This window comes from Pinus tabuliformis, chromosome 9 (assembly GCF_031772625.1).
Source record: "Pinus tabuliformis cultivar Carrire ecotype Pingquan chromosome 9, CPIR1, whole genome shotgun sequence".
In the NCBI taxonomy this organism is placed as follows: Eukaryota; Viridiplantae; Streptophyta; class Pinopsida; order Pinales; family Pinaceae; genus Pinus; species Pinus tabuliformis.
In genome coordinates, this window is record NC_142307.1 from 1,202,094,250 (window position 1) to 1,202,166,338 (window position 72,089).

Here is a 72,089-nt window from a genome sequence, read left to right on the forward strand (position 1 = left end):
CTTTCAGTTGACAAAAACAACACAAAAAACAAGGAAGACAATGCAGAAAAAGAGTGCATTTGCAAAAATATGTTGATCCCTATAATCCACAAAGCCTTAAAGTTGTGCAAAAGATCTCAACCTAGGAAGAGGGCCTCAAACACTTTTCCAACTAATTCTTGGTACAATGAAGAGTGCAAGGCTACTAAAAGATCCCTCAAGGAGAAGGAGACAAATAATGAAAGCATGAAAAAGTATACAAATATGATAATAAAAAAAAAAACATTTTTTATGTGATTTCTATAAGGAATGAATTAATTTATTTGAGAGAGCACAACCCTGAATGATTTTGGAGGGACCTACAACAAAAGAGAGAGAAAATAGATAATAATATCTCGGATAGACATTGGTTAGACTATGTGAAGCTCCTTTATGATAGAGAAGAAGAGAAAAATAACCCTCCCATAGTCAACACTAAAACTAAGTTATTTTCAGTGGAGGATATCAAGCATCATATAAAAAAATAGCAAGTGGTAAAGTTGAAGGCATTAATGGATTGCAGGAAATTTTTTTAAAATGGGGCATTGAGATCTTGGCCTCAATCATTAAAGGGTCTTCAATAGCATCACACAAGGCAATTTTCCAATTGAATAGACAACTAGTTTTCTATCCCTCTCTGCAAAAGTGGAGATATCAATAATCACTCTAATTATCACACTATTATGGTCAATCCTCTTCTTGGAAAATTGTTTTGGAGCATGATGGAGTGTAGGCTCAACAACTGGGTAGAAAAAGAGAGTAAAAGAGTAAAAGGGTAAGTTGGTTTTAGGCCAAGGCACTCTACCATTGATCATTGCATCACTCTTAGGCACTTCATAAAAAAGGCTTGGGACATCCAGGGTAGGGAGGCCTTTTGTTGCTTCATTGATTTCAAAAAAGATTTTGACATTGTTCCTAGGGATAAGCCTTGGAGAAGAATGGAAGAACTCAAAATTCCAAGTGAATATAGAGCAGGTGTCCATAAACTCTATGAGAAAGTTAGCACTAAAATGAGAACTAAGGAAGGTTTTTTTTTCTGAATGCTTTGGTAGTGACATTAGAGTCAAGTAGGGGTGCCCCATTTCCCCCGCAGTATTTGGTTTATATATTGATAAGCTAGAATAATGGTTAAGCAACACCAATGGAGAGGGTATTCAATTAGCAAGTTATGTGGTGAAACAACTTTTGTACTTTGACGATTGTTGATTTGGGGTAACATCACATGTGCTATAGGCCTCAAATTTTGCAAGGAGGCTTGAGCACATGTATTCCAAAGAACCTAGAAAGTGTTTTGGGAAATTCCGCCCAAAGACATTTTTATTAAAATATTTAATATTTTTATTAGACTTAGGAAAATTAAAATATTAATGGGTATTAATATACTTGTGGGTGTAACTTCTAGAAAAGACGGAGATCAAGTCAAAAATATCTGAGCCTTTGATTAGGATTTAATCTAGGCTGTTGGTTGTCCAACAAAAATATATAAGAAGGGGCTTAAGGGTCATTTGGAAAATACATTGAGAGATCAAGAGATCGAATTTCTAAAGTGAGAAGTTCTCAGGAGGAAATTTTGATCAATTAGATTTCTTGTAGTTGAGGGGCATGGATAGTTGGGTTGGAGGATCTTCTCCGGGACCTCAAATACTCAGCAGAGAGGCAGAGAAGCACCAGTGGAGGCAGCACAGACCCAGGAAGGACTAACACTGGGCCAGGAGGGTCCATGAAGTGCTTGGCGCAAAGCCAGAAGGGCCAGCGCAGAGGCAGAGTTTCCTTCCAGTAGAAGTCTAAAATTTATTGGGGAGCTGCCAGATTAGCCGAGAGGGTTGACGTCAAAGCTTCAGGAGGCAAGGAGACCCATTGCATAGCTAACATAGAGCCTCAAAGAGCTCCACGTAGGCCCACATAATGACTGCGAAGGGGCAACGTAGTTGCAGTCGGGGATAGTTAGTTAAGTTGCCAAACCAGCCGAGATTTGCTGGGTGAAGTGATCTCACTAATTTTTCTGCTAGTGTCTTTTTCTCTGTAACTCGATTGCCGAAAGGGCATCCAAAGTTGTATTCAAAACTACTACTTAATAATAATAAACCCTCAGAACTACTGCAACGGTTTTCCCGCATTGGGTTTTTTCCGGGGACATTTGTCCAAAAATAACGGTGTCTATTGTGTTGTATTTTCTTTCTTGCTCTATCTCTTGTTTCCGCTTATAATTTAATTAAGTGAAGGTTGTGTTGTATGTATTATGATATTTTTCATAGGAAACTGCAAGTAATTTCTTTAAAGGAATTTAACAAATAAGAGTAATATCATCAGTTGTTGTAGTAGGGGTTCCTATTGTGGAATTTTCACATGGTATCAGAGCTGCAGGTGAAGCAAGAAGAGAAAAGTCGGTAGATCCAACGCTAAGTAGAAGAAGGGAGTTCGAAAAAGCTACAGGAGGCAGCAGTTCGAAACCCCAGAGGCTTGACGTAGTTCCAAGCCGGGAGTGCAGATTTTCGAGGCAGTCTCTTTCCCAGTGAGTTAATAGAGAGGACTTCTAGTTCAAAATTTTGCATGGGTAGAGGGAGCAATGTTAAAGCCTTAGTGTGAGAAAGTTGGTGGGACGCAGATTTTCAGCAGGTCGTTTGTTGGGATGAAAAACGTCAGAAGAGAAAAGAGAAGCACCTTAAGGGAACTTTTACTCAATAGACTTCCAACTGAGAAGTTTTTTTTCTCATTGGTTGAGCAGCAACAATGAGAAGCAGAGAAGGGATTTTTGACATTTTTGGTAGATATGACAACCAGTGGCTTGAGGGATTAGGACAAGTTAGATGGAGCATCCAACTAAATCATCTGGAAGGCTAGAATGTCTTTCCTTCTAGATGAGCATTCCCTCAAGACGTACGTTGACAACATGGTGGTTGAACCTGTAGATGCAGATATGTTGAAGAAGTACAAGATTGAGATAGAAAAGGCCAAGAGGATGATCTTGGATGGAGTCAAGGATCACGTGGTGTGTTACATTTCTAAGGAGATGTGGGATGCCTTGGCCATGTTATATCAGGGATCTTATGAGCAGCGAAAGATGTACTTGGAGCAGAAGCTAAGATCTTCTTAGACGCAGAAGGGAGAGCGTGTGGATCCATTCCTCACAAAGCTTAAGGAAACCCGTGATGAGTTGTCTGTTGCGGGGCATACACCTCAGGATTCAGAGTTGGTTAGACTTATTGTTATGCTCTTGACCTGCGAGAAATTCTAGAATACCGAATATGCGAAGAAATACAACCCAAAACACAGAATAAAATGAGAAAAAAATAGCAAGTATTTTATTATTCAGAGATAGATGTAATGTTCACTTGCCTCCTCCAGCAGAGTAGAGCTCGATTAAAAAATAAGACTCGACGATCTTTCCCTTCTAACTATGACTATTTATAGCTAAATGACCTCCAACAACTTAACGACTAGTGGTCCTTTGCATAACATGGGTTAACCACTTTATTTATAAAGTATGGCCCGTTTGCAACTAACTGTGGTCCCTTTCTTAAATGCGGGTCAACCACTTACAATTATTAATATAGGCTTTATTGACTCTTTAACTAACTATGACTATGACTCGTCCCCATTGAGTTTATTACATAAATAAAGGGGTTAGGGTTGGACCCTAACATGCCCTCCCCCATCAAAAGAAGCCTTGTGCTCAAGACTGAAGCTATGGAAACTGCTGAAGAATAGTGGCTGGTTCCCAGGTCGCATCTTCTGGAGAGGTGTCTTTCCACTTGACGAGGACTTCCTTGATCATGCGGCCACGTAGATGTCTTGCACGAGTATCGAGGACCTGTTCTGGTTGGTGCCAGAGTATACCTTCCTCATCCAATTCAAGTAGACTGGTTTGAATTCTACAATTCTTCCCCACCACTTTCTTGAGGCATGATACATGGAAGACTGGATGGAATTTTAAAGTTGGTGGCAGGGCCAACTTGTAGGCTACTACTCCAATGCGTTGAAATATTTGATAAGGTCCATAAAACTTTGGAGCTAGTTTCTGGCAACCCTTTTCTTTGAGCGATGTCTGCTTTTATGGTTGCAGCTGCAGGAATACCTAATCCCCTTCTTGAAATATGTGCTCTGAATGATGTTGGTCTGCCTGTTGCTTCATTCGATTCTGAGATTGATGGAGATTATCTTTGAGACGAGCTAGCATGGAGGCACGATTCTGTAGGAATTGATCAACTTCCTGCACCTTAGAGCATCCAGGGATATAAGAAATAGGTGAAGGTGGGAGTTGGCCATACATTGCTTCATATGGAGTCATCTTGGTGGCTTCATGATAGTTAGTATTATACCACCATTTAGCTAAAGGTAGCCACTGTACCCATTGATGTTGCTTTCTGAAGTGAAGCACCTTAGATATGTCTCCAAACATTTGTTGACTGCTTTAGTTTGACCATCGATTTGGGGATGATAGATAGTACTTGGTTGGAGTTGGGTGCCTCGTAACTTGAAAATTTCTTGCCAAAATTTGCTCGTGAAAGTTGGGTCATGATTAGACATAATGGAAGTTGGCATGCCATGCAATTTGAAGATATTGTCCATGAAATATCGAGCCACCAAAGTGGAGGTAAATGGGTGGAGTAGAGTGCAAAAATGAGCATATTTAGAAAGTCTATCCACAACCACCGTGATGATGGATTTGTTGCACGACTTTGGGATACCAATAATGAAATCCATGGAAACATTCGTCAAGATGGAGGCAGGGAGTGGCAATGGCTATAAGGTTCCTGGTAACTTGACTATTTCTCCTTTGTGGTGTTGACACACATCACATTTAGCTACAAAAGTAAGAATGTCATTTTTCATGCCCGTCCAAAAGAAAGAACGACGAGTGTGAGCATAAGTCTTCTGAAAGCCTGCATGCCCTACAGTGGGAGATGAGTGCAACTCTTCCAAAATGTGGGTTTTGAGGGTGGATGTCGGCAATATAACTACTCGATCCTTGTAGCGAAGAATCTCATCCTTCCAAGAGTAGCCGACTGAGGAATTAAGATCTTCTCTCAAGTTATTAATAAGTTGGGAGAGAGAGGGGTGTGAAAACCATTCCTTGTGGGCTTCTTCAATCCAATTTGATATGGGAAGAGAGATGATAGCAGGGTGCTTTCATCCTCAAATTGGCGCGATAAAGCATCAGCTACTACATTGTCACGCCCTTTCATCCAAAAAATATTTGAGGCTTTGATGGTGTGTGCGGATTTAAAAATGCCGCCCCAATAAGTATGATCGCCAGGTATCTACTGCATGTAAGATGGCTATGATCTCTTTCTCATAGGTAGATTGACCCAAATGTTTCCCACTCAGTTGTTGGCTGGTGAAAGCCAAGGGTTGGCATTCTTGCATTAAGACAATGTCAATACCAGTATCGGAAGCATCACATTCAATCACAAAAGATTTGGTGAAGTCTGGTAGTGCCAATACTAGAGTGGAACATGTTAGCACCTAGATTGAACCTCAGGCTGAAGGAAGGTAATGCCAGGGTAACCACAAACCATGCTTAGCCAAGTAGCTAGCCCTACTAGGCCAGGAGAGGGCTCTCTCCGTAAGGATCTCAGCCAAGATGATTGGATCAAGAAAATGATATTAGGCTAGGTATAGTAGCACAAGGTTTGATTTGATTTTGAAGGGTTTTGCTCAATCGGGAGGAGCCAAACAGTTAGGGAAAGGAAATTAGGTCAAAACTGCAGGGTGTTTAATGGGGCAAGGTAGGCACAAGGCTCAACACTCTAGTGTTTGATGGGTGAGGTGATTCAAGACAGGTGAGGAGCTAGAAAGAGCATGTAAGCAACATGGATTCTTCCTAAACTGAAGAAAACATAGTCTGTGAATATTTTCCCAGAACAGAGCATAAATATTATGGGTTCTGCCTATCAACTTGAAAACATCCACTTAAAAGCAATGAAATGATTGATGAAGTACAAAAAACATTTTAACATATGATCACAATAGAGAAAACTAAACTGAACATCATACCACATGGATCCCAAAGAAATAGCTGCAACTTTTCATTAATCTCCTGCTGAAAACTGATACAAAATGATGTCTACTCAAAGCATAAGCATCCAACTGAGTCCAACCCTTTACAATGAGAAAGAAAAAGAAGATATAGACCTCAATTCAACCTCCTCCCATCCTTAGGGGTCGAATCCCTAAGATGAGGAACTAATCCATCAAAAACTGAACAAGAAATTGGAATCTAGGCAACCTAACAACTTGCCTCTAAAAGGGAGGAAACTGATTCATTTGTCCTCAAGATAACTTTTGATCTAATGAATCTACCCTCCAGTAACTACTATCCATCCTATTTACATGCCTAGTCACCATTTACATCAGTAAAAACATCATCCATGAGAGAAAACCCAAAAATTACAGTCATGGCACAGTGAAGTTAAAATTCAGCATAAAATTGTCCTATGCCGCAGCGCCTAAGCCCTACGCACAACACTTTTTGCAAGACCATTTTGGAGGTCTTCCCGGTGTCCAAATTGGGCCCAAAATAGCTTGTTGGAAATCTCTTCAATTCTACTTTCCATAACATCTTGAATTTTCCATTTGGAGTTCATTTGACCCCTAAAAAACTGATTCTCCCAAGCCTGCTTCTGTGGCTCAAAAAGAGGGCAAAAAGGTCATTTTTTGGGTGTTTTTTGACCTTTTTGTTGACCAGTTTTTCTCCAAAATCTTAGAAAATGCCCAGGTTGCATGTACCCATCATTGTGAATCCAAAAATGTTGACCATTTCCTCATTGGATGCCCCTAGGAAAAGCGCAGCGCCACTGAATTTCTGTGTCAAAAACTGCTAAATTCTTCAAAAATGCAAAATTTCTCAAAAATTGCTCAAAATTTGTGGGAGATCACCACCATCAATTGTCTGGGTCAACCAAGGAAGCTTCAGCAAGCAACCTAAGCCTATCACCCTCCTTTTTGCCTTTGAGTGCTTGTTTTAGCCTTGTCTTCATTTGCTTGACTCTTATGTTACAAATCTTGTTCCGGGTCTTTTTCTCTATCCCTCTTCATCATCTGGCTCTCCATAAGCCTTATCAATATGAAACTTGGCCTTCTCAGCCTCCCTCTTTGCCTTGATGTACTCGGTTTGCATCAATTCATGCTTGACCTCTAACTGCTTGTTCTCTTGCTCATAAAAGGGGATGATATATTTGGTCCTTTGTAAACTGGTCTCAAGCTTCGTGATTTTAGCATCCTTTGCTTCCAAGCCAGCCTGAGTGATTTTATATTTCTCCTCATAATCTTTATCCTCTTTATCCATGTTTTTGAGTTTGAAGCTTTAGAAACCCTAGAGAAGGTAATCAGGAAGTGGGAGTTATGGTGAATAGGGATAGGGGAAGGGGAGAGGAGTTTGTGTGATGTAGGATGAGATATGTATGATGTGAGAGTGAGAATGAGGGGGTATTTTTTAATAGAGACTATTTAGTAAATAGGTTTTTAAGGATTTTTTATGGGGGATTAGGGTATAGGGGATAGGTGTAGGGATTTTGTTTGAGGGAATTAGGGTATAGGGGATAGGTGGAGGGATTTGACAATAGAATGTGGGAATAAGGGATATGGTAAGCATGGAGGGCTTTTAAACAACCTAGGGTTTGAAATTTTAAATAGCAAACAAACTTCAAAATCGTGAAATGAGTGCCGTGAGGATGGTTCAAGGAGTGTACTTACTTGCTCAAAGGCTCTAGGTAGCAAAAGAGCGATTTAGATGGTTGATAGGGTGGTCTGGGTGTTTGCTGGCCCTATGCACATCACCTTGTACAGGTGCGCAGCGCTCCAGCTCTATGCGCAACGCCGTGCAAAAATGCACTGACAAACAGGCTCTATGCACAGTGCTCTGTCTGTATGCACAACGCTCCTTCCTCTATGCGCAACGCCCCATCTCTATGTGCGACGCTTTTTGTAGGCCACTTTTGGAGGCTTTCCTGGTGTCCAAATTGAGCCCATGATAGCTCGTTGGAAAGGTCTCTCTCCTGTCTACACAATGGACCTATCAAGCACTGAAAATAATCAATTATAGCCTCTGAAAAGTCAATTCACCAAATACTGGTCAAAAAGTGCAGAATGAGGGTGCAAAAATGAAGTGTTCTCTTGCAGGAAACTTTTGGAGGTCTTCCTAAACTCCAAATTGTGATCATGATAGCTCATTGGAAATATATTTCTCTCTAGTTATCAGTTGACTCATCAAGCAAGTCATCTGGACAATCCAACTAGAAGAAAAATTGATTTTCTCAAAGTCACTGTAGAAGTGCAACAACTCTCTTGTAGTCACTGTATTTTTGACATTTCTCTAAAACCATGACACCTGTGTAAAAAGTGAAGGAGGTTTTTCATCCTTGGCCTATTATGGACAAAAACCTCTCTCACTTTTGCCAAAGTCATATTTTCTTGCTCAGAAACACAGTTTAAAGAAAAACCAGCCCTTATGTGTGGTGAATGACTTGTCCCTTGGAATGACTTCTTAACAAATGATGGAGACTTGATGTTGATGATATGAAATGGCCTCATACCTGCTTATATCCCTTAAGCCTCCTCTACTTAGATATCCCTGATTCCAAAGCAAACCCTAGCTCAGTGGGAGAGAAAATTAAGGTTTAGTGAAGGGAAATAGGGGATTTGTAGAAATGAATGGAAATCAAGGGGATGGGGGATTCTAAATTCTTTGGAAAATTTTGGGAGGTAGGGAGGGATGTTAGGAAACAGGGGAAAGAGGAATTTCAAATATTGAGTGATGGTAAGGGGCCCAAAAGGGAAAAACACAGGCCTAGCCTAAAAAAAGTGTCAAATTGTAACAATAGGCCAGGGTTTGTAGGAAAATGGTGAATTTGAAGGATATAAGTGATGGGAAGTGTTTTAGAAGGTCTATGAAGGGTAGGGGAAGGTATATGAGCATTAAGATATAAGTTTTGTTGATTTTTTGATCTGGGATTCATGGAACCAAGAAAAATGTCCTCAAAACCCTAGGAGAGGGAAATAAGCCTTAAAAGCACAACTGAGTTAACCAAGTATAATATGACCCACTCACTTACAAATGATAGTTTGGAAACTGTAATAATGATGAAAATTCTTTTAATGATGGTACACTCAGCTGAGGGGTGGCATGGACCAGTACTTGGAAAACTTTGGAAGGAGTGAAAACAGTCCTAGACGTAATACCGAGTGACCAAATTTTTACTTGAAGACTCACTAAAATGAAAAAAATTGACTTTGACACCCTAAGACCACTTTGTAAGAGCATGTTTGATCATTGGTGGAAGGTTGCAAGTACTGACACTAACAGAACACATGGCCTATTTGAGAGCCACAAACGCCTGTTATGCTACATCAGTCCAGAGGAATGATTTTTTCTTGAGAAGGTTAGTGAGGGGTCTAGCAATGCGGCCATAATTGCGAACAAATTTGCGATAGTAGCTAGTGAGACCCAAGAATCCCCTCAAACTCTTCAAGGTTTTTGGTTGGGGACAATCTTGCATTGCCTGTATCCTTTTGGGATCAACCCTGACACCTTCACGACCCACAATGTGTCTCAAATACTCGACTTCTTCCATGCCGAAAGAGCACTTGGACAATTTGACAAATAATTTGTGATTCCAGAGTAGTTGCAAGATCAGGTCTACATGTTGAAGATGTTTTTCTCAAGTTAGGTTGTAGATGAGAATGTCATCAAAGAAGACGAGGACAAATTTTCAGAGATATGGTTTCAGTAGGTGATTCATGAGGCTTTGAAAAGTAGATGGAGCATTACAGAGACCAAATGGCATGACCAAGAATTCATAATGGCCTTCATGAGTTCGGAAAGCAGTCTTGGGAATGTCTACTTCTTTCATGTGTATTTGGTGATAGCCAGAGCGAAGATTGAGCTTGGTAAAGAATTGAGCACCATGTAGTTCATCAAGCAGATCATCAACAACCGGAATAAGGAATTTGTCTTTGACAATGAGCTTGTTGAGGGCCCGAAAGTCCTGACACATGCGTCATTCTCCATCTTTCTTGAGCACCATGACCACTGGTGATGAATAAGGATTGATGCTAGGACAAATAACACCAAAACAATGAACAACTTTAGTGACTTGCTTATGGATAAATTTATGAGTGTTGCCACTATCAATCAATACCACTATGGGGCGATGTTTAAGAAAGCCTATGATTTTGAGAGTTTGGGGCGCATAAATGCCCACCAAAGCATGTAGCGAGATAACTGGTTCATCTGGTGTAGCTGTGAGATCATTGTCATGTTGGGTTTCCTCAACTTCGTCCTCTAGACCCCCAAGGGGTGGGGCTTCCTCAGATGAGATGTGATCAGTAACATCAATTTGAAAGAATTTTGGTTCCTTGCATTTATGCCTCAAGGAGTATTTGTCATCACAGTAGTAGCACAATCCTTGTTTTCTTCATTCAACCATTTCTGTTGGAGACACCTTTTGAACCTTAAGTGTTTGGGTAGGACACTGAACCTGGATGGGACGCCCCTTGGCTATGAAATTTGGACGAGTAGACTGGGCAGCTAAGGCAAGTTCCACCTTGACAACCTTTTTGCAAGCGTCCATCCATGTAGGTGGGTGGTGCATCCAGACATGTGCTTGGATGGCTTCTTTAAGACCACTGATGAAACACTCCAAGTAGAATTCATCTCCTAGACCTTTTGTTCTGATGGCCAATGTCTCAAAGGCTGTAATGTAGTCTTTTATTGTGCCTGTCTATCGGAGCTTAGTGAGACGGCCCAAAAAATTAGATTCTTTGTCAAAGCGGTCACAAAGGGATTTTGAGAACACGTGCCAAGTTATGTTCTCGGGATAACATTTCAGATGCCACTGCCACCATTGCCATCTCTCTTGGTCCAAGTAAAGGGCTCCCACACATATTTTAGTTTGATCATCGCAGATATCATTCAGGGTGAAATATTGTTCCATCTGTGCTACCCATACTATCGGATTAGAGCCATCAAATTTATACATGTCCAGCTTGGGTGGCTGAGGGTGGGAATGTTGGTGATTTCCATGGAAGTGAATATTATGGCTAGATTCTCCTTTGAGGTGTTCATCAATATTGTGCGCTTCTTGATGAGACCCCGGCATGCTCTTGGTGAATTGTGCAATCGATTTTGCAATGGTGTCCAGTTGGTCCTTGAACTCATCCAACCTTGTTTCAAGGCGATTGAGCTTCTTATTGGCCATGACTTGAGCTCTGGTTTCTACCATACACAGATCTCGGTCACTTGAAGTCACTCCGAAGTTTTGTTGGGACTGCTAGAAAATTGAGGCTAACAAGTGAATGGTACCACTGCGATTAGCTCTTCGTCTTGAATCTTATGGTCTAGGTTTTTACTCCGAATGGAGTTTTACTCCCCGTTGCTCAATATTGTAGTGGCTGAATTCCATAAAACTTGATCCTGTCCAATGTCTTGCGAAAATCCAGCCCGGACTATAGCAGCAACAAGCCTCACTATGCAGAGAATCAGATCTTCCTGCGAAACCCCAACTGCTAAATGTGAGTTGCATCGTGGCGACAAAACCCCAACTGTTGGATATGATTGGTGCAATGGTGACGGAACCCCAACTGTGAGATCTGAATTGTACTACGACAGTAGAACCCCAACTGCTGGATCTGATCTAGAAGATAAGATAATGGGCGATCTTCAGATAGCAGAGGGAACTATGGTCACAAAGGAGTGTCAGGTGCTACAGATCGCAATATACATAAGGGTCCAACAATAGTACTCGGCCTAATCTTTTAGGGCGCTAACTAAGGAGGATCAACCATACCCTTAGTCGTACTACCCGACTACCCTATCGTACGCGCGAGTAATCTTCCCGAGTGTTGTTCTCAGTATACTATAGCAGCAAGACGGCCGACGACTTATCTAAGGCGAGGTTTCAAGTGAGCTTAGGGGGCTTCCGATATACCCAAAGGGTACGTGGAAGTGTAGTCCGTGCGTGGTTCTGTCTAATGCGTTACTACTTGAAGGGGTACCCACAGGGTAACAACGGAGTCCAACAAGCGTGACCACCTCTTGTATTTCTTGTGTGCATGCTTCCCCAATTCCACAGGTTTATGCACTCAACGATAGATCCCGTGGTTTAAAGACGCCAAAACACGTCTCTAGCCCAAAAAAAAAAAATCTACAAAAATTGAAGGTACAACTGGCCCTGGAAAGTGCTCTGATACCACTTGTTATGCTATTGACCCGCGATAAATTCCAGAATACCAAATATGCGAAGAAATACAACCCAGAACACAAAATAAAATGAGAAAAAAACAAATATTTTATTATTCAGAGATAGATGCAATGTTCACTTGCCTCTTCGAGGGGGCAACCTCCAGTAGAGTAGAGCTCGATTACAAAATAAGACTCGATGATCTTTCCCTTCTAACTATGACTATTTATAGCTAAATGACCTCCAACAACCTAACAACTAGTGGTCCTTTACATAACATGGGTTAACCACTTTATTTATTAATTATGGCCCGTTTGCAACTAATTGTGGTCCCTTTCTTAAATGTGGGTCAACCACTTACAATTATTAATACGAACTTTATTGACTCTTTAACTAACTATGACTATGACTCGGCCCCATTGGGTTTATTACATAAATAAAGGGTTTAGGGTTGGACCCTAACACTTACCCTTAATTTTGTCTCAAATGAGTGGTAAGTCTTTGTCTAGAGTATCCTGGGCAGAGTAGGAATGCCTAATTGGGATGAGATGTGGGCAGCGCTAAAACAAGAGGAGCTGAGGAGAGACTTGGTCAAGGTCAAAATTGATAGAAGCAACAACAACAGTGGGTTGAAGCCCAAGGAGGAGGAGGAGAATGCAACTCGCATCGAAGGGACAACAGGGGCAACAAAGACGAAAGAAGGATGTCTCCAAGGTGAAGTGTTTTAGATGCGGCGAGATGGGCCACTATGCATCCCAGTGTCCTTTGAATAAAAAGGACAAGGATGAGAAGCACGATCCTAAGGTTGCATCTGTGAAGATCGAAGAGGAGGAGTTCGCCATGACAACCGAGATACCTCCAAGAGGGAGGTGGGCTGATTTGGCGTTGTAGTTCAAAAGAACTGCAGATGGGTAGGATCCTTGAAGAGTCCACCTCTCGAATCAATACCTTGCTATGGGAGCCCAGATTAGGAGTAGTAGGATGGACTAGTGTTGGATGATGCCGAGGAGTGTTGAGGAGACAGTTGCAGTGGCTAGGAGCGCCAGAGTCTGAGAAGCACATATTAGAGTTGGCAGCAACGCAGATGGCACAAAGCAGAGGTCAGCAACAATGGAGTACATTCAGAGGGTGAGTGCGGAGACTAGCAGTAGTTAGTTCCAACATTCACGTGGTATCATACTGAACACAGTTAGTTCAATAATTTTGGATGTTTTACAATTGCTTCTCTCAACAATTGAGTTGCAGTACAAATGCAATGTTAGCAGTGGCAGTGCTAGCAACATAGTAGATGCAACATTTGAGAGGAAGTTGTACAGATGTAGTATTGGCAGTGGCATCGTTAAAGGCAGCAGTACAACTATAGCAACAATGTAGTAGTTGGTGTACAACATGTCAGACATCAGCAGCGCAGAAGACGATGCTTTAGAGTCAGAGCAATATGCAGCGACAGTATATGGGTAGAGCACATTCCTCGCTAAGATGGAGTGTTGATTTTGGGTAGCATCAGATGTGCTCTAGGCCTGAAATTTTGTAGGGAGGCTTGGGCACATGTATTCCAAAGAACCCAGAAAGCGTTTTAGGAAATTCCATCCAGAGACGATTTTATTAAAATAATTAATATTTTTAATGGAGCTCCTAGGTCTAAACTTAGGAAAATTAAAATATAAATGGGTATTAATCTAATTGTGGGTGTAACTTCTAAAAAAAGACGAAGATCAAGTTAAAACAATCTGAGCCTTTGATTATGAGTTAATCTAGGTCGTTGGTTGTCCAATAGAAAGATATAAGAAGGGGCTTGAGGGTCATTTGGAAAATACACTGAGAGATCAAGAGATCGAATTTATGAAGTGAGAAGTTCTCACGAGGAAATTCTGATTGAGTAGATTTCTTGTAGTTGAGGGGCAGGGATAGTTGTGTTGGAGGATCTTCTCCAGGACCCCGAATACTCAACAGAGAGGTAGAGAAGCACCAGTGGAGGCAACGCAGACCCAAGAAGGATTGACGCTAGGCTAAGAGGGCCTACGCAGGGCTTGACGCAGAGCCAGAAGGGCCAGCGCAGAGTTGCCTTCTAGTAGAAGTCTGAAATTTGCCGAGGAGCTGCCGGATCAGCTGAGAGGGTAGACGTCAGAGCTCCAGGAGGTAAGGAGACCCAGTGCAGAGCTAACACAAACCCTTAGAGAGCTCCACACATGCCCACATAGTTATTGCGAAGGGGCAACGCAGTTGCAACCGAGGATAGTCAGTTCATTTGTCAGATCAGCCGGGATTTGCTGGGTGAAGTGAAGTAATCTCACTAAGTTTTATACCAGTGTCTTTTTCTCTATAACTGGTTTGCCGAAAGGGCATCCAGAGTTGTATTCATAACTACTGCTTAATAATAATAAACCCTTAGAACTGCTGCACCGGTTTTCCCGCATTGGGTTTTTCCGGGGACATTTGTCCAAAAATAACGGTGTCTATTGTGTTGTATTTTCTTTCTTGCTCAATCTCTTGTTTCCACTTATAATTTAATTAAGTGAAGATTGAAGTGTATGTATTACGATATTTGCCGTAGGAAACTGCAAGTAATTTGTTTCAAGGAATTTAACAAATAGGAGTAATATCATCAGTTGTTGTAGTAGGAGTTCCTGTTGTGGAATTTTCACAATGATCTCATGGTTTGAGAGAACATTTGAAGGCCTTTGAGCTCTTTTGTCAAGAGGTTGGGAAGCAAGTAAACACTAGCAAAACCAAAGTTATGATCTTTTCTTTGTAGCGGAAAAAGTAACATGTTAGCTTTATATTTGAGGGAAACACCTCATAGATGTGGAAGAGTACAAATAACTAGGAATTGTTTTTCACTATAACCTCAATTGGAAGACATGTATAACTAAAACGATTCAAGGGGGATTGAGAGTTTCTTACCTTCTCCAGAACAGATGCAGCGAAGCAAAATTACGGGACTAGAAAACCATGAAAACTCTTTTTGGAGTGTTGTTTACCTCGGTTGTCTTCTATGGATTGGGGGACAACATGTCAAATCACAAGCAGAGACAATTAGAAAGAATTCAAAAGCACTTAATCACTAGTAACCTCGAAGTCAAATCAATGGTCCCATATAAGATCCTACTAATTGAGGCTGATATGTTCCCAATGGAGGCTTTAACATTCATTCGTTTGTTAAGTTATTTAAAAAAATTGAAAGGCATGGATGAACACAGTTGGCCCAAGATGATTGTTGCAGGGGAGCTAAACTGTACGAAAAAAACTTAGAGGAAGCAAAATGACAAGTGGATAGGCAAATGGGGAATTAATTGGAAAGATTGTCCTAATTCTAAAGGGGAGATAAAAATTGGGTGCTTGAAAAAATCAAGATTGCCATGTGGGAAAAATATTCACTGAAAAAAAAAAAACACTATGCCAAAAATTTCAACCCAACATGGTCACATGAAGAAAATACTAATTGTGTGCCACAATCAAGGGAAAGGCTAAAATTTTTGTAGTGTAGTTGAAGACCGGCGATATGAAACACTGAAATTGAATGACACTTCATCATGGAATATCTGATTTATGAGGACATTCATAATCAATTTGAAAACAATATGAAAATGGATAATTTAAATAAACAGTTTGAAGTACCAAAGCTTCACAAAACTACAAAATTCTTGATAAGATTCATAGCAAAAAGACTATAATGGAGAGAAACTCTCTTATGAGGTAATGCTGAGTGAAACATGAGCAACTTCCATCGAGGCAATTGCTATGGTGTTTCTCATAAAGTATCTACAAAGAATTGAGAAAATGAGAGAAAGTAGATGGCCTAAAGTTATCTTCAATGAATGAATGAGTGAAAAAAAGAAATCATGAATGAGACAAAACAACAAATGGATGCAAAACTGGAATATTTACCTCAATGCATGTCCCACAAATAACAAGGATTTAAAGAGTTTTGTTATGGGGAAGTTTCATAAGCGTATATGGGGAAAATAGTTGGTAGAAAGAAGAAGTAATATTTTAAAAAATTCAACCCCAGTTGTGATCTCCAACAAAAAGAATATATTGGAGTTAGCATTCCATGGAGAGCAAAGATTCCTTTGCTCAATTAAGAACTAAATCGCATCAACTACGGTGCGAAACAGGTCGGTGGAAAAGACCTAAAGAAGCTTGGGAAGAACGAGTGTGTACTTTTTGCACTTCTGGGGCAGTGGAATCGGAAAAACATTTCATTTTGGAATGTGATGCTTTCAAAGACATTAGAGAAAGTTCCAACAGTGTGTTAACGTCAATTCCTTGGCATTGTCTTTTCAGTGAGAGACTCTTAGAAAGTTAGGTCAGTTCATCATTAATTTGAACAAATAAAAAATTAAATTACAAAAAGCAAAAAAAGAAAAAAGTTAATGGTACCCTAGACTATAAATTTAATTTTCATTTTCATTATATGATATTTTTTTCCCTTTAAGTTTGGAGCTCGAGAGTCCCTTATACGGCGTCATAGGATGGACCTCATTAAAATTCCTTCAATTCAATTGATTAATAAACGTTTACATAGGCTGTATTATTAACTGCGTCTACGTGTGGTTTACTGAAAAATGTGAAAAACAGCGAAAAGGGATTCGATGGCATTTTAGCGGGGCTTCTGGAGACCGTGGTGAGAATTATAGCTACGTAGAGTTATTGACCATGTGAGATAATTCCTCTTTCAAAGTGCGCACAAGGTCTCGAATCTGTAGCAGTTTTACTGGAATTTGGTCACAAGTTCGATCGTTTAGCATTTCATTGGTACCAAACCCGTCCACAATGTCTGAAAAGCTGGCCCCAGAAAAGCGTCACAGTTTCATTCACAATGGTAAGCATGTAATTTCTTCGGTTCAGGTTTGAAACAGATTTTGATAGAAATAAAGAATTCTGCCTGGGAGATTTTCCATTTAACCCATTGGTTTGTTGGGTCTGTATTTCTTGTATTTTTCCCTTGTCCGAAGCCTGAAAATTGTATAGTTTGTGTGTGTTTTTTCTTCTTTCTTTTCCCAAGTTTAAATTTCTAACTCTTATTTGCATGCCTATGCTGATTTAGCATTCTGGTTTGAAGAGTTTCGCTACTAAAATTGGAAGCCCGATGTATTTATTTATGTTTTTTTCTTATATTTTTTGTGGTTCTTGATTCAATCTTTGATGAGGGAGGACCGACTGTTTCTGTTTTAATGTGTCCAGGCCAGAAGGTATTTGAGTGGGATCAAACTTTAGAGGAAGCCAATATATACATTTCTCTTCCTCAAAATGTGCCCACCAAGCTGTTTTACTGCAAGATCCAGTCCAAGCACCTAGAAGTTGGAATTAAGGGGAGTTCTCCATACCTTAACGTGAGTATACAAATAGCGGTAGGAGGGTGGGGTTGTGTATATACAGACAGATGAATGTGTTGTATGCGTGTACAAGGGCTATATATTACCAAAACAATTAGAGGTGCTAACAAAATAATCAAATGGGCCAATTGGGTCTTGGTTAGATGGTAAATAATCAAAGGGGTTAATGGCATCATGGTTAGTTGGTAAAGTGAAATTGTCCATACTGTCCACCAAGGTTCAAATGCCCCCACTTCTCAAGAGACACCAGGATACGGTGAAAGATTTTGTACTTATTTTTCAAATTTTAAAGATTAATGCTTTTCTTAGTACTTCAGAATCATTCTAATTGATTTATTTCATTTTATGCTTCAGCATGATCTTACGTGCCCGGTGAAAGTAGATTCATCATTCTGGACACTGGGTAAGCATTTACTGGAAAAATAGGCATGTTTGGGCTTTTAACTATGCAATGGCTTGTAGTTAATAGAGGAGGTCTATATCTTGATTCTTCAGTATCTAAGGAAAATATTAGAAAATCCTTAATCTATTCTTAAATTCTTTAATGTGATAACATCTGCAGGCTGCAGCAACTTTTCAATAAAAATTAACCATTCTTGTTAAAAACGAAACAGCTAATTAATTTATTCAATCCATTTCCACAAGATGATACCCATTTCGGAGAAGTAACTTTGTTGTGATGATGAGAACAGAAGATGATGTAATGCACATAACTTTACAAAAGCGGGATAAAGGGCAGACATGGCCATCACCTATATCTGGCCAAGGTGAGCTTGATCCTCTTTCTGTGGACAAAGAGCAACGCCGCCTCATGCTTCAACGCTTTCAGGAAGAGGTAAGTTATTTATTTTAAAAATATCCAGAAAACCTTTTGTCATAACAAGAGAGAAGAAATAAACTTTCATCACAAAGTTGGATTGTTTGGTTAAAAATAGCAGAAATCTGTAACTTGGTTATAGTGGCACTGTAGGTTACGGTGTTTGCATATATATGATGGAAAGATGAAGATCTAATGCCAGGCAAAGACAAGGAAATCAGAAGAAAGGATAAACCAACTAAAGTGCAATAAATTCAACCATACAATAATAGAAACCAGAGAGTTAAATTCACTCAAACATCTGAGACCATACTCTCCAAAAATTATAGCTGCATTAATTGCATCTTCTTCCATCTTTCTATTTGCAATAGTATGTTATAATTCTAACGTTATAATGAGGATAAGCCTACTAGAAATCTGCCATTACACAGAAAAGTGTTGTAGAAAATCTACTGTCATAAGGACTGTCATGTATTGGACCTGAAATTCACTGTTATAATTGGAAAAACCTGCGAACTGTAATCTGAAAACCTGAGGAAATATTGAAAGTTCTAAAGATGAAAACAAAAATCTGAAATCCTCATCAGAAGATCTAAAAAGTGAATATCTGGAAACATAATCCTTTAGGCTTTTTCCCCTTTTATCTCGAAAGATATGTAGACTATTTTGGCAAGCATAGGAGCAGCACAAAATATGAGGAAAACACTCAAAACCAGAGTGGATGAGATAAGGAAATTTTTTCTAAGGAGGTGTGGGAGCCAACTTAGGCCTAAGCAACTCCAAGAGCACTACGGGACCTGGGTACTGCACATGCCCCAATTATCAATATCTTACAGACTGCAACACAAAAATATTTCCCAAAAGTCTGCCCCTCGTATATGGCTGAAAAGTTTGTTTATAGCATATAGTTCAATTGCGCCTTCAGGATAAATGATCTTCCGTTATAAACTTCTTTTTTAGACATTGTAACAGAGTGTGCTTCAGTCCTTTAAATAACTATCATTGCCCTACATTTTCCTACCAACCCCCTGTTAAGAAATCAATGTAAATAGAGACTAGGGTTTTGATTCCTCTTTCCTTGATAATTATTTGTGAGTATGTGTTGGCCTTGAATTCTTTATTATTACTTCTTCTTTCATCAAACAATTACCAAATTAAAGTGTGAGAAGATCACAAGAATAAGAGACACAATATATAGGCTCTCAGCCAGGGCAAAACCCCTCTCCTGGTGGAAAACCCAAAAACTCTTCTCTATATAGAACCAAGTCAAAATGAGACAACTGAGACTCAAAGCAAGGCCAAGAGGCTTCCACCAAACACCAAGTCAACTCTCCAAAGTATCTTCTCCACAATTGTCAAGTCAACAAAGGTCAACGCTTCTTCTTCCTGCAACTTTCAAGATCTCGGCTTCAGACTTTGACCCTGCAATTTTCGGCCTGCAATGTTGGAATGTAGTAGTGACTGAAAAAACTAAAAAAACACACACGTGTGAATTGTATTAGGTCAAAAATCAGATTTTTACTTCTTCGCTTGGATTCTTCTCCTCCTTCTTGACTTCACTTGCCCTTTTTCTCTTGTCTTTGTTGCAAATCGAACTTGTGGATTGATTGATTGCCAAATAGGTTGAATGCCCTTCTTATTTATACCTTCTTAAGATGTCGAATGGGCCTCTTCTAGGCTGACTTAGCTGGGAGAGCCGACTTGGTGCTTGGGAGTCTTAAAATGACATTTTTACATTGAGTTTTAAGACTTCTTTCTTGATACAAGGTGCCCATAAGGGTCTTAATTGCCAAATAGGTCGAATGCCCTTCTTATTTATACCTTCTTAAGATGTCGAGGGCCTCTTCTAGGCTGACTTAGCTGGGAGAGCCGACTTGGTGCTTGGGAGTTTCAAAATGACATTTTTACATTGAGTTTTAAGAATTCTTTCTTGATACAAGGTGCCCATAAGGGTCTTATACATATAACAAATATTTAGTTGACTCAGTAAACCCTAAAGCATGAAGAACATGCTTGACCTAGTTGATAAAATATAGAGCATGAAACCCATGCTTTTCAAAATATATATATTTCTTTCTTTTGATTTTTACAATGAATTTAATTATAATATATAAATTATGAAGATCGAGCATAGTTACATTCTTCAACACCCCCTAAATGTAGCTCACCTAAAGAAAGCTGTTAAAATTGGCAACTAGGGCCAAACTCCATGTGGGTCACCTTATTTATGGCTGTTGATATTTTTCCTAGATTCCTCTCGTTGAGAGGTGTAGGATTGATCTAAAGATCATCCGATTCCGACGAGTATTTATGGAGATATGAATTTATTTCTAATTACTTGACAAATTGTCAAGGTCGGCCAGCAGCTAAGTGTGTGGCACACATGCCCAACGTTTCATATAAATAGAAGAGAGGTTGAGTCATTTGCAACTCATCTCATCACTCATCTTCTCTCTCTCCTATGCATTAGATGAGCCTCTCTCTCTCACACGTGTGGCTGAAGAAGGAAGACGCAGATTTCTGGTTAGGGCAGCGTTGACTTGGGTTGACCTAGCTGTAGGTGGGCAGATTGGATAGCATTGACCAGCATGGAGGCTTTCTTGATTGCGGATTGGGTTGGGCAGCCTCTCCTAGGCTAGCCGCAGTTCTGTTTAACAACTTTGACCAGGTTTGACCACCCCTTTGACCAGCGTTGATTGTCAAGGAGCTGCTGCAGGTTTGACCAGACTTTGGCCAAGTGTTGACTGTGGTTTGACTGAGATTTGTGGACTATTTCGGGCTGCTGAAGACAGCTGTTGAAGTCCGAGTTCTTCAAGTTGACTGGAAGTCAACCCGGGGCTGTTTTGACCAAGTTTGGTTGTGCTGATTTAGGGCTGTCTGCTGCTGTTATAAAATTACAGAATTATGCATTGTACTATTTCTCTTTGCTGAACTATTGAAGATAAAAGAAGATTTGATCAAAGGGTTTCCCCACATTGGGGTTTGTCCCTCGCTAGCCACCACATCTTGTGTCTCTTGTCTTGGCTTGTTTTCTGTCGATCTTTTAATGTTCTATCTGCACTTTACTTTATGTTTATGTGATTGCTAAACTGTGGCTAATAAGAAGAAAAGAAGTAAACTGCGCTAAGCATAGAACATACCATAATTTAACATGGTATCAGAGCTGAGGTGAAGACAAAGCCCAAGAGCAAGAGCAAGAGCAATCACCGAAGGCTTTTAAAGCTATTTTAAAGAATTCATGGGGTCCTTAGCACACTTCCCTGCTGAAGGCAAACTCTGTGAGAAGTCTGACTATCATGGATGGAAGATGTCTCTCGATTTAACATTAGAAGAGCAGGAAGTGTTGGACCATGTGAGAGGTAGAATTGTTGAGCCTCCATCTAATGCATCCGCTGCTTCTAGAAACAAGTGGACAAAGGGAGAAGTCAAAGCAAGGAAGATCATTCGGGACTCTATCGACAAGCACCTGGTGGCCCATGTTTCTGAGCTGACCACCTCCAAGGAAATCTACTATAGACTGGTGAGTTTATTTAAAGTTAATGATGCAAATCAAGTTTTGTTCCTTAGAAATAAGCTGAAGGAAATTAAGAAGGGCAAAGATGAGAGTATGCAAGCATATTTCTTAAGGATCACCGAGATCAAGAACGATCTCCTATCTATTGGGGAAGTAATTCCTAACAGGGAAATGACACTCACAACTCTTGGAGGACTGCCACTTGAATGGTATATATTCAGGACTACTCTTCTCAACAATAACGTAATTCCTGGATTTGAGGAATTGATGGCCAAATGCATTCAAGAAGAAACAAGGATGGAAGAGCAAGAAATGCCCTTTCTTAAAGGTTATCCCTCTGCCTTTTCTTCTCATGCTAAAAGAAGAAATAATTCCAGGGCTAAATTCAAAGGAAAGGCTGGACCGAAGGGTGGAAGAAAAGGACAATGTTACAATTGCAATAAAATGGGCCACTATGTGAGGGAGTGCCCTGATAAAAGGGACTGACTCCATGACGATGATCAAAAACACTCTCACAACAATTAAAGGAATGGCAGGTCCAATGGTAGAGGTAAAAGAAATGCTGGAAATCAAGGAAGAGGACAACCCAAGAAGGCAAGAAACTCCAGGTATGAATCTAACATTGTTAACAATAAGCAAGATGAATATTATCTACCAGCGGCCTTCTCTACTACTACTCCCCTGGACTCGCTGGGAAATTGGCTTATTGATAGTGGTGCCTCAAGGCACTTCACTGGTTACAGAGAAGCTCTCTCTAATCTGGTAGAGAAGGAGACCAACCTGGAAATTGTTCTTGGGGACAATTCAAAATATCCTGTGAAAGGCGTAGGGAATGTCACTCTTCAATTGAATTAGGGAAATACAATCCATTTACAAGATGTATTATATGTAATTGATCTCAAAAAGAACCTGGTGTCCATTTCGGCAATGGAAGATAAAGGCTACAAGGTGGTCTTTAGCGATGGCAAGGTACGTGTATGGAAAAAGAACTTTAAAGATGCTTTCACTCTTGGGTTTCGAGTTGATTCATTATATCAGGTCGGAGGAAGTCCACTAGGTGTCATGTCTTGTGACACATCTCTTCAGCTCGAACTATGGCATCAGAGGTTTGCTCACCTTCATTATAAAGCTCTACTCGATGTGAGAAAAATGGTGACCAGGATGCCCGAGTTCAGATTAGAGCAAGAAGGTGTATGTCCAGGATGTGCCGAAGGAAAGCTCAAAAGGGGACCATTCCCCTCAAGCCAAAGCAAGACCTCCGATATATTGCAGTTGGTTCACTCAAACATATTCGGAATGATGCCCGTGAACTCCTTGGGAGGATATTTATATTACCTCACTTTTACAGATGATTATTCTCGCAAGATTTGGATATACTTCTTGAAAAAGAAGGATGAAGTGTTCTCCTGGTTTCGGCACTTCAAAGCCTTGATAGAGAATCAGACCGAAAAGAAGATCAAGATCTTAAGGACTGATAATGGGACTGAATATGAATCCAATGAGTTTCATGACTTTTGCAAAGAGACTGACATTAAGAGGGAGACTACTACACCATATACTCCTGAGCAGAATGGTGTGGTGGAAAGGAAGAACCATACGATTGTGGAAGCTGTCCGTGCTATGCTCCATGATCAAAGACTTCCGAAGTTTCTATGGGCTGAAGATGCAAATACCGTCATATATGTACAAAACCGATGCCCTCGTCAAGCAATGGGTTCCAAGACTCTCGAAGAGATGTTCACTGGTAAGAAACTTGACGTATCTCATTTTAGAATTTTTGGAAGTCCTGTATATTTTCATGTGTCGAAGGAGAAAAGGAATAAATTGGGTGCATCTGGAAAGAAAGGAATCTTCGTGGGCTATGGCGAAAATACTGAGGGCTATAGAATCTATGTGGCTCGTCAAAGGGAAGTTGAAATTAGCCATGATGTCACCTTTGACGAAGATATGGCTCTTAGTGAAGTTGACAATTTTCCTATTCTAAGGGGATCTAAAGAAGCTGACACTAGGGAACCGAAGGAAAAGGAAGATTAGATGATGCCTGATGTGGAAGAACCTATGGATCCTATTGATCCTCCTCCGCAAGAGCCTTCCTCTTCTAGGAAGAGGCTATCATGGCTTGGGGGGACACTTGATGATGCTGAAGGACACATTGCACCCAGAGGAACCTTCCGGGAAAGTAAGAAGCTGAACAGGTATCAGGGATACCTGACCATCATGAGCACGATCATCCAAAATGAGCCTTCGTCATTCACAGAAGCTATCAAGCATCAAGTATGGAAGGATGCTATGACCGAGGAATATGAGTCGATCATGAAAAACGATGTTTAGGACGTGGTCCCCAGACCCCAGGACAAAGCAGTTGTCACTTCAAAATGGCTTTACAAGGTAAAGCATGCAGTTGATGGAAGTGCAGAAAAGTATAAGGCTCATTTTGTCGCTCGTGGCTTCTCTCAGAAGGAAGGTATAGACTATGACGAGATATTTGCACCTGTTGCCCGATATACCACCATCCGCTCGATCATAGCCCTTGCTGCTTCGCAAGGATGGAACCTACATCAGATGGATGTCAAGATTGCGTTCTTGCATGGTTTGATCAAAGAGGAAGTCTATGTGGAGCAACCCATAGGATTTGAGATTCATGATCGAGAATCTCATGTGTGCAGGTTGAAGAAGGCCCTCTATGGGTTGAAGCAAGCACCCCGAGCGTGGTATGGAAGGACTGATAGCTACTTGATGAAGCTGGGATTCACTAGGAGTGAAGTCGACCCTAACCTTTACTTTAAGGTTGAAGATGACAATCCTCTCATACTGGTGCTGTACGTTGACGACCTCTTTCTAACAGGGGCAAACCCTCTCATTCACAAATGTAAGAGGGAGTTGGCTTCTGAGTTTGAGATGAAGGACCTAGGACTGATGCACTATTTCCTAGGACTAGAAGTCTAGCAGAAGCTAGGGGAGATTTTCCTATCTCAAGGAAAATATGTGGTGAAGATATTGGAGAGATTCGGTATGGTGGACTGCAAGCCCATAACTACCCCGATGGAGCTTGACTTCAAGAAGTTAAGTGGTAGTGCTGCCGGACCTGTTTTACGAAATGCTATCGAGTATTGTCAACTCATCGGAGCATTGATGTTCTTGGTGAACTCTCGTCCGGATATATGCTTTGCAGTCAACACGTTGAGTCAACATATGGTTGAGCCTCACCACACACATTGGATTGGTGCCAAGAATCTGTTGAGATATCTTCGTGGCACGATCATTCATGGGTTGAGATACACTGCTGAAGATGTGAGACTACTTGGATATACTGACGCTGATTGGGTAGGCAGTGTGGTGGACCGAAAGAGCACTTCCGGGTGCTGTTTCTCTTTGGGATTTGCCTCAATATCCTGGATGAGCAGGAAGCAGAAGTTGGTGGCTTTGAGCATTGCCGAGGCAGAGTACATCGCTGTTAGTATGGCCTCCTGTGAGGCAGTCTGGTTGTGAAAGCTCTTCAGTGAGCTGTTTGAACTTTGGATTTACATTGGATACCACCGTGATCCTATGTGACAACTAGAGCAGGATTCATTTATCAAAGAATCCTGTATTTCATGATCGCTCCAAGCATATCGATATCAGGTACCACTATATTCGAGATATGGTGCAGCAGGGAGCAATAAGGCTCCAACATATCGGTACAGATAAACAGGTCGTCGACATTTTGACAAAGCCCCTGGGAAAGGTCAAATTCTTGACTTTTCGAGAACGACTTGGTGTCGTTCAGAGACCCTCTTATGAGGGTCATGTATGATGTATTGAGCTCTGGGAGCTCCAGGGGGGTGCGGGGTACTTCTTGGAGCAACATGCGACCACAGGGCGACTCACCATCCCCTGGTGGTGCACTATGTACAGGGTGAAAGGTTCAACCTTCCCCTGTGACACCCCGTGGCGACTATGGAACAGGATGATTAGTTCTCTTGTGGGCTAGGATGATTACTTCTTCGTGGCGACTGTGGAATAGGATGATTAGTTCTCCTATGGGCTAGGATGATTAGTTCTCCGTGGCGACTATGGAATAGGATGATTAGTTCTCCTGTGGGCTAGGATGATTAGTTCTTCGTGGCGACTGTGGAACATAATGATTAGTTCTCCTTTGGGTCAGGATGATTAGTTCTCCGTGGCGTATATTGGATAGGATGATTCGTTCTCCTGTGGACAGGATGATTAGTTCTCCTGTCGAGGCATCCTACACATGCAGTTTGGGACTCATGGGAAGTACCTCTCATCTAATCAATGAGCAGGGAAATGGGGTTAGGGACCATAGTAGTACTATTGATGGATGCATCGTTGTATCTACCGTACTCCATATGCTAGGATGACCTCCATTGATTGGGATCATTGATATTGATATGGGATCAGTGAGAGTGGTATGACACACTCTGAGACTGACTTCAGGTCAGTGGAGGATGGTATGATACATCCTCGATCATTTCTTCTTCTTCATAGTTCGAGCAGAGCAAAGCACAGCAGGGCCAAGCTATGCAAGGCAGTGCATTTGCTGGCTGGGATAGTAGTGACGGTCAGACAGATTGCAGATGGAGTTCTCCCTAGTTGAGAGGGAGTGCTAAAATTGGAACTAGGGCCAAACTCCATGTGGGTCACCTTATTTATGGCTACTGATATTTTTCCTAGATTTCTCTCATCGAGAGGTGTAGGATTGATCTAAAGATCATCCGATTCTAACGAGTTTTTATGGAGATATGAATTTACTTCTAATTACTTGACAAATTGTCAAGGTCGGCCAGCAACTAAGTGTGTGGCACACATGCCCAGTGTTTCATATAAATAGAAGAGAGGTTGAGTCATTTGCAACTCATCTCATCACTCATCTTCTCTCTCCCCTACGCATTAGATGAGCCTCTCTCTCTCACACGTGTGGCTGAAGAAGGAAGATGCAGATTTCTGGTTAGGGTAGCATTGACTTGGGTTGACCTAGCTGTAGGTGGGCAGATTGGATAACGTTGACCAGTGTGGAGGCTTTCTTGACTGTGGATTGGGTTGGGTAGTCTCTCCTAGGCTAGCTGCAGTTCTGTTCAGCAACTTTGACCAGGTTTGACCACCCCTTTAACTAGCGTTGACTGTCAAGGAGTTGCTGCAGGTTTGACCAGACTTTGACCAAGTGTTGACTGCTGTTTGACTGAGATTTGTGGACTGTTTTGGGCTGCTGAAGACAACTGTTGAAGACCGAGTTCTTCAAGTTGACTAGAAGTCAACCCGGGGCTATTTTGACCAAGTTTGACTGTGCTGATTTAGGGCTCTCTGCTGCTGTTATAAAATTACAGAATTCTGCATTGTACTATTTCTCCCTGCTGAACTATTGAAGATAAAAGAAGATTTGATGAAAGGGTTTCCCCACATTGGGGTTTGTCCCTGGCTAGCCGCCACATCTTGTGTCTCTTGTCTTGGCTTGTTTTCTGTCGATCTTTTAATGTTCTATCTGCACTTTACTTTATGTTTATGTGATTGCTAAACTGTGGCTAATAAGAAGAAAAGAAGTAAACTACTCCAAGCATAGAACATACCATAATTTAACAAAAGCCTTCTAAATATTAGTGGCCAAACCATAAATCATTGTGATACAAAAATTAATGTAAAAAATTAATTTAGAATCTACATTCCATATTGCTCTGCAATTTGTAATGTTCCCAAAGAATTAATTGCTCAAGGGACAAAGTAGCCTATCAATCCCCGTAGGCTGTAGTCCTCCAAAAAGGGGAAAAACCCCAAAAATTCCACTATTGGGTGAGTTTTGGGGCAGCTGGGCAAAAGAACCCAAAATAGGGGCTTGGAGTAAAGATTACTCAATCATTTAAAAAAAGAAGCATCCCTTTAGGAATTCTATAAATATGGGAGGATTGAATTCATTTGGAATCATCATGGTGGATCAATTTATTTAGGTTTTCTTTAAGCCTTTGAGGGTTTTAAGAACCCATATCTCTTGTCAATTTCGGTGGTGAAAGATTCCACCCTAGTTGACACTTCTTCCATTTTTTCTCCATTTCCAGCATGAAAATACTTCTGAAGGAGGAACAAAATTCTTGGATTAGTCTCTAGTTTGGGCATAGGATTACTGTAGAAGACTTAGTGAAATTCAGTTATGGTTAAGTCTCTCTATAAAGGCAGCAAAGCTATCGTCTGAGTGTTTATTTTGACTGCAGGAGCTACTCTCTTAAAACAATGAAAACTTGGGTCAAATTCGTTAACATATGGAGGTAGGTCGGGCCAATTTGATTGATGTTTTGTGGTTACACATATTCTCTGTGCTCCCTGAAATCATCTTGCACATCACACTGTGGCTGAAAATCCATTCAAAGGAAGTAGTATGCCCAAATTATTGTGGGAAACCGTTGTCTGAAGAAGAACGAAGAGATCTTGGTGAATTGACTTTTTTCCAGCACACAAACGTATTGGAATCTATGAGTATTTTCTGCTGTTACAAGAAGCATTAAACGAAGAAGAAATTGATAGCTGAAGTTGGTTTTGGCCCAGATCTTCGAGAAGTTTTGATGCGAGTCTTGTCTGTGGAAAAATTCAGACCTTTGTGGGTGCCTGTAGTATAACAGGACCAAAACCTAACCCTGCAAAAGGCAGTCTGAAGAATGAAATCTGAAGTGGTCAGTGACAGAAGTCTTTGTTGAGCATAGGCGAGACGTTTTGAAGTTTCCAAGTTAGTCATCGTTAGGAAAGGAGTCTTTTACAGGTTATGTGGAATTCTGCCTGCTACCAGTGTGTGCCCGCTCTCATTACCGAAGCAACAAGAAAGATCATTCGTCTATGTTGGACACCTAATCCGCCAAGGGTTGGTGTGGAATGTGAACAGTCAAAGGAGTCCAAGAGACCACTTGGAATATGGAAATCAAGTGTCACTAGAATGTATTATAAATGTATATCATTTGTATAATAAATGCAACTAATGCTTATCTTAATCTGTTGTCCACTAGCATGTGCGTGTTTAACATGGTATCAGAGCTGCCTGGTGGTCGTGAATAAGTTGCATTAGTTGAGTATTTTGTTTGCTCGACTCATGAGGCATCGACTTCGATATTTGAGGGTTAGCTTGGACCTTTATACATGGAGCTTGGAACCAGGGATGTTCTGTCGGCTTTAATTAGATGTTATGAGGATTGAAGTGTGTGAGATTGCAAGATAATTGTCACCATGCAGGAACTAGACCGTGGCGCATATAAGTCGTTGTAGTTAACAAATGCCGGAAGGTAACACTGCATGATGTCTCTTTTGATGCAAAAGAGCCGTAAGCATAGTGACTGTAGCCTGTAGTTATTCATGGCTATTGATATTTTCTTCCTCATTGTGCCTGTCACAGTATAAATCCCTATTTGAGTCTGGGACATCTAACAACACGTCATTAATCACTTGGGATATACCACTGTGGGTCTCTGTTTGCTCGTTTGTCATGACCTTATTTTCATGCAAAGGCACAAAGTCGAGGTCGACCATGGGGGAGATATATGACCAAAGGCATGTTTGTTAGTTTGCTGCATTGTTGTAAGTTATTGTTGCAATCGGTTCCAACAAGGTGAAGAGGAGCCTAATGGGCTAGCCTCTAGAGAATGTAGAGACTAGAGAAACGTTAGACTGTTCACTTCCTACCCAAGCACTAATTCGTGGAGTTCTATCGACAAAAGTGTCTCGCTGTTGCATGACATGACATGACAGTGAACTTTGGCAACGATAACGTCATCTTCTGCATGTTAGGCTGCTCACAGATCTCCAAGTGTTGGAGAGAGCATTGAGTCATTTGTATAATTCTGATTTGTTTGGTGGTGACTGCCAAGAGATAGTAGTGTTGACTGTGGCCTAGTTTTGGAGGACATTTGTTGTGTAAAAGAATCCATTTAAATTACACTTTGATTGCAGGCCGAATAACTCCTAAAACGGTTGGATCTACAACTGTAGTTGCAGTTGTGGGGGCTTGCCAGATTATTGTTTCCAACTGTGGAGATTCGAGAGTTGTTTTATCTCGTGGAGGCAAGGCTTTTGCAGTTTCAATTGATCATAAACTTGATAGGGAGGATGAATTGACAAGGATTGAGGGTGCAGGAGGCAAGGTTATAAATTGGAATGGCTATCATATTTTTGGAGTGCTTGCCATGTCAAGGGCCCTTGGAGACTATTATTTGAAGCCATATGTCATTCCCGACCCTAAAGTCAATTCACACAACGAACAAAAGATGATGAATTCTTGATACTGGCAAGTGATAGACTGAGGGATGTGCTGACAAATGAGGAGGTTTGTAAAACATTGAATATTTGGAGCATAAAATTGTCTTATGCTCCAATTTGTCTTTTAATGCGTATTTTATATTCTCATATGGTATTTGGATACATACTTTTGAGTCTCTTGCATTCACCATAGACTTTTCCAGATTGGCATCAATAGTGGACGAAAAACAGAGTTCGAGGGAGCTATTAATAAGGTATTCCATTTATTAATAAACATAATAGACCAGAGGACCCAGATACTTCAATCCAGGGTTTGAGAGGAAGTCATTCCATGCATTGTTGTTGTTGTTTCTTGATCAAACCCAGCTACAGATTGGAGCTCGAAACAAAATTTTCAAAGATTGCGCTCATCCTTTTGACTCAGGAAAACTATAGTTGCATATGCTTTCATTGCCTAGATATTTTGAAAAGACATATGGTTTTCTTTCTCTAAGATTCACATATTTATTAGCTGCTTTGCTTCTCCATTAACCCTTCATTTACTTGAATTGGAGAAAATGGCTAAAGTTGACGAAATATTAGAGTTATTGAACAATATGATACTCTCTACTATGGATAATACAGTCAAAATCAGCAAGGATTTTCTCACTGATATTCATAGTTGTTTACAAGATGAACATGAAAAGATCGAGTTTCTGCAACTCGAATCTCAGCTACAACAAAAAGGCATCTTTCTGAACTTGTTTTTGTTTAGAATAATCCTTTATTTGAGATTGAGACAGACTCCTAATCAAATCATTAAAAGAGTAGATTTGCATGCAAATGCAGAAATTATGCTTGCACTTCCCAAGCCCATTATCAGACCTTGGGAAGAGATTGTCAACAATAGAAACAGAACAGGTCTTGGATATGATAAGGAGGCATCCTTTCATACTCCAGATTATTCAAAACCCATCAGATTTCAGAGTGTTGGATTCTTCATGACAATTCATCTTCACCTGTTCTTGCTCTTCCTCCACAACAACTGATCATTAAATGCCAACACTGTAATCGAGTTGGCCATGTGAAAGATCACTGTTTTGATCTTCACCCATGCAAGTATTGTGGTCAACACACTCATTTTTAAAACAAATGCTTCAAAAATAAGCCTCCTGCAAGAACAAAGATTCACCTTGGATGGATCGCTTCTTGGCAATGGGCTTCAACAACCAAGACGATATTTCAGTCATGCCAGGGTTTCTTCTAGAGTATTAAAAAGTCTTGCAGTTGAGTTTTCCTCATCTTTTCACCTTGTATCTGATAGGGGGAATTGATGGTCATCTACAAGTTTCAAAGATAAATCAAGCAAGCCTGAGCCACAACCCGAACTTGCTGCCTTAGCCTACGGCAAGAGACACAAAAGCCCCTAAGCATGCCTTTGGTTGGTGGACTTCCTTAAACCACCGTAGGTTGCAGACCTCCCTTTTCTAGGTTGAAGGTCTCCCTCCTCAAAGCATTTAAGGTGCACTTCCTCTAGCAGAAGACTTAAGCTTCTTGCCAAATTTGGAAGAGTTTCGGGAATCGCACTAAGCGTTCCTTTGGTTCGTGGCCTTCCTTAAAGACCTCCCTTTTTCCAGGTTGAAGGTCTCCCTCTTCAAAGCATTAAGGAGGTCTAACAGAAGACTTCAACTTCTTGCTAGGTTTGGAAGAGTTCCAAGAACTGCACTAAGCGTTCCAATGTTGGTGGTCTTCCTTAAACCACCGCTGGTTGAGGCCTCGAGTTCTCCCACCTTATATCATCATTTTAGAGAGCTCATTCAATGTATTGATGTCATGCATTGTTGTATTTCTATTATAGCTATCTTCTTGGACTCGTATATACCCCTTTGGATTGGGGGGGGGGATGTTGGACACCTAATCCGCTAAGGGTTGGTGTGGAATGTGAACAGTCAAAGGGAGTCCAAGAGACCAATTGGAATATGGAAACCAGGGTCATTAGAATGTATTATAAATGTATATTGTTTGTATAATAAATGCAACTAACACTAATCTTAATCTTCTGTCCACTATCATGTGCGTGTTTAACAGTCCGGATCTGAACAGTAAGAGAGTCGGGTTATATAGGTCTCAAACTGTATAGGGTAAACAGGGGTTGTGTTTGGGATCATAAACTATTGACCGTGAATTGTCTCTAGCACTGTGGATAATTACGTTACTGCCTAATTATGCAATGAATGAATGAAGTATTGTGGTTTGTGATTGGACTGTATAATGATGAACTATAGAATTATTCAGGAGAAGTTGTTCAGTTTTGTTTTTAATTGCATTTGGTGAATTGAAGAATTATATGGTGAAGAATAATTGCAGTATTGAATTGCATACTATGTACAAATTGGTTAAAACTCTAGGGTAAACTAGGGCAGAATTACATTGCTTCACTACAGTGGTATCAGAGCAGAGATCCTGCCAGCCTTGATGGTATTTGAAAATGGAACTGCTAGAATCTAATTTCTGGCACATGTATATGGAATCTTGGAGAAAGCTGGAAAAGCAACAAGCAGAAACTTTGAAGAAGATGGAAGAGCAGGGAGTGGAAAACATCAACAGACTACAAGAATGGAACAGAAGACTAGAATATAACAAAATACCCCAGCATATAAGAAAGAAAAGTTGGGACGATTTCTGGAATAGTGGCAAGAAAAACAAAACAAATGTTACCGACGATGAACCAAAGTACAAGGGAAACTGCAGCAAAGACAAAAACATGGTCGTGGCTATATTCCCCTAAGAAGAAGGAATCTCCCAGTAAGGATGATCATTCGCTTCGAGGGAACCAAGATGACCATAATAAGGAAACTGGTAATAATACTGGTGGAATGAAATGGCAGACTGACGCAAAGGAGCTTGAAGACAAACTGACTGTTGAGAAGGGTAAGAAATCCACAAGACTTATGCCAGAGAGTGATGATAAGAAGGAAGATTCTGGGGCTATGGAATCCTGTTCAACTCCATTTCAAAGTAGTTGACCGTCACCAACTTTGTATAAAGAATTTAAAACTCCTGAAGCTAGTGCAGAAATTGAAGATGCTCCATTGAACGAGGATTCTAGTCCTCAAGATCCCTCAGGAAAACCATCATTGAAATCTCCTTTCAAAGACAGCTCGCCAGAAACAGTGTCACCAACAATTTGGGGCAATGGAGATCCTCTTCACAGCATGCGCCTAACTTTAAAGTTGAAGGACTCCAATAAGAATGCAATGGTGGATATCGAAATAAATAAGGAATTGGAAATATGGAATGAGTCTCTTAGAGCAGAAGCAGTTAAGTACTGTCAAGAAAATGGTTTCAATATGGGCTTATGTGGGGGTGGAAATAACCATACTGTTGTGGACACTTTTGAGTTAAAGGTAAGGCTTGAGCACCTTCTTGAAAGGATGACTTTAATCTCTCAGGCTGCCGACAACTACCAGATCTGTTAACTCATTGCAATATCTTGGAATTACTCACATCTTGTGCCTCTGCCAAAATGAGCTTGGTCAATCAGAAGCACAATATCTGGAACTCTTTGGGCACACAAATTTTTTGATATATGATACTGATAATGTACACATCAGTTCCTTTTTTGAAGATGCTCCTGATTTCATTGAGAAAGTTGAAAACAGTGAATGCAGGAAGATTCTCCTTCAATGCTTTGAAGGGAAAAGTTGCAATGCAACAGTTGTCCTTGCATACCTTATGTTACACAACAATCAAATTCTTTTGAATGCATGGACTCAACTCAAGCAATTTCACCATCGTGCACATCAAAATGATTGGTTCATGAGAACTCTTATAGACCTAGATGAGAGATTGCATGGGGGGAAACTTGAAGTTTGGAGGGTCAAGAATGTTTTTAAAGCCCCAGTTCCTAAAAAGGATATTGGGAAGCAAAACAACAAGGAGGATAAAGCAGTAGCTGCTCGTCTATCAAATACAATGGCCGACTCTCTGAAAGGGAGGCCTGTTCAAGGACGTATTCTGGAAGGGAAAAAGACACCTCAATTTATCGGATTATTCCCTAACATGACCATTTTAAAGGGTGGATTAAGTACTGGCTACAAAAAATACATTGCTGGGAAAGGCATTAATGATGAGACATACAATGGGGATGGGATTGCCACATTCAAGTTGATGGTACAGGGTTTCACAATAGTGAAGCAATTCAAGTCGATCTGGTGACAGAATCTGTAAATTCTTGAGACTACCTTTTACTGCAAACTCGGATGGCACTCTTTGCTTGGCATGAAAACTCTAACACATTGGAGCAGCAACACTCAGTTGCCAGAATTGCTGAGTTTCTTAAGCCAGACACTTTTTTGAAAGCTGTGAAGGAGGGGCCATTTTCTCTAAGTCAGTGCATTTTGGGCAGTGATTACCTCGACGCATTAAGGACTAAGATCAGTCCCAGCTTGATCTCAAAATATAACAAGGAAGTCCATCCATTGTGTACCTTAAGTCATAAATTTCTGTAGTGTCAAGTAAGCTATAATGATGGAATGGGGGATGAAGCTGGTGCAACAACCATCAAGACTGTTGAATTGGATGCAGCTCTTGAAGGACGTGCAGTGCAGCATAAAGAGAGTCAAGGACATGAAACAAATAAGTTTCTATCATATTTTAAGCCTTGCATCATACCAAAAGAAGGTGGTGTTGCTTCAGGATTCAAACATGTCGAGAAGAAAACATATTCAGTTTGCTTGTTTGCATGCAAGGGAAAACATGTTGTGCATGTGACAGAGGTGCCTTATTCTCGGTCATCTTTAAATCATGATGACATTTTTATTCTTGATACAAAATCCAAAAGCTTTCAGTTTAATGGCTCCAACTCATCCACTCAAGAGAAGGCTAAAATTTTAGAGGTTGTTCAATATATCAAAGATAATTATCATGATGGGAAGTGTGAAGTGGCTACAATTGAGGATGGAAAATTTGTAGCTGATCCCGAGACAGGGGAGTTTTGGAGTTTTTTTGGTGGTTTTTCATTGTATTATTTTATGTTTGAAAGAAACCAAGACACACCTTATCAATAATTTCTAGAGTCCCTGAATTCGAAAAACTGCGCTTGTATTGCACAATTTAGCGATGGCACAACGATGTTTTTGGTGCCTCCCTCCGACTTTTCTGAACATGTTCTCAAGTCGCCTGACAGAAGTCATATTTTTGGGGTTGTGCTCAAGTTTCTGCAACAACAAGGCAATGCTATGCAGCAGAGTACAATTCTGGCACAGAGTCCTCTACAGCTTCATGACAAAAGACAACAGTTTCCTGTCTCCACCCAAATGCCAATGAAAGAGGAACCAACTCAATGTGCAACAGTCAATATGTCAAGATCACTCTCAATTTTAAAGGGTATGCATACTGAGCAAACTGCTTCTCTAGCAAATCTATTTTGCATACAACAGGACTGTGCAAAACCCATTGAAGGCAATTCATTGACAAGAGAAATGTTGAACACAAACAAGTGCTTCCTGTTAGACTGTGGAATTGAGATATTTGTTTGGATGGGTAGGAACACATCACTTGAGGATAGAAAAGTAGCAAGCTCAGCTGCAGAAGAGTTGATTGCCAGTAAAGGAAAATTGAAGCAAGCTCATGTAACTCATATTATGGAAGGATTTGAAACTGTCATGTTTAAATCAAATTTTGATGCATGGCCTCAAAGTATAGATACAACTATATCTGAAGATGGAAGAGGCAAAGTAGCAGCCTTGATGAAATGACAAGGATTTAATGTCAAAGCAGTTTCGGTAAAAGAGGAAAATCAGCCATTTATTGATTGTACTGGCAATCTTCAGGTTTGGCGAGTAAATGGTAAAAGCAAATCACCTATGCCATTGAGTGAACAGTGCAAATTTTACAGCGAACCTATCCAATTTTTTGCTATTTTGCAAAGCTTCATTGTCTTTAAGGGTGGTCTTAGCTCTGGATATAAGAGGTACATTGCAAAGATAGGCATTACTAATGACACCTACAAAGAAGATGAACTCAGAACTGGGGAAACGATAGCTGATGAGGGTGATCTTGCTGGTAAAGATCGATATATGGGTTCTGTGGCAAGTCTTGTTTGTAACAGCATTCAACCGTATAAAATGGATATGGCAAATGAGGTCATAAATGTAGGTCGTTTTGATCAAAGGGCAACTCATGAAGAAGAGGGATTCCCATTCCTAGAGATAGGACAGATTTTGCAGTAGAACTTGTCATTACTTGAGGACAAACAATGTTGGAAGGGGGGACTGTAATGTTCCCAAAGAATTAATTGCTCAAGGGATGAAGTAGCCTATCAGTCCCTGTAGGCAATAGTCCTCCAAAATGGGAAAAAAGCCCAAAAATTCCCATTGTTGGGAGAGTTGTGGGGAAGCTGGGCAAAAGAACCCAAAATTGGGGCTTGGAGTGAAGATTACTCAAATCATTTTAAAAAAGAAGAGCCTTTCTAGGAAATATATAAATATGGGAGGATTGAATTCATTTGGAATCATCATGGTGGATCAATTTATCTCGGTTTTCTTTGAGCTTGAGGCTCTGAGGGTTTTAAGATTTCTCTTGTCAATTTTGGTGGTGAAAGATTCCACCCTAGTTGACACTTCTTCCATTTTTTCTCTGTTTCTAGAACGAAAATATTTCTGAAGGAGGAGCAAAATTCTTGGATTAGTCTCTAGTTTTGTCACAAGGCTGATGTTGAAGACAATGAAATTTTGTTATGGTTAAACAATGGAAACTTCGGTAAAATTCATTAATATCTAGAGGTAGGTCGGGCCAATTTGGTTAACATTTTGTGGTTACGAATATTCTCTGTGCTCCTTGAAATCATCTTGCACATCAAGCTGTGGTTGAAAATCCATTGTGGGAGTCAAAGGAAGTCATATGCCCACGTTATTGTTTTTGAGCATTAGCTCTGAGGGTTTTAAGGCCCCTTCTCTCTTGTTAATTTCGGTGGTGAAAGACTACACACTAGTTGACATCCTTTTCTCTTATCTCTGTTTTGAGCACATGAATCTCTTGAAGGAAGAACGAACTCATTGAAGGCTTGTTTTCTCTTGCTTGGGCACAAGGTTTTTGGCTTAGCAGTGAGTCTATTGGGTTACAATTTTGGGTTGGGCACAAGGGTTTCTTATTCTTGATTGGCACAGGCAGCGAAATTCACTTGTGTGTCTTGTTTGGCCACAGGTACACGCCCTGACAAAGGAGCGAAGTTTCTATACGATTGATCTCTGTTTTAAGCAAAATCAAAGGTACTATTAGACAATGAGTTCTGCTGAGAGTTCGAATCCTTGGTTTGGGCACAAAATATGTCACACAGGAGGACAACAAGGGTTCCTAAATTTGTTCTAATATCTCTCTAGATGAAACAAACTCCTCTCTTGATCTTCGAAACCTAGTTCTGAGGCAGAGTTTATTTGGATTACTCATGAAACCACATCGACTTATAATCCAAGTTTTGGGGATGAGTAAGGATCTGAAAGAAGCGAAATCCTATGGTTTAATTCATAACCTAGCATTGGAAGTCATAGGATCAGTGGTAGCACATGCTTGATCTGTGACAACGCCGAAGACTGTCTGCAATTGAAAGGGGACGCATTTACTAGGTCTGTGAGGGTTTCTGTCTGCAACGTTGATCGAATAGAGCAAATGGCACTAGAAGGACCCTGTACGTGGCTAATCGAGGCACAAAGTTTAAGAACAGGGACTCATGTTAGGAATTTTGGTTAGCATTTTTTTTTTAAATTGTATTATGCGGATGTCCTGTTGTGTGGGGGATAAAATATTGAATATGGGATTATTATATTGTGGATTAAAAATTGAATTTATTAAGAGTTATATTATTCTGTTCACTCTGTCTCATTATTAAGAAGGTTTGTTTAGCTTGTCGCATCATTAAGAGGATTGACTGAAAAATTTATTTATTGCATTGAATTATTGTGTACTGGAAAAAGTTTGTGAAATCCCTAGTGTAAAAGGAAAAAAATTGCCCTAGAATATTACAATGCATTGACTGGAACCTGCAATTCGGCTCCACTAGAAGAATTCGGCCCACTGGAAATTAGCCTCTGAAGAAATTCGACTTTGAGAATTTTGGCCCACCTCCCACCAGAAACTTGGTCTTGTGCCATCCCTTCTAACACCGTATGTGCCTTAGGAAATTCAGCCTTTGTAAATTAGACTCTCCAACAATTCAACCTCCTCGCTTCAACTATTCGGCCTTGCAATCTCTAGCAATTTGGCTTCCTGGGAATGCTCTCGAATCCACTTGCACTCTTCCTCCTCTACACTATAGTCTAGCTGAGCCTGTCGCTCTAGAGAAAATCACTTTCTTCACTTGTGCCTTCATCTCTCCCTTAGGCTTATTTTATATTTTTCATCAAGCCGAAATCCCTAACCTTAATTTCCTTTCTAGGAGATCTAGGATATCAAAGGTTGAGATTATTTCTAAGTAAATAATTTCATTATTTATCCTTAGAAATTGACTTAATAGTCCATAATATTTAATTGACTTAATTATTGTACTTTTCCTAAATTAGACCTAGGAAAGAAGACATAAATCACTTACTCTATCAAGCAAGTACCTAAAGAGGCAATAAATCATCTTCTACATGCTAAGACACCAAGCCTATGTAAAAGACCTTTCGAAGATACCATAAGCTTCAACGCTCCCTCTAGCAATGGAAGGATTCTCCACAGACCACTACCTCTAGCTTGTCTCTGTACTTCACAAACTTCCCTTTCACTAGAGGCTTAGTGAGAATATTTGTCACTTTCTCCTCTGTGGAAATGTATTGCAATCTCACAACACCTCTTTGGACTTTGTCTTTGATGGAATGATATCTAATCTTGATATGCTTGGACCGATCATCAAACATAGGATTCTGAGAGAGCTTAATGCAACTCTGATTATCACTGTGTATCACCGTTAGCCTCATCTCAAGACCAAAAAATTCTGCAAGCATCTTGCGAAGCCATGTTGCCTCCAACTCGCCATACTCGTTTCCATTTACTCTTCCTCTACTGAACTAAGTGCCACTGATTGCTGCTTCCTATTGTACCACGAGATCTTGGCTAATCCCAAGCTAAAACATCGAAATATTGATTTTCGGTCCACAACATTCCCAACCCAATTAGAATTTATGTACCCCTGCAACTCTACTCTACCTGTTGAGAAATATAGGGCATTTAAAGTTACAAGATTTCTTTGCTTGATAATTGCTTGTGATATACTTTTATTTCTTAACTTATAGTCTTCTCTTTGTTAGCTTATTAATGTGTTCTTCTCATCAAGGCAATTACCAATATGCACAATAAAAGACAAGTGACACAGTATGTAGGCTTCTCAGCCAAGGCCAAAACCTCTCAACTCTTGAGAGGAAAACCCGATCAAAATTCTTCTTCTAGATCTTCAATTGATAAGTACCAAGACCATGACACAGACCCTTGACTCTAGTATCCTCCAAAAACCTTGTCACTAACCTTGATGCTCTACCTCTTTCTTTCTTCGTCTTTTCTTCTTGATCTTGAACTACTCTCCTCGGCTCCTTCTAGAGAACCTCGGTCTCTATCTTTTCACTGCTCCTTCTCGACTTCCCTTAGAGAATCTTGGTCTCTAGGTCTTTACTGGTTTCCTCTAGAGAAACTCGGTCTCTAGATCTCTACTTCGACCTTTCCAGAAGAATCCCTCATTGCTGCCCCAGAAGAAACCTCTCCTTCGCTTGCCCAAAAGAAAACCCTTCTTCGCTGCCCCAGAAGAAACCCTTTCTTCCCTGCCCCAAAAGAATACTCCTTCGCTTGTCCAGAAGAATCTTTTTTCGCATACCCAGAAGAAACCCCTTTCTTATCCTTCCTTCGGACTTCTCTTTGTAGCTCCTTCTTCACACTTCTTTGCACTTCTCTTTGACCGAAGGATTTTTGAGTTGCTTGATCAAATTATGTTCCTTTAAGTGAGGCTAAGTAGGCTATATATATACACTTCTTCATATGACAATTAGGCCGACATGATAGCCGGAGTTAGGCCGACTTCATCTAGAGAGCTCTTCCATCTTTATAGGTTGACTTGAAGAGGATAGATGACAAGTTCTTGGAGGATACTTTACATAGACAAGATTGACCTTTTACAAAGTGTAACATGACTTCATTACATGACAATGATTCTAACATTTTATGACTAGATGACAAATAAATCCTAAAGACTCTAAATGGGAGTCTTGACTCAAAAACAAAATCCCTTCCTCATGAAACCCGTGACGCAAGTTAATATAATAATTTTATTTTTCTTATTTACATATCATTACATAAAACCATATTTACATGTCATTATGAAGACCAAACCTAGTTACACTTTTCAACACTCCCTCTTAACTAGGGACATATTCATAATGGTACTTGGACTTTCTCAATCTGAAGAATCGCTCATAAGAAGAATTCGGAATTGTAACTCATTTGTACAACATCATATCAACCAACATTGTTAATTAGCAAGGCCTTGACTAATAACTCCATCTCTCCTCAAGTTCTAAGCTCAATGCCGGCGAGACCAATGATTTATAGACACACTCATCATTGTCGTTATCAGAACATACCCCACCCGGGTTCTCTCAGGATATGTTCCATTAGGACTATTCTTATCTTGGAGTCCCCAGTCCTCAAAGAATATTGGTCCTCCACGACTACTCTTTCATGGGATGCCCTATCTCATCCCCAAATGGTATCAAATGCCAAATGATTACACAATCCTCCATTCTATCTTCCCAGGTGAAGATCAGAATAACATGTCTATCTCTCCTTTTCAAGCCAGGAGGTCATATTCCAATAAAGGAATGTACTCATTCCTATTATAAAGGAATGTACCTATGCTCCTTGCTTAGGAATTTCCAAGTTTCTTCCAAGTAAGAAACTTCTTTTCAGGCTCCCTCTTAACCAGGGACCTATCGCAGCTCCTCATGTGGAGATCCTGAAACACCCAACTGCTTGAAGAGATCCTTCCTTCGATGTCATGAATTTCTTCTTCGTTAAGGACTCTTCATCTTTGGGAACTTCTAGATAGGGCGTAGATCATCCATCACTTTTATCCATGAGTTAGTCATGTCCTCAACTCATTAGAAAGTGATCCATCAGATTTTCTATCTGGCTTTGCTTCATGTCATTCTGCTTTCATGCCATAATTTTCGGAGGGACATTACATCCTTCTATATGGTCCACTTGGAAGTCATTCACAGATTTCCCTTTGGCAGTCCTACATAAGCCCATCCACATATTAGTTCAAAAATAATCAATGAACACTTCAAATCAAAATTACCTTTGTGATGATCTTTCACCATGACATCTTCCTGTAAGTATCAGCATCTTGCATGCAGATTGACACATCTCCCACAGATATCCATTGTCAAGGGTCTCTATCTTTTTCCGACTTCTATCAGCGTCTTCACATCTTTTTGAGAGATCTTCTAGTCAAATCTTCTTGGTCTTCGGATGTTGAATGCCTTCTACCTTTGTTGCATATCATCATGATCTCTTCCCATCTTTTCACACTTCATTCCCAGGAGCTTCCAATCATAGCTCCTTGATTGTTCCTCATGATTCATATGAGAACATATTATGTTGATTTCATCTAGTGTGACTTATGCCTTTCTGCAATCTTTTGGAAAAGGAGATTCCTTCTTCTCTTGATCATATTTCCCAAGATGGAAATAGTGATCCATATTATTTGCAACCATATGACATGACTTTCATAATATCCATGTAGGCATACATATCTCATCTTTCTTTCGGTTATCCAGACTTCCTGTAGTAGCTTCATTCAAAAGAATTTTATCCTTTAGACCCGCTTTCCTGTTATGTCATCATACCATCATCCCTTGAATCCCATGAGTTGGAGTTCCTGATGAAACATCTGCTTTCTTTCTAGATCGGTGAATCCTTTGACAAGTATTCCATCAGAGAATCTTGAGGATCTTTCATATCCTCACTTGGTAGATGTTTCCTTTATTGACTATGATGATCCCAATTGATGATGACCTCTGCTTCTTTCTATAAGTATCAATGAGGTTTCCTAAGAGATTTTTAAAACAATTTATTCCAGACATACTTTCTATTTTCATGTCATGAGCTCTTACTGCTAATGCTTCTATTACGATGCTATTTCTAATCTGATGCATTCTATCTTATTTACACTGCATCCTATCTATAGCTTACAAGTGAATGTTACCTTCTAGTGAGGAAGATCATCTCAGTCATAGTAGAGATCTTTTACTTCTTCATTTTTAAGTTTCTTTGGCTCAGGCTCTTTCACTTCTTCAGTAATGTGGGCGTCTTCCCTATTCCTCTTGTCCTTACTATGGTTAGGACAATCTTTTTTTTATTGCCCAAGTTCTTGACATCCATAGCATCTTACTTTATCCATGTTCCTTCTTTTTTATTGAGGACCAAAGTTTCCAAATTTACCTTTTCTTCTTGTCATAGCAACATATGCTTGATTCTACTCATTTGGTCCAACATCAATCTTTGCCTTCAATATGGTTTCTTCGATCTTACAGAGTGACCATAAATCTTGAAATGAAGTAGTCGCTTTTTTTCCATATAAAATTGAAGTGAAGTTACCCCATTCTTCCGATAGTGCATTTAGTACCACTGTGGTCATTTTTCGATCAGACATAACTTCTCCTAGTTCTTGTAGTTGATCTCAAATTTTTGATATCCTCATGAAGTATGAGGCTATTCCATCTTCCTTGGATATCTTTAGTTTGTAGAGTTCTGGCCTTAATGAGATTACTTCTTCTACAGTACTTATGGAAAACAACTCTACCAATTTGTCATATATAGATTTTTTAGTCTCCAACTTTGATACATATGGGATTAGAGAGTCTATTAGATTCTATAAGAATCCTTTGGGCTCTCACTTCTCCCTTCATGTATCTAGCATGTGCTTGAGTATCTTCCTTTGGGGTTGGGTTACTGATCCCTTGATGTGATCCATGACCTCATTTTCAATAAGATTCAGGTCTATTCTTTTCTTCCATGCAAGGTAGTTTACAACCCCAACCAATTTATTGTTTTTCTTGCAAAAAGACATTTTGATATTATCAGATATAGTCATAGACTTGAGCGATTGTTGCTTGCTTCCTCCTTAATCTCGATGTTGACAAAGAATCTTCTTCTTGAGTGTTTGATGATAGAAAGCTTTATTTACGATATTTCTTGAATGTTCTAGTCTTTCTTCTTTCTTGAAGAGCTTCCACTTCTTTGATGATGTGATGATCTCTGAAGTGCTTCTAGGGTTTCAGTCTTTCTTCCCGCTTCCTTCTTTCAAGGCTCTTGCTAGAATGTATTCCTTCGATCTAGGGTTTTGGTTTGATGAAGATCTAGATCTCTTGCTTGGTGTTCTTTTACTTGCTTTGATCTTTCTTTGAAGTTCGATTCTCGTGTGTATGCTTACTTTGACTGCCCCTTTTGTCTTCAACACCTAAGCTCTGATACCATGTTGAGAAATCTAAGGCATTTAAAGTTACAAGATTTCTCTGCTTGATAATTGCTTGTGATATACTTTTACTTCTTAACTTATAGTCTTCTCTTTGTTAGCTTATTAATGTGTTCTTCTCATTAAGACAATTACCAATATGCACAATAAAAGACAAGTGACACAGTATGTAGGCTTCTTAGCCAGGGCCAAAACCTCTCACCTCTTGAGAGGAAAACCCGATCAAAATTCTTCTTCTAGATCTTCAATTAATAAGTACCAAGACTATGACACAGACCCTTGACTCTAGTATCCTCTAAGAACCTTGTCACTAACCTTGATGCTCTGCCTCTTCCTTTCTTCACCTTTTTTTCTTGATCTTGAACTGCTCTCCTCGACTCCTAGAGAACCTCGTTCTCTATCTTTTCACTGATCCTTCTCGACTTCCCTCAGAGAATATCGGTTTCTAGGTCTTTACTGGTTTCCTTTAGAGAAACTCGGTCTCTAGATTTCTACTTCGACCTTTCCAGAAGAATCCCTCCTAGCTTCCGAAGAAACCTCTCCTTTGCTTGCCCAGAAGAAAACCCTTCTTTGCTGCCCCAGAAGAAACCCTTTCTTCGTTGCCCCAGAAGAATACTCCTTCGCTTGCCCAGAAGTATTTTTTTCGCATACCCAGAGAAACCCTTTCTTCCTTGCCCCAAAAGAATACTCCTTCGCTTGCCTAGAAGAATCTTTTTTGCATACCCAGAAGAAACTCCTTTCTTATCCTTCCTTTACACTTCTCTTTGTAGCTCCTTCGTACTTTTTCTTCACCCTTTACCAAAGTCTTGTTGAGTTGCTTGATCGAATTATGTTCCTTTAAGTGAGGTCCAGTAGGCTATATATATACACTTCCTCATATGACATTTAGGCCGACATGATAGTTGGAGTTAGGTCGCCTTCATCTAGAGAGTTCTTCCATCTTTGTAGGCCAACTTGAAGAGTATAGATGACAAGTTCTCGGAGGATACTTTACATAGACAAGATTGACCTTTTACAAAGTGTAACATGACTTCATTACATGACAATGACTAACATTCTATGACTAGATGACAAATAAATCCTAAAGACTCTCAATGGGAGTCTTGACTCAAAAACAAAATCCCCTGCTCAAGAAACCCATGACGCAAGTTAATATAATAATTTTATTTTTCTTATTTACATCTCATCACATAAAATCATATTTACATGCATTATGAAGACCGAACCTAGTTACACTTTTCAGCACCACCAACTCCAAAATATTTAAGCCCAAAGTCCATTGTACCTCGTAGGTACCTCAACACATGCTTTGTTGCCATCCAATGAATCTATCTCAACTCCACCATGAACTCGCTGAGTGTGTTTACAACAAAACATATATTCGACCTGGTGTTGATTAGATCCATCAAGAAACCTATCAATTGCCTATGCAGTGTGGGATCCACCAACTTGCCCTTAGAAGCACTTAACTTCTTCAAGTTAGTGATCATCGATGTAGACATAGGCTTGCAATCCTCCATCTTGAACCTCCTTAAAATCTCAACTGCATACTTGCCCTTCCCAAGGATAATCTCTCCTGGATGCTGCCACACCTCCAACCCAAAAAAGTAGTGCTTCAAGTCGACGATCTTCCATCTCGAACTCCAAAGCAAGATCCTCCTTGCACATCCCTACATGCTTCTCCGATTTTGTCAAGAAAAGATCATCAACATAAAGTACCAAGATGAGTTGCTCACCTTCGACAAATACATAGAACAAGTTGGAGTTTGCTTCACTCTTGGTGAAGCCCAAACCAAGAAGATATCCATCAATCTTGGCATACCATGCGAGTGGAGCCTACTTCAACCCATAAAGGGCCTCTTCAACATGCATACATGGGACTCTCCCATGCGCCTCATAGCCCTAAGGCTACTTAATATACAACTCCTCCTCAATCACCTCGTTGAGGAAAGCAATCTTCACATCTATTTGAGGTATTCTCCACCCCATCTCTGAAGCAATGGACATGATTTCTCTAATGGATTATATCTGGTGACATGTGTGAACAACTCCTTGAAGTCCACTCCCTCATGTTGAGAGAACCCCCTCACCACGAACCTCGCTTTGTACTTCTTGACATTGCCATCAATTGCATGTGTGATCTTGTAGATCCATTGAGAAGTGACCACTGATTTTCCCTTTGTCCTCGACACTATGTTCCAGACATCATTCCTCAAGATGGAGCTACACTCCTCCAACATGGCATCCCTCCAGACTTGCACATTTGCAACCTCCTCAAAAGCAAAAGGTTCAAACTCACTGATGCTACTCGAAAGGGCTAGATAATTGGAAAATCTTGCTGGTGGTCTACTTTGCTTAAAAGTGTTGCTAAGAGCCTCCACATGCTCCTTAGCATCCCTCAAGATTTGCTTGACCCATCTTACCTCCTCCTGGTGGAGCTTGAAGGAACATCTTTCTCCTCCTCTAGATCTACAGGTTGTGTCCTTTTTTCTGATCCATGCTCAGCCTTGAGCCTCTTGCTCTTGATCCTCTACCCTTGTTGGCTCTATATCATGAGACCTCCTAATGGTCTTGCCCTCATCGAATTTGACATCCCGACTGATGATAACTATCCTGTGACCTAGAATGTATACTCGGTAGGCCTTCGAGACCTCACTTGAGCCCACAAATATGCCCCTTTCTCTGTAGGAGTGTGAACATACCAAAGATGCACAAATGACTTACCTCTAACTTCACACTTGTGAACGTCTCCTCAGGGTCATATCCTCCAACAATCTATGAGGACTACTATTCTGTAGATATACAATTGTATGGCAGGCCTTTGCCCACAAAACCATAAGCAATTCTTGGCCATAAATCATTTCCCTCGCTGCCTCCATTATGGTCTTGTTTTTCCTCTCGATAACCCCATTTTGCCGAGGGTTGTAAGGTATCGTGAGCTCCTTTTTGATCCCTGCTTCCTTGCAAAAATCCTGGAACTCATTGGAGGTATACTTCCCCCCATTATTTAATATTAACACCTTAATCTTCTTCCCAATCTGATTCTCCACAAGAGCATTAAACTCCTGAAACTGACCAAAGATCTCACCCTTGGTCTTCAAGAAGTAGATCCAAGTCTTTCTTGGAAAAATCATCTATGAATGTCGCAAAGTACAATGACCTTGTGATTGATTCCACTGACATAGGACCACAAATTTCTGAATGCACCAAGTCCAATTTCCTTTTTACCCTTTTAAGAGCCACCTCCACTATGATTCTTCTTGGCCTTCCCTTTGCGCTTTTCACTTGTGCAACAAAAGAAAGCTCCTCTTTCTCCTCACCACTCCTTCGTTGCCCTCTGGTTAATAAATTCTTCTATTTCTCCTTTTGGTTGAAATCATCCCACAATTGGCCCTAATCAGGAAGCTGTTACCTAGCCAAGATCCCTTCCATAAAGGTGGTCCAATGCTTTGGGCATCCTTCCAGAGCTACTTTCACAATCTCGAATCATTCACAACCTCCCCAACACTTGAAATCTCATCGCGAGCTTGCTAGGTCCTCGTGAGGTAATATGTTATGGTCTCGGACTTATTCATCCTTGTGTTGTTTAATTTTTCCTGTGGCACCATCTTCTAGTTTCGTTTTTGCTCTGATAAAGACTGGTTAGGGCTACCCACATCTAACATGCTGTATCCTTCCCTGATTAGTGAGGTATTATGTGATCCCTCACACCATCCAAAATTATACCCATTACTTTCACATCCTTCTGGTTATGTCTAGCTACTTAGTTTGGATTTGAAGGAACCTAGATATTTGTGTTCACAAAATTCCACAAACCATTCATTTTTAAAACTATGGTTATCCACTCCTTCTAGGGATTGAAGTTAATGGCCCCATCCAACCTGTCTTCATATCTCAAACTACTCAGTGATGCCATCTCACAAATCGACCTAGTAACTTGGCCACAAAACCCCAGTTGCAAAATAAAAATAATTCTATTGCAGTAGAAAGAAGGAATTCATCGCTGCAAACCCTAGTGATCTTGGATCTCTCTTTTAGAGTTTTCTAGAGCTCTAATACCATGTTAAATCTCCTAATACCAACCTAGACTTATTTTCTCACAAGAATTATTTATTCCCATAAATTTATTTTATTATCCAAATAAATTTTGAATTGTTGAAATAATAAAATCACTGGTATTCTAACTTCTAGAAATTTATATACAATGGAAATAAAAACAGAGAGAGATCAATAACATGTTACAACAGATAAACACCCACGACAGTTCTCCTTCACTAATTAATCTAAGGAAAATCAAGGTTTCGACCCACAAAGAAATTACAAGGAAATATGCATTGAATAGAACTTGCAACTTAGCTCCACTGGAAGAATTCAACCCTCAGAATTTCGGTCCACTGGAAATTAGCCTATGAAGAAATTCAACTTGGAGAATTGCGGCCCACCTCTCACCAACAACTCGGCCCTACGCCTTCCCTTTGAACAACCTTTGTGTCTCAAGAAATTCGACTCTGGCAAATTGGCCTCTCCAACAGTTCGACCTCCTTCTTGCTTCAGCAATTTGGCCTTGCAATCTCCAACAATTCGGCCTCTAGAGAATGCTCTTGAATCCACCTGCACTTTCTCCTTTGCGTTACAGTCTAGTTGAGCCTGTCGCTATAGATATAATTACTTTCTCCACTTGTGTGTCTTATTTTTTAATCTCCATCAAGGCCAAATCCCTAGCCCTAATCTCCCTTCTAGAAGATCTAGGAGATCAACAGTTGAGATCATTTCTATGTCACTTAAATAATTTCATTATTTATCCTTAGAAATTGACTTAATAGCCCACAATAATTAATTGACTTCAGTTATTGTACTTTTCCTAAGTTAGACTTAGGAAAGAAGACATAAATCACTCACTCCATCAATTAAGCACCTAAAGAGGCAATAAATCATCCTATACATGCTAAGACAACGAGCCCATGCAAAAGACCTTCCAAAGCTACCACAAGCTTCAACAATTATAATCTGTTGCAGGAACCAAACTATTACTAAAACCTAAGTTGCATGAAATAGGGAAATGTTTACAAGTTTCCAAAGTGGGAATGCTTGGAAATGTGAACCCCCTAAAATGGGTACATGGGGGTGTTAGAAAATCAGAAAGGCAAAAAGATTTTCTTATATAGATAATTACTTGTGATTCTTTTATCTTTTAGTTCATCAAGCAATTACCAAAACAATAGTACAAGGACAACAGATGTAGACGGACAACCAAGGCAAAACCCCTATCTAGGGGAAAACCCAGTCAACAGTTATTCCTTCAATAGTTTCTCGATATAATCCAAGACTCTTAACCTAGACAAAGACTTCGTCCACACCAAGTCAACCCTCAATCCTTCTTGCAGATGATAACCCTTCAAAAGTAACTTCGACCTAGCAGCATCAACTTGCAGTAGCAACTTCGACCCAACAACTTGTAGTAGCAGCGGCAACAACAACTTTGACTAGGCAAAGAAAAACTTCGATCTCCCTAGATACTCCTCTTGAGTGAGAGATAGATGGTCCAAAATTTCGATCTTGATGTCTTCTTTCTTCTCTCCAAACTTCGCACTCTTTTCCAGCCTTCTTCTAACTCTTTTCCAACATCGCACTTCGCAGCTTCTAGCTTCAGGATATCGAACTATGAGAGGGAGAGTGAATTGCTCCAAATGAATTCAAATTGCGTTGTATATATAGCCTTCCAATGAGGTCAAATTACCCTTCTTGAGGCCGACTTAGTGTGGAGGTGACAAAATTCATTTTTGACTCAAAAATAATTATTTTTACATGATTCAAAAGCCCAAGAAGGGTCTCTTTTAATGGACAATGGCTGTAATGATTCAAAATAAATCTTAGAAGTCCTCGATGGGGACTTTGACCTAAAACAAGATGACCCAAGCATGAAACCCATGCTTTAATAAGTCATAATAATAATAATAAAAATATTTTCTTCATTCTTTTGATAAGTACATTTCATTGTGACTCAAATACATTTATGAAGACCGAACCTAGTTACATATTTCAACACTCCCTCTTAACTAGGGAGGTATTCACAAGTACAAGTACAAGGAAGATCTCAAAACACATGAACCATGAAGAATTTAGGCACCGCAATGCCATGGACTAGATTCCTGACTAGGGCAATCTATCCAAGGTCCTCCAACAGTTTAGGCACTCACAATGCCATGGACTAAATTCCTGACCAGGGCAATCTATCCAGGTGGGACTAAGATGGACTAAAGCTTTCATCCTTTCTAGGTACCATCAGGTTTACTTGCTAACCATCAACCTAGGGATCTAGGTGCGTATCCGAAGTTAGAGCTCCATGATCAATGCCACCCTACCTACTTTGGGAACTAGACGTCGACACAAAGTGTCAGCCAGATGTCCTCCCAGGCAATGTGTCTCGCACACAAGGCCTCAACTTTCTCGATTATTCCAATCGATAACAAATCCCCCCTTATCAAAATAGACCAGTGACAACTCTCTCTCGATCAAACTGATCGATAACCAACAGGCTATCAAACCTCTGAGAGATTTACCTGCACAAACACAACCCCAATCAGTAACAAACTTTCAAACGTACATAAGTAAACACAAACCTTTGGGGTCTTCCAGACAACTAGATGTTGCTTCTCAATTATCACAGTAGGAATTTCAAACAAATCTTGACAAAAGATTCCTCTATCATACAATTTCCTTTCCTACTTCACATGCAACAACATATTCTTCAATCAGATCCAACTTTTCTTATCTTAGCAACCTCTTAAAATACATTCGCCAATTTCTTCTTTTAAGGTGTCCATTATGACTATGATATGACCTGCCTCTCAACTAGGGAGATTCCTTTCATCCAAGCTCCCTCTTAACTTTAGGAAGATTTCTTTCATCCAATCTCTCTTAACTTAGGGAGATTCCTCTTCTTTTCTACGTCATTGGAGAATCTTTCATTGCTTCCATTCTTCTTATCAAAGTTATCATGATCATCATTCACATAACTTTCTTCATCCTGCTTTTATTTTACGAGCATCTTCACCATCTTGAAGATTATGTACCTGCACAACTTAGATAGCAAGTACAACCAAATCTATAGAAGCATGAAGTTAACCATATCAAAATCATATAATAATGGAAGCATTCAACTTTAGACATTAAATACCCAAACTTAGTTACAAACAAGAGACATATACTTTTCAACTTCTTGCTAGGGTTTTTGTCATAAACCCTAGACTATATCATCAAGACTTTGAGCATTTCAAACATAACAACCTTCATTACATCTAGGGTTTCAATGTTTCTTCCAGAGGTATGACATACCCTACTACAAACCCTAGAAGCAATTTAAACAAATATAGTTCTACAATGCATCTAACAACTTTAGATCTCATATGTCAGACTTCTACTAGGATTTAGTGCAAGATCCTAGATTTCATACATGAGCTTTTAACAATGAAAACCAATCACAACTCAATTTAGAGTGTCAACATGACAAGCTTCCACTAGGGTTTGTTGTAAACCCTAGATTTTATTAATTTTCGACAACCACGATACAATTTCAAGTTTTATCAACCTTTCATAAATCCCAGATTATCACGTAGTCATCATATATCAAAGATTTTAATTTCTACTAAGGTTTAGTTACAAAACCCTAGAATTCACAAATACTATCATCCTAGAGAATCAAACTTTGACTAGGGCTTAGTTCCAAACCCTATGGCTCATGACCATCAATAATTAGGTCAACACATATATTTAGGACTTCATCACCATGCACAAGCATATCATAACATGTATTAGTCAAACTCAATGACACAAATATCAATAAAAGTTAAACATATAACAAACTTGATCAAACTAGGGTTTGATCGGACAAACACACATATACCAAGGATTTCATTTCTAGGACATTATAAGGGTCTTGCTTATACACCCTACCAGACCCTAATGATCTAGGGTTTCAATACTAAACATAGCAAACCTTAATTTATCAATACTTCAAAGGTTTGGGATTTCAGACATCACCATTCAACCCTAACAAGTTGGGGTTTTCATTAACATACCAAAACCCTAAACACGACATCATCAAAGCATCAAACATGTTCTTTACACTTCATGAATAACCCTAAGTAGGCTAGGGTTTCACACATTATCATCGACATACCCTTAAGTTAGGGTTTTACAGAGAACCTTTTTAGTGTTCCACAAGAATAATCAAAGATGTGAGGAAGGTAGATTTATCTAATGATGCATCACCCAATCAAGAATCTTTAAGATTCAAGAAAGCTAGACACAATGATGTTAGTAATAGTTTATCAAGAATGAATATGAAGAGAGCAAAAACTTGTAGTTCTAAACATACCTTTTGTTTCTTAACAAACCTTGTAATTCCAATGCTTTGTCTTGTGAGGTCTTCTTCCCCAAGTCCTTATCAAGTTTTCCTAAACCACGAAAATATGAATAGAAATATGATTAGTATTTAATGCAAGCAAAAGTAGATAAGTAAGGAAAACTAAAAATAAAAAAGGTAATAAGATACTTATCTTTGGAGGCTGGTGGGGGCTCCCTCCAAGCTTGAGGGAAACCTATAACCTTATAAAAACAAATCAAAAATGTTTTTTGTTTAAAAAATATGTTAAACCTACAAATACTAGAAATCAAACAATGAAATAACTAAGGCTTAGATCAAAGGACTTAGTAGTGTAAGTCCCTTATATCCAGTTCTTCGGGCTTATTCTTCTTTGGAGATCCTTCTTCAACAACATTGGCTTGGTCTTTGTTTCTTTTCTTGTTCTTCGGATTGTCAGGACAATCACTTCCATAATGACCCATTTTGTGACATTGGTAGCATTCTATCATAGACATATCGACATTCCTTCTTGGTCCTCTTGACTTCTTGTGAGAAGCGGAGTATGCATTTGAAACCTTTTCTTATTCATTGTTGGATACTAATGAGATTCTCATTTCTTCTTGGGTGCAAGCATTCCATAATTGCTCGAAGGTAGGAGCTTCTTTCCAACTGTTGAGACTTGAAGCAAAAGAACTCCAAGTAGGTGGCAATCCCAATAATGCAGTAATTACTAGTTCCTTTTTTGGTACAATTTCATCTATGGCTTGAAGTTCATCTCGAATTCTAGATATCCTTATAGAGAAGGAAGCCACAATGTCACCTTTTGTCATTTTTGTAGTCCTTAATTCATTCTTCAAACTTGCTACTTGACCAATGTTCTTGATAGTGAACAATTTTGATAAGGCTTCATACATTTATTGAGCATGGTCTATATTGGAAATTTATGGGACAAGATTGTCCTTTATGCTTTCTACCATTAGTGTCATAGCCAATATTTCTGACTCTCTAAACTTTACTTTGTCTGCATCACTGGATTCTTTGGTTGTTTTCTTCACCTTTTCTTTGACTAAATCCAAGAGCTTGTTCTTTTCAAGAATGAGGTCAATTCTCTTCTTCCATGCCCTGAAATTTGATGCTCCTTCCAATTTGTTCTCAGTATTTATTGTATTAGACATTGTCCTTGAAGATAGTGAGCTTCTTCCCTTATAAGAGCTTCTTATATGATCCCTTGATCAATCCTTTAGACTCCTAGTAGATTCGCAAAATTGCGTTTTTCCTTCTTCACCTTAGCTCTGAAACCATGTTAGAAAATCAGAAAGATAGAAGGATTTTCTTATATAGATAATTACTTGTGATTCTTTTATCTTTTAGTTCATCAAGCAATTAACAAACAATAGCACAAGGACAACATATGTAGGCGGATAGCCAGGGAAAAACCCATATCTAGGGGAAAACCCAGTCAACAATTATTCCTTCAATAGTTTCTCGAGATAATCCAAGACTCTTGACCTAGACAAAGACTTCCTCCACACCAAGTCAACCCTCAATCCTTCTTGCAGATGATAACCCTTCAAAAGTAACTTCGACCTAGCAACATCAACTTGTAGTAGCAACTTCGACCCAACAACTGGCAGCAACAACTTCAACTAGACAAAGAAAAACTTTGATCTCCCTAGATACTCCTCCTAAGTGAGAGATAGATGGTCCAAAATTTCGATCTTGATGTCTTCTTTCTTCTCTCCAAACTTTGCCCCCTTTTCCATCCTTCTTCCAGCCCTTTTCCAACTTCACACTTCCCAACTTCTAGCTTCAGGATATCGAACTATGTGAGAGAGAGTGAATTGCTCCAAATGAATTCGAACTGCCTTGTATATATAGCCTTTCAGTGAGGTCGAATTACCCTTCTTGAGGTCAACTTGGTGTGGAGGTGACAAAATTCATTTTTGGCTGAAAAATAATTCTTTTTACATGATTCAAAAGCCCAAGAAGGGTCTCTTTTAATGGACAACGAAGTTAATGACTCCGAATAAATCCTAGAAGTCCTCAATGGGGACTTTGACCTAAAACAAGATGACCCAAGCATGAAACCCATGCTTTAATAAATCATAATAATAATAATAAAATATTTTCTTCATTCTTTTGATAAGTACATTTCATTGTGACTCAAATACATTTATGAAGACCGAACCTAGTTACATATTTCAATAGGGGGAAACACGATATATTTCTTTTGTTTGCTAAGTTGTATGAGTCCTGAGATGACTACATGCTTAACCTTTGGCTTGAGAAACCGCAACCTTGGGGGCATCTAAGCCATCAAAATCATTAGGGGATCGCACTCAGCCTGGGCCACACTAACAGTTAACATGGCTAGATTTATGCCCACGGAGTTTCGAACCAGTGATCTTCACATCACAGAGTGCCTTAATAGTACACCCCATCACTGTCTATTCTATGCCCTGTGGGCAAGGGGGAAACACAATGTATTAAAAATGCGATACATATATATATATATATTCTTGCAATATAAAGTGTTGTTATTTAATACAATATATTTAAAGTTTTGTCACACACACACATATATATATTCTTGCAATATAAAGTGTTGTTATTTAATACAATATATTTAAAGTTTTGTCTCACACACACACACATATATGTACATATTTAACAAAACTTTAAATATAGAAATATATTATATTAAATAAGAAAGCTCTGTATATATTCTTGCAATATAAAGTGTTGTTATAATATATATATATATATATATATAACAACGCTTTATAAAGTGTTGTTATTTAATATCTATGTAGCAACACTTTATATTGATAAATAACACTTTATATTGCAAGAAAATAAGAATGATACACATAAATGGCATTTTTAGAATTAGACCCATGTCTATATTAATTCTCCTGGATGATTACATGATGAAAAATCCCTTAACTTGGTGGTCTTGACTAATGCCAATCCCATAACCCCATACATGATAGAATCCAGTGGAAATGCTACAGTCGTACCAACTCTGAAATCTTGAAAACTGTTAAGCCTGTTGAATTCTGAATGGGATATGAAATTCTACTCTCCATATGACGTCCAATAAGGTTGGAACCACCTTAAAACATTCTGAAACAATTAATAGTAATGTTAAAAATTTAAATAAAAGGATAGAAAAGGTAAAGATAAATTTAATATTACCATAAATTTACAAGGTGATAAACTCCTCAAAGCTCAATCCCCTATCTCTGTTTTGTCTTAAAGGGTCATTGGCATGGACAGGGTGATATTTGCCATGGGTACCATGCCCCTCTTTCAGGCACTTTTGTGGGCTTGAAAACTTCCAAAAAGTGCCCAAAACATCACTAGAAATGGCCAAAACAGCTTGGAAACACCGCTGGCCATACAGTACGGCATTTCTAGGTTTGAAATACGTTACAGTATGTCCAACGTATATTTGACCTCTGATCTTTGCCACCTCAAATTAAACAAAAACATCAGCCCCATATTCACCAAACTATAACAGTAAAGTGGAGTTATTAAATTTGAATAACTTGAAGTTCTCCATTCAGTCCCTTCTCAAATACAATGATAATGTTTTTAAGCTCCTTGATTCTAAATCACACTAGGTCTAATGTCCCAAAATTGTTTTCAGTTTTGTAAATCTGATTTCTCATTTCTGTTAATTTTATATTGAAACTCTGCAACTACTTAGATGAATAACTGAAAACAAGGCAACAAAAAGCTGAAGCCAAATTTACTTTCATCAAGATATAGAGTTTCTTAACAAATTATAAGGAGCAGAAAATAATCGAGAGATAAAAGCACAATCACACAAATTGACATGTTTGTTTACCCAGGAAACCCAAAGGGGAAAACCTGCTTTCTTTGTTGTGGTATTTTGTTGATTATTCTTGAGAAAATAGATCTATTACAAAACAATCTGTGTCTGAGAAAGCATTCTGCTTCTTCTTACTAATCTCGGCTCTCGATCTCTGCTGAAGATAGTCTTGACTTGCCCTGCCTCTTGCCTGATCCCATCTCTATTTCCTTGCACACTGGAGCCCCTATTTCCTTGGGCAAATCTTGGCTCTTATTTCCTAGAGCAAGTCTCCTAAATCCTTGTGCACAATTGATGCTCAATTCTGCGCTCTCCACAATCAAAGAATTGATCTCACAAACTTGTGTAATGAAGTATGCCTTTATCCTCCTCTTTATAGACCCAATTCGAGCATGCAATGAAGGCCAGTTCAATTTTAGAAGTCGAGTTGTGATTGCGAGTTAACTGAGAGTCCTATTGGTTCTCTCTCCCATCAGCACTTGGAGTCTTAACTCGTTCTCTCTCCAATCAACACTGAGGACTAACCCATTCTCACTGAACTTGTAACTGCCACCTCGTCTTGTAGTCAAACTGAAGAAGACTCCACGTAACTGAAGCTCTAACACTATGCATGCTATCTTGATGATCATTCCAGTAAACTGGAAATAAACTTCATTCTAACTGAAGTCTAACTCATGAACTCGCACTCATGCTAGAGAAAGGCAAATCAAGGTCTTCATTGGCTAAGGCACAAGCCAGAAGACCTTCACTTGCCACATTTACAACAATTTCCTCATTTTATTGGTATCTTCCTATGCCTTGGATATTTTCATGGTTGTCATCCCTTGTTTTATGCCTTTATCGTTGTATCCACACCTACAAGTCCTTATTCAGCTGAGAATTATATCTTCTGCTGTGTAATGCCTAGTTCTTTATTTTACCATGCTGTCGTTTGCTTGTACAGTCTTTACCCCAATTTTTTTGATGGCCATTGGACAAGACTGGTTGAATTCCACAACAAGTTTTACGGTGAAATTCAGGGAAAAATCCCCTGAATAGAAAACAATGGTGTCTTAGACACTTGTTACGGCTCTTTGGGAAAATTCATTTCTTATCAAACTTGCTGCATCAACCTCTAAATATTGTCAACAAATATTCAGACAAAATGTTAAGATCTACTAAAACACTGGAACTGGTAATTAATGGCAGAATTGGTTTGTAAAATAACATAGCAAAATTGCAGTAAAAGCTCAATTGAATGCAAGTTGGCTATTAATGAAGGGTTAAATAAAAGACGTCTACTGCAGCATGTCCATGCTGCCAGACATGCCGATAAATTATAATCTCCTATAGTTACCAAGCTAGATGAATGAACCAAAGGTCTTATCCACAACAACAGTTACAACAGATAAAAATTGTGGGCACTGACAGGAGAAATCGTTGATCATACCATAAGTAAAGTTTGTACATGCTACTAGTCTAGTAGGGAACAATCTGTTCTACCTTCAACAATGATTGCAGCAATGTTTGGCCATAAGTAAAGTTTGTACATGCTACTAGTCTAGTAGGGAACAATCTGTTCTACCTTCAACAATGATTGCAGCAATGTTTGGCTGCCGCGCAACAAAAGCCATATAAAGTGCCTCCTATCAATCATTTTTCAAGATGGTGGACATCAAGATCTAGCACAATTGTTATATAATATAAACACATGCTAAAGTTTGATTTGTTTGCAATATGTATGAGAGCGTAGAGTTATGCTCAATAGAATTGTGATGCCAGCTAGTCTCAAAAGAGAGAAATTAATACTTAAAAAAGAAGAAGGGGTGGTTCCAACTACTTTAATTTAATGAATAAAATAATTGCATTAAAAATAAACTCCGTCCCCCATTCTCACATTGTCGAACTGAAACATCAAGTGTGATGGTAGATTAGAGAACACAGGAAATAACACCCTTTATCTGCATGTTGTAGGAAGTAGAAAAAAGAGCTATGTACCCATGATAAGATTGCAATCTACGGCCATCCAAATTAGTCTCGTCCAATATTATGTCATAAAATTGTTATGTGCAGAGGATAACCAATTGAAACTTTTATAGTGTATACTTGAAGGATGGTACAGCCTAAGAGGTTGGGGCCTTTTATGAGGGCCAGTATTTGAATGGTATGCCATCACATTTCTTTCCCAATTTCTTCTTCTAAGGTGTGGTTCCAAACTTGCAATGTTAAAGCTATATTGGTGTCAAAAATATTGAATTTCAGACACTTTTTGGTTTTCCCTCATTATTGATTATTTCATAGTTTTGATTCCTCTCCTCTTTTAAGTGTGATGCAAATTGTGCCATTTAAAGATCTGTCTATTTTTATTTTACATTCTTCTCAATGCTGTTAGTTTTCATTTTATTCACATATCCTGTCAATTTTTTTAGTGTAATTACATAAGGTGCTCTATGCACTTCAATATTTCTGCATTTAAATTCCTTTTGGGTTTCTAGCTCGTTTTCTTTTTCGTTTGTCTTACAAATTTTATTTTCAAACTATAGCCGTTTGACTTCGGTATTGTTTTTAGTTCATCCTTCCATATGAAACCTTCATCGTGTTCATTTAATTGCTGGTCCTTTGATTTGCAGAACCCAGGCTTTGATTTCTCCCAGGCTGAGTTTACAGGTATCTGCCCTGACCCTAAGACATTTATGGGGGGCATAAAACATTGAGTTTAAATGTCTTCTGCTAATAGCTTGTATTTGTGTGTTAAAGAAGTGTCCGAACCAATTGTAAGCACTACTACTCGTTGATGTCTCATTTGGGTAACTTGGGATATCCTACAAAAACAAGAACGATATTTTTTGTTACAAAGAAGTAACATGGATTATGCTGAAATATGATATTGTGTTAAGTTTATTAATTCATGGTACAGCGTTTTCTGTAATTTATGTATCACATGTGAGTAAAATTTCTTGTTCGGGAACATGAACAGTATTATATGTGTTCCACAGATGGTTTTATATCTAGTTTTTGTTAATTTTATCCATTCACTGGAGCTGGAAACACTGTAACTTTTATCTTAAAAAGATTTCTACAGGTTTTAACTCTCAAGTCACGAGAAGCAATATTTTACAAATAAATTGTAAGTGTTGAATTGAGGCTTTTGTGATCCATATTAAGTTTATGAGAGATTTTTCGGCATAAATCACAAGATATTTCATTTGTCGACGCGTTTCGAACCAGCGAGTGTGGTTCATCGTCAGGACAAGTTGAATGAGCAGATCAGGCTTTTCATGTTAAATAGATAGAGCAGAGACCCCAACGGCTGAATTCCTTGACCAGGTAATGGCTATATAGATAACGGCTAGATTTGGTATGACCATTATTTAATTAAAAAATAACTTAGGTTAGTTAAATTCTTATTAAAACAAGAGTAAATGGATCCTTAAAATGGATGTTTAACTATAATTTTTTTTAATTTTTTGAAGCATCATGGAAACCCGTGTACATTCAAAATCGAAGTCGTCATAAAGTTATGGAAGGTATGACTCCTGAAGCAGCCTTCTCTAAAAGGAACCCAAAGGTCAGACACATGAGAATCTTTGGTTGTCCTGTATATATTCATGTTTTTAAAGATAAAAGGAACAAGCTTGAGCCTTCAGGAAAGAAAGGCATATTTGTTGGATATAACGAATGTTCAAAGGTGTATAGAATATTCATTCCAAAGCAACGACAGATTGAGGTCAAACGAGATGTCACCTTCGATGAGAAAGTGGCATATTGGAGGTCTAAGGAAGTCTCTGTAGATTCCTTGGATGAAGTAAAGCAGGGGCATTCAAGTTCTACAAAATGTATCGGAAGGCCAAAAGGGCGTCAAGATCCAGCAGAAGCAGTTATAGTTCCAGAGACCAACATGGCTTAGATCCACATTGAAAAAGGCAAAAGGACATGTAGCGCTTAATGGCACATCCAAAGAGGTGAATGAAGAGTACCAATCAATCATGAAGAATGATGTTTGGGAAATTGTGCCAAGGCCTGAAGGAAAGTCAGTGGTGACTTCCAAGTGGATATACAAGATTAAACATACTGTAGATGGGAGTATTGACAAATACAAGGCATGATTCGTGGCTAGAGGATTCTCCTAGAAAGAGGGAGAAGACTATGATGAGACTTTTGCTCCAGTTGCCAGGTACACCTCCATTAGATCCATCATCTCACTTGCTGCTTCTATGGGATGGGAACTGCACCAGATGGATGTAAACATTGCTTTCCTCAATGGCGGGACTGAGGAAGAGGTGTACATAGAGCAACCTCAAGGATTTGAGGTATATGGAAAGGAGTCTCATGTTTGTAGGCTGAAAAAGGCCTTATGTTGACTCAAGCAAGCTCCAAGAGCTTGTTATGCTCGTATTGACAACTATCTTACGAGATTGGGATTTACCAAAAGTGAAGCTGATCTAAGAATTTACTTTAAGGTTGTGAAGAATGCACTTGTTGTTATGCTCTTAACCTGCAAAACGATACCCAAATACAGAATATGCGAAGAGAAGATACCCAGAACACAGAACAACAATGATTTTATTATTCAGAGAGTAATGTTCACTTGCCTCTTCAAGGGGGCAACCTCCGATAGAGCAGAGCTCGATTACAAAATAAGACACGATGCTCCTCGCAGGGAGTCTCTATCCTTTATATATGACTCATACATGCAATACCACAGACCAATACCATGGGTTTTATTAATACCATCTATCTAATACTACGGCCCATTTGCAACTAACTGTGGTCCCGTCATTAATTGCAGATTAACCACTTACAATTATTAATATGGGCTTTATTGACTCTTGACTATGACGTGATCCCATTACATAAATAAGGGGGCTAGGGTGGGACCCTAACATGCCCTCCCCCTTAAGACTAGCCTTGTCCTCAAGGCTGAAGCTGCGGAAACTGCTGAAGAATAGTGGCTGGTTCCCAAGTTGCATCTTCCAGAGAGGTGTCTTTCCATTTGACGAGGACTTCCTTAATCATGCGGTCGCGCAGTTGCTTGTCTCGTGTGTCTAGGACCTGTTCGGGTTGAAGCCAGATGGACCCTTCTTCGTCCAATTCAGGTAGACTGGTCTGAATTCTGCAATTGTTCCCAATCACTTTCTTGAGGCATGAGACATGGAAAACTGGATGGATTTTTGCAGTAGGTGGCAAGGCCAACTTGTAAGCCACTTCTCCAATGCGCTGAAGTACTTGATATGGTCCGTAGAATTTGGGAGATAGTTTCTGACACCCCTTGTCTTTGAGTGATGTTTGCTTATATGGTTGTAGCCGTAAAAAGACCTGATCCCCTTCTTGAAATTGGCGCTCTGAGCGATGCTGGTCTACCTGTTGCTTCATGCGGTTCTGAGCTTGATGAAGATTCTCTCGAAGATGGGCGAGCATGGTTGCGTGGTGTTGTAGGAGTTGATCCACTGCTTGTACTTTTGAGCACCCCTTGAGATACGAAGTAGGTGAAGGTGGGAGTTGACCATATACTGCTTCATAGGGAGTCATTTTGGTGGTGGCATGATAGTTGGTGTTATACCACCATTCAGCCAAAGGTAACCACTGTACCCAAAGGTGTTGCTTTTCTGAAGTGAAACACCTAAGGTAGGTTTCTAGACATTTGTTGACGGCTTCGGTTTGACCATTTGTTTGCGGATGATAGGAAGTACTGAGTTTTAGTTGAGTGCCTTGTATCCTGAAGAGTTCTTGCCAAAAATTACTGGTGAAGATCGGGTCGCGGTCGGACACAATAGAAGTGGGCATGCCATGCAATTTGAAGATCTGATCCATGAAAGATTGAGCGACTAAAGTTGGTGTAAACGGGTGGGGTAGGGCGCAGAAATGAGCATACTTCGACAGTCGGTCCACAACCACCATGATGACTGACTTGTTCCCTGACTTTGGAAGACCTGTAATGAAATCCATAGAAACCTTCGTCCAAATTGATGCCGGAATGGGCAATGGTTGTAATGTGCCTGGTGTGTTGACGGTTTCCCCTTTGTGGCGTTGACAGACATTGCATTCTGCTACGAAAGTAAGGATGTCCTTTTTCATGCCTGTCCAAAAAATTGATCTTCTGGTGCGAGCATACGTTTTCTGAAAGCCCGAATGTCCTGCAATGGGAGATGAGTGCAATTCTGCCAAAATGCGACTTTTGAGGGTGGATGTTGGTGATAGTACGACTCTGTCCTTGTAGCGAAGAATATCATCTTGCCACGAGTAGCCCTTGGTGGAATTTGGATCTACCTGCAATTGAGAAATGAGTTGGGAGAGCCCGGGGTGTGAAAACCATTCCCTGCGAGCCTCTTCAATCCATTCTGGAATGGGGAGGGAAATTGCTAGCAGAGTACTTTCCTCCTCAAATTGGCGAGATAATGCATCTGCTACACTCTTGTCTTTCCCTTTCTTGTAAATGATCTCATAATCATATCCTAGCATTTTGGCGAGCCATTTATTTTGTTGTGGGGAGGATAGGCGTTGCTCCAAAAAATATTTGAGACTGTGATGATCTGTGCGGATTTGGAAACGTCGCCCCAATAAGTAAGGTCGCCAGGTCTCGGCTGCATGTAAGATGGCCATCATTTCCTTCTCGTAGGTAGATTGGCCCAGATTCCTCCCACTTAGTTGTTGGGTTGTGAAGGCCAAAGGTCGCCCTTCCTGCATTAAGACCGCCCCAATACCTGTACCCGAAGCATCACATTCAATGACAAAAGATTTGGTGAAGTCAGGTAGTGCTAAGACTGGAGTGGAACACATGGCATTTTTTAGAGCTGTAAAGGCCTGTTGTGCTTCCTCATTCCAGAAGAATGAATTTTTCATTAGGAGTTGGGTGAGGGGCTTCGCTATGCGACCATAGTTGCGAACAAATTTACGATAATAGCCTGTGAGACCCAAAAATCCACTCAAGCTCTTCAAGGTCTTAGGTTGAGGCCATTCCTGCATTGCCTGGATCTTTTTGGGGTCCACCTTGACACCTTCACGCCCCACAATGTGGCCCAAATACTCTACTTCTGCCATGCCAAACGAACACCTGGACATCTTGACAAATAATTTATGCTTGCGGAGCAGTTGCAAGAGTAGATCTACATGCTGAAGATGTGCGGCCCAAGTGCAACTATAGATGAGGATGTCATCGAAGAAGACAAGGACAAATTTCCTGAGATATGGTTTGAGAATGTGGTTCATAAGGCTCTGAAAAGTAGAGGGGGTATTACAAAGACCAAATGGCATGACCAGGAATTCATAACGGCCTTCATGAGTTCTGAAAGTAGTCTTGGGAATGTCGACTTCCTTCATGCGAATTTGGTGGTAGCCTGAGCGAAGATCCAGCTTAGTGAAGAATAAGCCCCATTGAGTTCATCCAGCAAATCGTCAACCACCAGAATGGGAAATTTATCTTTGACTGTCAACTTATTGAGGGCCCTGAAGTCGGGCACATCCGCCACTCCCCATCTTTCTTGAGCACCATGACCACTGGGGATGAATAAGGACTAATGCTGGGACGAATGACACCTGCTTCCAAAAGTTCCTTGATTATTTTTTCTATTTCATTCTTTTGGGTGAACGAATATTTGTATGGGCACACATTTGGGGGTTGGGCCCCTGGAACCAAGGTGATGCTATGATCATGTTCCCCTTGCGAGGGTGGAAGCTCATGAGGCTTGTCAAAGACCGGCAGATGGTTATTTAAAATCTGTTGCATCTCAGGATGAATTGGCAGAGGCTTGGTTTCGACTGCCTGGATGGCATTAAATTGAGCTACAACTCCATGATTGCCCTTTTTTAACAATTTTTCCATCCTATGCGAGCTGATGATAGAGGGGGCTCCCGCCTGGAGTCCACGGAGGGTATGTGTGTAGTTGTTCTGCTTAAAACTCATATATAACTCCTGGAAATCCATTGTGATTGGCCCAAGAGTGCGGAGCCATTCAGCGCCGAGGACAATGTCACAACCCCCCATGTGTATGGCAAACATGTGGGTTTTCAACTGATAATCCCCCATTTGAAGTTTGACATTTTCACAGCGGCCTTCACATTTCATTGTGCTTCCATCCGCAATTTGAACTTGGAAGTTAGAAACTGCTCGTACAAAACAATGCACTGCTTCTGCGACTTTTTGATGGATGGAATTATGTGTACTTCCACTATCAATCAAGACTACTACTGGGCGATGTTTAATAAAACCTATGATTTTGAGAGTTTGAGGGGAAGAAATCCCTGCCAAAGCATGCAACGAAATAACTGGTTCGTCAGAGACATTGTCCTTTTGGTTGTCTTCTTCTAGCAGCTCATGTTCCTCAAGTGGTGGATCTTCCTCTGTTGAGCTGTAGTCAGTGGCATCAATTTGAAAACATTTGGGCTCCTTGCATTTATGACCTGGGGAGTATTTTTCATCACAGTAGTAACATAGGCCTTGCTTTCTTCTTTTGGCCATTTCCGCAGGTGACATCTTTTGGACCTTAAGTGTTTGAGTCGTGTTGTGAGCCTATCGGGGGCGACCTTTAGCGGAGAAATTTGGGCGACTGTATTGGGCTGCTAATGCACGTTCCACGTTATGAGCTACCTTGCAAGCCTCCGTCCATGTGGGAGGGTGGTGCAGTAGGACTTGGGATTTGATAGCTTCTTTAAGACCGCTGATAAAACATTCCGTGTAGAACACATTTGAGAGACCCCGAGTGCGGAAGGCTAAGGCTTCAAAAGCTGTAATATATTCATCCACTGTACCAGTCTGTCGGAGCTTAGTAAGACGACCCAAAAAAGAAGATTCCTGGTCAAAGCGGTCTTGAAGAGCTTTTGTGAATTTGGGCCAAGTCCTAAAAGGTCCATTGCAACGTTGATGCCATTCCCACCATTGCCACCTTTCATTGTCCAAGTACATGCTCCCCACCATAAGCTGAGTCTCATCATCTAAGATGTGATTCAGAGTGAAATACTGCTCCATTTGGGCTATCCATGCCGACGGGTGAGAACCGTCAAATTTATGCATATCCAACTTGGGAGGTCGCTGACGGGGTTGTTGGTGGGTGTGCCAGACGTGAGGAGAGTGGCTAGACTCACCCTCATTGTGTCCATTGCCATTATACACGTCCTCGTGGGCTTGCTCCTTGCCCTTCTGGATCATGCCCTCGACCAGGTTACTTAGTCGGTTAAGCTGAACGTGGACGGTTTGCATGGATTCTTCAAGTTTGTCCATCCTTTCATTGGCCATCGCTTGAGCTCTAGTTTCTACCATACACCAACATGATTTTTTTGAAAGTTGGGACCGCCTAAAAAATTTTCACTAAGAATTGAATGGTACCACTGTGCTCAGCTCGTTGTCCTGATTCTGATGGGCTAGATCACCAATAAGCGCCCCGGAAGATCTTAGACTTTTTTTTTTGAAAACTCCTAACAGAGTTTTACTCCTTCCTTATCAATACTGCAATTGCCAATTCCTCAAAATGTCAATGCAGCCAAAAGTCCTGCGAAAATTATACCCCGGTATAGGAACCCTTCACAACGATTCCGATCTGGTGGATCTGAGATATCTGAATGGCGGATCGGATAGCTCTGGGCGGCGGAACAGACTGCTGCTGTTGATCTGATGGATCTAATAGATCGGAATGGTTGATCTGCGAACTCGAGACTGCGGGACTGATGTCTGCTGCTGCTGCACCCCTTTGCACAAGCGGATCGGGAAGAGATGATGTGTGATCCCCTGATAGAAAAGGGAACTATGGTCTTGAGGAGTGTCAGGTGCTACAGATCGCAATATACATAAGGGTCTGGCAGTAGTACTCGGCCCAATGTTTCAGGGCTCTAACTAAGGAGGATCGATCGTACCCTTAGCCGTACAACCCGACTACCCTATCGTACGGGCGAGTAATCTCTCCGAGTGTTGTTCTTGGTGTACTGTAGCCGCAAGACGGTCGACGGTTTATCTATGGCGAGGTTTCAAGGGAGCCTAGGGGGCTTCCGATATACCCAGAGGGTACGTGGAAGACAGTCCGTGCGCGGTTCTGTCTAATGCGCTACTACTCGAAGGGGTACCCACAGGGGTTACAAGGGAGTCCAATAGACGTGACCACCTCTTGTATTTCCTGCGTGCATGCCTCCCCAAATCCGCAGGTTTATGCGCTCAACGACAGATCCCGTGGTTTAAAGACGCCAGAACACGTCTCTAGCCAAAAAAAAAAAATAAATTTGCTAAGAAATGGAGTTCCCATCGGCCCTGGAAAGTGCTCTGATACCACTTGTTATGCTCTTAACCAGTAAAACGATACCCAAATACAGAATATGCGAAGAGAAGATACCCAGAACACAGAACATCAATGATTTTATTATTCAAAGAGTAATGTTCACTTGCCTCTTCGAGGGGGTAACCTCCGATAGAGCAGAGCTCGATTACAAAATAAGACACGATGCTCCTCGCAGGGAGTCTCTATCCTTTATATATGACTCATACATGCAATACCACGGATCAATACCGTGGGTTTTATTAATACCATCTATCTAATACTACGACCCATTTGCAACTAACTGTGGTCCCGTCATTAATTGCGGATTAACCACTTACAATTATTAATATGGGCTTTATTGACTCTTGACTATGACGTGATCCCATTACATAAATAAGGGGGTTAGGGTGGGACCCTAACACCTGTGATCTTATTGTTATATGTTGATGACTTGTTTCTAACAGGTGCCGAGCCTCTTATCATACTGTGCAAAAAGCCGTTGGCTTCTGAGTTCGACATGGAGGATCTTGGGTTGATGCACCATTACTTGGGATTAGAAGTATGGCAGAAACCTATCAAAGTGTTCCCTGGTCAAGGAAAGTATGTATTAGAGATCCTTCAGAGATTTGGTATGATGGATTGCAAATCCATGGTGACTCCCATGTTGACTAACTTGAAGAAGTTAAGAGGCTTCGACTCTAGATTGGTAGATCCATCTATGTACCAACGACTAATTGGTATGTTGATGTATTTGGTTAACACCATGTCGGACATCTGCTTTGCTGTGAACCCCTTGAGCCAGTTCCAGTTAGAATTGAGACATGAGCATTGGATTGCACAAAGCACATCTTGATATATTTGCGTGGTACAATGGACTATGGCTTGAGGTATGTTGCAAATAAGAATGTACAACTTCAGGGATATACAGACGCTGATTGGGCAGGTAGTGCCGAGGATAGGAAGAGTACCTCGGGAGTATGCTTTAGTTTGGGATCTGCTATGATATCATGGATGAGCAGGAAGCAAAGGTTGATCGCACTCAACACTGCTGAAGTAGAGTACATTGCAGCCATTGAGGCTTGTACCAAAGCAATATGGCTTCAGAAACTGTTTGCAAGATTGTTCGGCCAAGAGTTGGAACCAATAGTGATACACCGCGATAATCAAAGCTGTGTGAATCTTTCAGAGAATCGCGTGTTCCATGATAGGTCAAAGCATATTGAGATCAAGTACCACTACTTCCGTGAAATGGTGCAAAGGAGATCAATAAGGCTTGAGTACATCTCCTCCAATGAGCAGCCAACTAATGTTTTGACGAAGCTGTTGCTAAGAGACTCGAATCCTCATTGCAGTGTTTGGAATAGCTCCCATTGTGGATTGCTAGAATTGCACTGACCCCTATCCCCTCACTACATACTTGGCATCATTGCCAAGCTCAACATGGATTCCAGAGTCATCTTATGCAAAACTACCGAATAACTCTCTAGCCTCTATCATGTGGCGAGAGGCGCCACTATCCAATTACCAAGTGCTTCTAGCAATAATGCTGGTAGAAAGGCAAGACACAAGTGAAAATTCACTCTCGAACTTGGAAGCAAGCTCACTCAATTGTGTCTTTGTTGTTGCTACAATTGTCTATGACTTCCCCTTGCCCTTCTTCCTCTGTGGACACTGAGAAGCAAAATGGCCACTCATATTGTAGATATAGGATTTGATCTCTGCTCATATCTCTTTTTTGCCCAAACTGCTATCTTTCTCCTTGACTGTCACCCTTCTTAATGGAAATTTTCCCTTTGGTCTTCGTCTTGTTGACCAGGACCAAGTTTTCATTTGGTGCTCCTTCTCCCTGCTTGCTAGTCCTGGACTCTTTATGAGTCTCCTCTTGGATACAATCTTCCCAAAGTCTCAACCACTTGGGAAGATGCTCCCAGGCATATATGCCCATGATGAATGGTTCCCAAGCCTTGGTGAAACCATTTAGAGCAACATTCACTAGCTCTGCATCCAATACAATTTCTCCAATAAGCTGCAGGCTGGTCATGGATTTGTGTGATCCTAGGTAGCTGGTCACATTATTGGAGGGGTTCATTTTGCACTCTCTAAGTTTAGTTTTGAGAATCATTTTTTGACTCGTTATCACTTTGAAAAAGCGATACCAGGTTATCAAAAATCTCCTTAGATCTAGTTTTTTCTGCAACATGTGGAATCAAATGATCCTTAATAGCTTCTAGGATCTGCACTACAGGGTCTACTGTTGCTAGTGTTACTAGTACTAGTGTTTGCGTGCTCACTGAGGTCTACGTTGGAACTAGAGGAGGGTTGGACACGACTTCCCACAAGTCTTGCTCCATTAAGATCATTGAGATTCTTGCCTTTCATGGCAAGAAATTCGAAACCCCATCAAGTAGATCCTTAACTTTCACACAGATTATTGACATGGCTGTCCCAAGCTTTATCTCTCAAGCTCACTGAAGTAACCTAGAAAACTATAGATCTGTTTTTGTCTCAGAGAAATTGCTCTAATACCATGTTAAATTATCATAAATCAAACTATCTAAGCAAACATATCAAATCCAAGTACTTGTTGGAATTATTAACTCTTACATGAAACAAAACCGTGAAAAGCAATCGCACACAATGCAAAATTATTTTTGTTCTTCTAGATCAATTCATCATTCAAAATATCTTCAGAACTTACAAGAGCTCCTTTACAAGGAAAATGGCTCTAGGAAATATAGAAACGAACAATAAACTTGGAAAATTCCAGTTTGCACAAAAATTGAGGTAGATTTGCACCAACATGTGTCATGCTCTGCAATTTGTACGGCCATACAAAATTCGTATGGCTTGCTCCGTTGGGCTATATGGCTTCTCTTCCTTGATGCTGGCTGTTTGCCTTTTCCTCATTGAACTACTGTTGAAACTCCTCGCCATCGCTGAAAATCAAATCTTTGATTTTTGTTAAAATATGCAACTATGGTGAAATTCCACTTTGGACAACTCATTTGATGGAGATGATGATTGCATTGAATTTCTCTTTTCGAGAGGACCAAAATCAACCTAAAGATCACTCAAATCGGATAAGGGAAAGTGTAGTTATGAAGAAAAGCCCACATATGCATATTTGGACAAGGTCAACCCTAAAGCAAATTGGACGCCCTTGGAAGCCTATAAAGGACAAGTGACATCAAACTCATTTGGACATCACCAAGCATCTTCTTCTTCTCTTCTTCATTAATTGGCTCACACAGGTCTGATGCAGGCACGACAACAAAAGTTTGCAAAAGTTTGAAATTACTGGGTTCGAGGCTCGCATATGTTTTAGGGTTTTTGGGCTATAGTTGCAGGCACATCACAAAGCAAAATCGTCCACATTCGCTGGCTTGCAAGCATAAAGGGAGTGACCAAAAACTTTCAGCCGCTCGCACAACCTCTTCATGCATGCGACCAGGAAGTTTGACTCAGATTTGACTAAGGACTGAAGTTGACCGCAATTGATCATAGATGGGAAAAGTTGTCTCTGATATATTTTGATGCTGGAAACATATTTATGAATATTTTTGGGTTGTTTTGCTGGATGATATTGTATTGGGCTCATTGTACTCTCTGCTAAACATTTTATGACAATCTAATAGAAGAAGAATTTCAAAGGGTTTTCCCCCTAGTGGGGTTTTTCCTTGGTCTTTGACCAAACCTGGTGTCTCTTGTTGATGTGTTGATTGTCTCCTTTGTCATTGCATTTATTGTTCTATCTTCAATTACTGTTGATGAATGGAAAGACTAATTGTAATTGGAAAGATTGCTAATTGAAGTATTGAATTGGGCTAAAGTAATTGATACAGCATAGAACAATATGAAAATTTAACATGGTATCAGAGCTAAGGTGAAGGACAAGCCCAAAAGGAGACAAGCATTGAAGCAATCATCTTTGGAAAGTTGAAAGAGCCAATCTAGTCAAGTCAAGATGTCTTCCTTCTTCAAGGAAAATGAGAAGTTGGGTGACTCATCCAATTTTGCTGCATGGAAAGTCAGGTTGGAGATCATAGCTGATAACAATGATGTTTTGGAATACATTCAAGGAAAAGTACCTGATCCTCCAGAGAATGCTTCTGTTGCTGCCAAGAACAAGTACAAGAAAGGTGAGTTGAAAGCAAATCAAATTATAGTTGATGGTTTACAAGATAATTTACTTGCATATGTTGGAAACTTGAGAAGGTCTAAGGACATGTATGATAAGGTAGCTGTCATGTATGAAGTCAACAATTTGAGTGAAATTATTGTTAGAAAATCAGAAAGACAGACAAATTTTCTTATTCTTGATAATTACTTGTGATGTTCTTGATTTGTTATTACAATTCTTTATATCTTCTTTCTTTTAGTTCTTTAAGCAATTACAAAAGCAATATCACATAAAACAATGGACACCAGATGAAAGCACTATGTTAGGTCAAAACCCCTCTCGAGGGGAAAACCCAGTCAAAATTCTCTTCCTTTCAATAGTATTCTTTGAGACTCTTCACACTAGACAAAGACCAAACCTTCCCTCCACACCAAGTTAGATCCTCCCAGATCTTCGACCTCTCTTCCAACAACTTCGACTATGTAACAACTTCCGGCATCAGGCAGCGTCCGACATCAGCAAAACTTGGCAGACTTTGATCTCCCAAACTAGGGCATGAAACAAAGAGAGAGAGGCACCAAACTTTCGTTTTTTTTCTTCTCCTTAGGCTCCACCCAACTCACACTTTCTTCCCCTTCTTCTTCTACTTCACACTTCTTCCGTCTTCAAGAGATATTGAACTTTCTTGTGAGAGAGTGTGCTCCAAATGAATTCGACTTGCTTCTATTTCTAGGCCTCAAGGGAGGTCGAATTGATGTCCTTGGGCCGACTTGATGTGGAGAATACATAAATTACATTTGACTCAATACTCAACCTTTTTACATGATTCAAAAGCCCAAGAAGGGTCTCTTTAAAAGTATAATGATTCTATTGATTCAGAATAAATCCTAGAAGTCCTCAATGGAGAATTTGACCTAAAACATGGTGACCCAAGCATGAAACCCATGCTTTAATAAGTCATAATAATAATGATAATAATTCTTTTCTTTATTCTTTTGACAAGTACATTACAAGATGACTCAAATACATTTAATGAAGACCGAACCTAGTTACATTTTCCAACACTCATCTCCTTGAAAGATCAACTCAAAGACACAAAGATGAACAAAGGAGAGTCCGTGCAATCCTACATAATGAGGATATCTTGTCTTAGAGATCAATTGCAAAGAGTTGGGGAATCTGTGCCTGACAGGGAATTGGTAATTGTGACTCTAAGAGGTCTCCCTCCTATTTGGGAAACCTTTATTACTACTATAAGCAACAACAACAGGTTCAATGATCAAAGAAGGAAATATGACTGAAGGAATAATTGCAATGGAAGAGTTGAAAGAAGAAGAGATGCTCCAAGTGATCATGAAGAGGTTCGTCGTCCAGAAAAGAAGTCAAAATTCTCTAGGCATGAAAGCAATGTTGCGAATCAATCTGAATACATTCTTATTTTTGGCCTTACTAGTTCATCTCTTTTGGATTTGTGGGATAGTTGGTTGGTTGATAGTGGGCCATTCATCACTTCTTTGGTTATAAGGAAGTTCTCTCAGAGGGAGTCAAATTTGAAAATTATTCTTTGGAGACAACTCCACTCATCCTGTTAAAGGTTTTGGGTCCATCAAATATCATTTGAATTCCAGGGAATCTATTTTTCTATGTGATGTGAAGTATGTGTCGGGATTGAAGAATAATTTGGTATCAATATTCGCTTTGGAAGGCAAAGGGATGAGGGTTACCTTCATCAAGGGAAAGGTTCTTACTTGGCCTGTTGGATCACCTATGAGAGATGCATTCACATTGGGATCAAGATATGAAAGACTCTACAGGGTTTACTGGAAGGCCACTTCTAGCATTGGTCCATAATACTAATAATCTAAGCGAGCTATGGCATCGAAGATTGGCCCATCTACATTATGATGCTCTTCCGAAATTGGTCTCAGGGATTCCCAAGGTTCAAGCCCATCATGATGGAGTATGTCTAGGTTGTG

The 72,089-nt window shown here is 40.0% G+C and overlaps 1 protein-coding gene across 1 annotated transcript; it reads left to right on the forward strand.

The window, feature by feature from the left end:
* The first annotated feature begins 16,681 nt into the window (after positions 1 to 16,681).
* On the forward strand, positions 16,682 to 58,684 carry LOC149152857 (uncharacterized). Its single transcript, XM_089439967.1, has 5 exons — positions 16,682 to 17,022; positions 17,385 to 17,533; positions 17,891 to 17,939; positions 18,229 to 18,371; positions 58,386 to 58,684. The coding sequence occupies exons 1-5, from the start codon at positions 16,974 to 16,976 to the stop codon at positions 58,467 to 58,469; spliced, it is 474 nt and encodes a 157-aa protein (XP_089296093.1). The 5' UTR covers positions 16,682 to 16,973; the 3' UTR covers positions 58,470 to 58,684.
* Positions 58,685 to 72,089: the final 13,405 nt, after the last annotated feature.

Bases quoted from the DNA above. Each gene is read 5' to 3' on its own strand.
- LOC149152857 (XM_089439967.1), top strand. From the start codon at position 16,974: ATGTCTGAAAAGCTGGCCCCAGAAAAGCGTCACAGTTTCATTCACAAT. The intron at 17,023-17,384 runs GTAAGCATGTAA...TAATGTGTCCAG, and splicing joins TCACAGTTTCATTCACAATG to GCCAGAAGGTATTTGAGTGG. The intron at 17,940-18,228 runs GTAAGCATTTAC...TGATGAGAACAG, and splicing joins TTCATCATTCTGGACACTGG to AAGATGATGTAATGCACATA.